This window comes from Dermacentor andersoni, chromosome 11, assembly GCF_023375885.2.
Source record: "Dermacentor andersoni chromosome 11, qqDerAnde1_hic_scaffold, whole genome shotgun sequence".
NCBI lineage: Eukaryota > Metazoa > Arthropoda > Arachnida > Ixodida > Ixodidae > Dermacentor > Dermacentor andersoni.
Window position 1 is genome coordinate 102,654,792 of NC_092824.1, and position 65,445 is coordinate 102,720,236.

Here is a 65,445-nt window from a genome sequence, read left to right on the forward strand (position 1 = left end):
AAAAACTTCTTGATGTCACTGTTACGAACATCTGTAGAGACACTGTTTCAAAACAGCCAAGCGAGAACGATGCCACAGAGGAACAAAAGAACGAAACACTAGAACGGAAGACTATTTGGCACTTCTGTAGCGGCACGAGGAAACACCATAGAACAGAAGAATGCTAGGTGACGCTTCCCCACACTTTGTGCATAAAACGTCAGCAAAGGTGACACAGCACTATGCATAACCTTTCTTGGCGTTATAGGTGCGTACGACAACCTAAATAGCAAAATTTCATGGAGCATCCCTATCGTTCGATGCATTGGGAACACATCATAGAGTTAATAAAAAAAAGTCGGCAGAACCCATTTCAGGGTGACTGTCGGCGTTAATGCGTTTTGCGTTGAATCAGTATAGTAAAACAATATATTGTCACCGTCGAACCGAGGTATGTATGAGGTGTGCTGCAGCGGCATTCCTTTTTCACAATTCCCTAAGAACACTCAATGCCAGCTGACACTGGTATAGGTAGCCCATTTGACCATGGGCTACCTATACGCAGTGACCCAGGTAGGTAGAGAGGAGGTTGCGCGCGCACACACCCACGCACACACACACACACCGTTGCTTTGGCAGCCCACGGTAAAACCATAAATGAGGCATTGCAGGGTGTTACGTTTGGCGTATTCGCCTAACCGCGGAGGCCTGGATCATTATGGCCCCGACACCAAACGTTGAACCGAATGAACGCAGACATTGAATTGGTAACAGGTTCGGTATTTCTACAAGAGGGCGCGTCTCACAGAGAAGGCACGATGGTAAGCTTCGGCGAGGGAACGAGATGGCGGAGGGTTTCCCAGAAATTCAGGGAAAGACGCGAGGACCTGGAGTGGCTTTACCCTCCGATGAGCTTGGGCCCTTGACCTCTTCCCGGTCGTCAGTGAAACACTGGGTCTGGTATGCCGGCTCCCCTCTTTCAAGGCTCAGCTTGAGGGCTGCGCGTGGTCTTTATGTCAGCTATTATCTTCCTCGGAGGTGGTGCGCTGGGCCGGTACGAACCACCAGACTGGTTGACTGGGACATCACCCGTTTCCCTAGTGAGTAATCTATGGAAGACGGAAGGGCTTTAAAAGACATCCTCAGTGTATGGCGTCTTTGTTCTCTCCCAGAACGATGTAATCTGCTCTGACATGCAGCTGCGTCCATTATCTTATGCCATTTACTGTAAATAAGTGTTCCTGCGGGGTGGTGGTCCGTCTACCAATTTCAGATCAACCAGCTTCCAGGTACCCGATCTTACCATAGGCGAAGAAGGCATTTTTTCCGCCCTTCTACACCTGAATACAAAGAAATCATCTGGACCAGATGATATTCCGAACACGTTTCTTTCCAGATACGCGGAATGGTGTTCAAAATTCCTCTTTATTATATTCCGTACTAGTCTACGAGAGGGTGACGTTCCCAGGGATTGGAAGCTGGCTAAGGTTATTCCTGTGCACAAATCTGGTACCAAACTCCATGTCGCTAATTACAGGCCAATTAGCTTGTTGTGCACCGCAGGTAAAGTGATGGAACACTTTGTTTTCAAACACATCGCCTCATTCTTGGAAGACAATAATTTTTTTTCTGAAGCTCAACATGGATTTCGTCGCGGGTTATCTACTGTGACACAGCTAATTCACACTACCAATGATTTCTATAAAGCCCTTGACAAAGCAGGACAAATAGATGCCATTTTTCTGGACTTTGAAAAAGCCTTCGACCGCGTACTGCATAGTAAACTTCTGCTAAAACTTAGACACATCTTACAGAATCAACAAATTTTACAGTGGCTTGATTCATACCTATCTCACCGGCAACAGTACGTCCAGATATCCAGTTCAAGCTCACCCATCGCTCCAGTATTTTCAGGAGTGCCACAGGGCTCAGTCCTTGGGCCGCTTCTTTTTCTTATATATTTAAATGACCTAAAACTTGACTCTCCTGTGCGGGCCCGTTTTTTCGCAGATGACTGCGTAATTTATCACACAATTCTCACTGAAGGTGACCAGCTCGTTCTAAATAACTACTTGTGTGCTGTTAGTAATTGGTGCCAAAACTGGTCGATGACATTAAATGTCACGAAATGCAAACAAATGACCTTAACCCGAAAAAAAGATCCACTGAAGTATTCGTACAAAATTAATAGCGCTCCTCTAGAACCAGTAGAACAATTTAAGTATCTTGGCGTAACGATCAGCTCTAACCTCAGTTGGAGCCCCCACATTAAAAACATGGTTTCAGTAGCATCCAAAAGACTATGGCTAATAAGACACCGGTTAAAACATGCAACCACTAAAACGAAACTTGTAGCTTATACTTCGCTCGTGCGTCCCCTACTGGAATATGCTGACGTGATCTGGGATCCGCACACTAAAACAAATGTAAAAAGTATCGAGGGGGTTCAGAGAAAGGCACTGCGATTTATACACCACGCCTACGGAAGACAGGTATCGATATCTGACCTTCTTAGCCGCTCCGGTCTTCCTACCTTGGAATCTCGTCGAAAAATGCACCGTCTGAAGATGCTATTTGCAATAATTAATAATCATACCAAATTAGACTTCCACACTTACATGCAGTACAACAGAACCCGACAGACTCGACACAAACACGACAAAACAATTATAATGCCTCAGTGCAGAACCAACACATACAAGCTGTCGTTCTTTCCAAGAACGATAGCAGACTGGAACAAGTTGCCCTACGATGTGGCCACCTTATCATCACCCGATGCATTTTTTTCAGCAGTCAGTTCTAGCCAATAACCTTTGTGAGCTCGGTTTTTTTTTTTTTTTTTTTTTTTTTTTTTTTTTGAATGTAACGCGTTTGCATCTTGTTTTGTTTGCTTTGCTTCGCAGTAATCTTCTGTGTGCCTATGTGGTTCTCTGTCTTAACTGTTACTGTTGTTTTCTTGATGGACCGTTAATATGAAAAGCGTCATGTACCCACTCCTGCCATGGCTACCAAAAGGCGGCCGGCAGTATTGAATAAATAAATAAAAATAAATAAATAAGTTAGCCCTATATACTGCCTCTCCTATGTCTCCTCGCCGTCATGCTCGGACGATGGTGTGGGTCCGCTTAGCCTCCGGGTAACGCCCTAGTAGTGCACCCAGATACTCTTTTCAAGACGCACCGGTGGCGTGGGCTATAAAGCGACCCTTAGTTTGACGCCAGATTCCAAGACCACGTCTCCCAAATCCAACAAGGGTGGCGTGGTTAAGCTTCTTATTAAGTCAGAGTAGCGCAGAGCAAAATTAGATTTGAAAAATGACTCAGGAACGTGCACCAAAATAAATGGATGGCTAAAATGCACAAGTATCTGTACCTGAATGACATGGACACAGAATCACAGAAGCGATCAAGAAAGTTAGCACCCAAGTACAGCGTAAATAAAAGCGTAAACAGACAAGCAGGAGTTATCAAAATGCGACAGAAACAAGAAAGCAGTGAATTCGATGGAAAGTGTGGAAATAAAGGAGGTCATGGAGATGTATAAGAATGGGAAGAAAGAAATTAGAAGGGATAATCTGTACGGTAATACAAAGGGCAGGAAATTGCTATCTGAAGATCGAGGTGGTTGCATAAGGACAAAAACATACCGGAGCAAATATTCGCAACAAGATGGAGCATGTTTCTGGAAAATCTGGAGACCACTCACCGTACTCTAACTGAATGCGAAGAGATTCACCCAGTGAGAGCCGTAGGCAACGTACACCTTGCAGAAGCGCTTGGACCTAAAGGGGACGGAAGCATCGACTGGTCAGCAGTCGAGATAAGCAAAAGGCGTTTAGAGTATCTGTGGGAAATAAGCAGGGAAGACATTGATATGACCGGATTCCTTGCAGGCATAGGTAGCGGTACAATGTACATGAGACGTTTTGAGGAAGCGAAGAAAGATTAAGGAGACGTGTACAAAAATTCTAGAATGAAAAACATGTGCAGCATGACCGACCGACCGACCGACCGAGTGATGAGTGAGTGAGTGAAATAACTTTGTTAGGTCCAGAGAAGACTCAGGGGAGACCCCGCGCCACCCAGCTAGTCCCACGTAGGGGCCGCCAAGCCGAGCTTGACGGCCCGATCACGGGCGCTCTGGAGGTCAGGGTTTGGTCGTTGAGTTCGGGGCTGCCCAAGAGCGCAGCCCACCTATCCTCGTGAAGGAGGAGCCGATCGCTTCACACTCTCAAAACGCACAATCCGATGTCGCCCTTAGTCCACAGACAGGACAGTCCGTACTGGGATATCTTTCAGGGTACATTGCATGAAGAACCGCAAGGTTAGGATACGCACGGGTTCGTAAGAGTCAAAGGGTCAACGCCCGCGCCCTGCATAAGGCGGGGTGCGGGAGGGGCAATACCCTTCTTGGCATAGTGTGTGGTAACCCCACTGAACGTGAGCAAGGGTGCGCCGTGGGGCAGGGGGACTGCGTAGGCGGATAGCCCTCAATCGAGCCCAAGTGAGCGAAAAACCAAGTTAAAGAATACGGAGGGATACTTTTGGCGCTTTGGAGAATGCGGAGGGCCTGAGGGGAGAGGGGCCCGGTTTCTGTGACCTTAATGGCTGCCTTGGAATCACTATATATTGCCTCTCTGCGACCATCGAGCACAGCCAGCGTGATTGCATCATGTTCGGCTACCACGGGCCTCGAAGTGCGTATCGTAGCGCAGCAAGTGAACCTGGAATCGGAGTCAACGATGGAGACGGTGAATGTCTCTTGTTGGATATATGCCGCGGCATCCACGAAGCTTGCTTCAATGTGGTTGTTGCGGACATGCTCGAGCAGAGCTGTACTCCTCGCCCGACGTCTGCCGACGTTATTTGCGGGGTGCATATTGCGGGGAATGGGCGCGATGTGCAGTCACTGGGAATCCGCATGGCATCTGGGCGCTGGTCGACAGGGTTGACGCACATCTCGTCGAGTATCTTGCGGCCCGCCTGGTTGCTGGATAGCCTGAGCAGCTGTGAGCACTCTGGTGCCTCAAAATATTTCTTCGAGCGTGTTGTGGACTCCGAGCTCGAGGAGGTTTCCAGTGTGGGGGCTTACAGGTAAGCCAAAGGCAAGCTTAAAGGCCTTTCTGATGAGGTAATTGAGCTTGTTCCTCTCTGCAACATGCCAATTATTCATGGTCGCCGAGAATGAAAGGTGGCAGAGAACAAAAGCATGTATAATGCGGATGTGATTGTCTCCCTTGATTTCCCGGTGTCTGTTGGCGATCCTCCGAATGAGGCCGAGAGCACTCTCCCTCTTGGCGGTGATCTTTGAGTGCAGTTCCAATGGCACCGTTAGGGTCGATATACATCCCCAATATTCGGAGCGAGTCCACTCTGGGTACTGGGGACCCGTCACCAGTGAAAAGCCGTATTTCGCTTTCGGACGCCGGTTTCCAATCACGATGGCCGCCGCCTCTGTGTCTTTTTTTGTAGAGAAGTAGGTCAGATTTGGGTGGAGAACATCTGAGCCCAGTCGGGTGGAGCAAGCGCTCCATCGCATCGTTGGCGCTCTGCATGGCGGTAACTGGGCCGTCGCTGCCGCCGACGCACCAGATGGTGATGTCATCTGCATGGATGGTATGGTTGATTCCTTGAATCTTCGCGAGTTGCTTGGAAAGCCCGATCATTGCGATGTTGAATAATTTTGGCGAGATGACTGAACCCTGAGGCATGCCGCGTGTAGCGAGGGCGATCTCTTGCAAGAGTTATCCTTCGACCTTGAGCTTGGAAGTTCTCTGGCTAAGGAAGGACCGGACCAAGTCGCAGGCCCTCTTCTTGAGCCCGAGTCCGGCAATAGACTGGAGAAAAAATTCGTGTGACATAACTGCGAGTCGGCCTAGTTGGAACAGATTCATCTTAAAACTTTTTGTGCACAAACAAACAGGGACGAAGAATAGGGGCAACACAAGGACAAGCGCTCGTCCTTGTGTTGCCCCTATTCGTGTGAGATATTGTCGAAGGCCTTCTGCAGGTCTAATCCAAGGATGGCTCTGGTATCTCCCGTGCTCCGGTCGATCATATGATTCTTTGTCAGCTTCATGGCGTCCTGCGTCGAGAGGCCGACTCTGAAACCAATCATACTGTGGGTGTACATGTAATTGACCTTGATTTTCACCTTGAGCCAGTTGGGCAGGGCATGCTCTGCTACCTTACAGACACAGAACGTCAGGGAATTGAGTATTAGATTGTCGATTCCAGGTGCTTCACCGGGTTTGGGTATGAGTACCGTGCAGGCCTTCTTCCATGGTGTGGGGACCTGTTCACTGCGCCAGACTTCCTTATTTATTTCAGTGAGGAAGTCGATCAACTCATCATCGAGATTCCTGAGAATCCCGTTGGTGACGCCATCCGGGCCAGGGGCAGATTTGACGTTGAGGGAGAAGAGGACATCTCGGATCTCGGCCACGGTAATGTCCTAGTAAATGCTTCAGTCATCGTACATTGTACCTGTCCAAAAATTTCGATATGTTGTTTACTTGGCAATAATTAGGTTTCATGGCAATTAACCAGAATTCACATATCGCAGAAACGCTGTAACGAAACGTTTTAATTCACTATTCTGGTGAGGTTTCTTTTTTTTTTTTTGCAGTTTGGATGAACAATTTCTCTTATTTTTCAACTGCGCAAGCCTTTCCCACGGCGCAGCATGTCGGAAAAGGCAAGGAAGTGTTGATATTTTCAGCAGCACAAATCTTGCGCGCGTATCCTGGGCATCTATCAGATATACAGGGAAAAAAAGAAAGAAAGAACAAGAATGTCGCGTCAGTACAATTTCAATAAAAATGATATGATGCTATCTTAATTACAGCGTCGCACCCCTACAAACCAGGAAACATTGTTTTCCTCGTAGCTTTCCGCTAATCATTAGAGCCACAGAACAGAATTTCGGCACTTTCATTCTGATCGTATCGACTATGAGTTTCCACACAATTAGTACACGTAGGGTTATTGCATCGACATATGCGAAATTGCTGTCACAAAAACTACAATTTTAGTGAGAGATCTACAGCACCACTGCGACCGACAATTACACAAAACAATGAATATCTTGAGTAGCGGAACAACACCTGCAAATGGTGTAAAGCGTAACCGAGCTTATTTCCCCAAACATAGATCAGCTAACCTAACTGCAGCAAGACATACTTGAGAGCACTATTAATGTTGTTACAAATACTTCAGAAGTATTTCGGATATCTGAAAGTGGCCGTGCATTGCAGATGTTATCGCCGTTTGTACAGGAATGTTGACTATAGTCAATTAGCATCAAAAGAAATCATTTTATCTCATTGCCGCTTTCATGTCCTATTGAGACTGTTGAAAATGACGAAGCTTTAACATTTCGTGTTCCGTATGGATTATATTGAACTTTACGGTGCCAAACATTTTATTAAGAATTTGTTGTAACACATTGGGCATAGTTTTTATCACAGTATTAGGAATAAGGACAGGTTACGTACGTGATTGTTGCGAGTGCTCCATTCCTGCAAGAGTACCGCACGCATGGTTTTGTCGAGTTGTATTCTTCGTTGTTCAGCATTAACATCCGTTCAGGCGTAAGACACGAGACTGCGCATTGTACGTTTTGTTATATTCGATGGTTTCCTTGAACTCCTACAGATACACGTAGAAAACTACTTCTAGCATAAGATAATCGAAATAACAGGAAGTTCTACATAATCACCCGAAATCCGTGTCCTTTATAGAAATGAAGAACATGGAAACTGTACAACTAAACAAAATATTCTTTCACATCAACTTGGTTTAAAAACGCGCAGCATCCGAAAAGTTCGTAAAAGACGTTACTGTACCAATTTTAACACTTCTAATCAGAGCACAAATATACCAGGTTGCTTCTACTTTATATTAAACTAACGTGATATTCTTGATCGGGAAGGACATTCGGACGTTTCTGCACGGCAACGACTGGTCGCTTTATGCTTTATTAGGCAGCATGCGGTTAAGGGTTGTTTTCGAGAGGAGGGTAGAGATTTGTTTCTTCGCGATAAACAAACTTGATCACAAGATATAACGTGTGTACAGTATATGGCCGTTCTAAGAACCATTACTTGGGATGAATTAGTCAGACAAAGAAGAACCGATCATTGTTTACGATGAAAATTGTATTGGAAGTACGTACCGTGTTTCATAAGAATTCATTTCATTCTGGAGTTTTCCGTGCCAAAACCCCGATTTGATTATGAGGCATGCCATAGTGGGGGGGGGGGGGGGGTTCTGGATAAATTTTTGCCGCCAGGGGATCTTTATTATCATCATCAGAAACTGCTGATACGACAAGGTTCAGTGATTGCCAGGTTGTGATTTTACGTTCTCTAATAGATGTCATGCCTCGTGTGCTCGCGCACACCAAAATTTCGCCTGTGCAAAGCATGCTACAGGGGTTCGGCACTGAGTACAGTGCCTGCAACTCTTGGGTGAAGTTATGGCTCACGAGAAGCCGGCATTTCGTGCGGTGGTTACAGACCCCGCCTTTGTTTAAAGTAAACTCGAAATGGCTCAAGTCGCACATGTCCCACTTTAGACAGTTTCTACCCGTGAATCAGTTGCCCACTATTGTCACTTTTGCGCGACCGACGTGTCAGCAACCGTCAGTATGTCCGTGTAATGCCCTTTACACATGGAGAATGCAGCAAGATAAGTATTTTCACATGGCGGGACTTCACGTATCTTCACCATCCAGTGCCACCTGATCATGAAAACCAGTACGCTTGTCTGTCAGTGAAGGACAGCAAACTCACGTTCACAAAAATGGGAGCCTACATACCACCCGTAGGTCGACTGGACTGCGTGTGTTTACACCGAATAAAAGCAGTGGCTCCACGGCCTTGGGTGATGGCTGGTGAGTTGAATGCTCGTCACTACCTCTAGGGACGGCCCTATGATCAACCCGAGGTGCTGAAGGTTGTTGTGCTTGTCCTTCGAACAAGAACTTTGTTAAATAAGGGAAACAGCACCTTTTCGTGTGGAAAAGTGCACAGTAGCTGCTTGGAACTGACGTTTGTTGCGCGCTCGTCTACCAAAATTGTCCGAAGGTTTTGGCACGTTGGAATGCGAGGACCTCCCCACTTATCTGAGGCCTGAGGGCTGATAGACTCTAAGTTATCTAGTGTCAGCAAAAGTAGAAACTGACGGATGCTCAAATCAATTACGGATGCCAGCAGCAGCAAAGAATTAACAGGACGCCACAAAAGGTGCCCTACAGGCCGGCACACATTCGCTTTTGAGAACCAATGCACGCGCAAACCAAGACATTAAATTAGAGAAGCTTGCTGCAATTCTATTTTAAAAGTTAGGCTTGTCTACTGCCGGTATGGCGGCGAAAGGTTTGAATTTATCCTATCTCCTCAAATTATGAACCATTTGAACCACTTGGCAATTTCTACTCTAATCCAAAATTTTTATATGGCCTGGTGACGGGAACATTAAAATCGCCAAGGTAATGCTGCGATCACATTTATACCGGTGCGTTATACGAATATGACGGGGCGGACATCGTGTTCTAAACTATGGCGATGGTAATTAAAAAGTGACAAAAGTTCGAGAATAAGCTTCTCAGACAATTATATTGTAGTGCGGGTTGCCGTGGGATAAGTAAGCCAGGACACTACTAATCTCACGTGTATTTAGCAGTAATTTAATGCTAGCGCACACTGCCAAACAGATGCACTACCATTGTAGTATTGAATTCTGGGGTCTTGCGTGTCAAAACCACGATTTTATTAAGAGGCACGCCGTAGTGCGGGACTCCAGATTAACTTTGACCGCCAGGGGTTGTTTTACGTGCCCCCAATGGACGGGACACGGCATTTTCTTCTTGCATTTCACCCCCATCGAAACGGGGCCGCGGCAACCGGGATTCTATCCAGCGACCTCGTGCCTAGCTGCGCAGTATTATAGCCGCTAAGCCACTGCGGCAAGTACATGCATCCTTCTTGCAAGCGGGACAACACTAATTGTGCAATCGTTGGTTCCAAAATACAATGTTAAGTACATGCGTGTTTTAAGCATGCGTACACTCTAAAAACAGTTGCGCCCTTTTGTATATTTGCCACACAACGATAATCGTCATCTGTCTTGTCCGCATTTCCTTTCTTTAACGCGGCGAGCCCGGTACTTTCCAGTAACGAACGGCATGCGCGTTATCAGCGTGACATAGCATTCCCGACAGGAAAGTAACGAGCGTAGCGTTTTCAAAAAAGGAAATGCGGGCAAGACAAATGGCGATTATTGTTGTGTGGCAAATATACACTCCAAAGGGTGTAAACTTTTATTAGAGTGTATACATCGAGCTTATAGGTAAACTCTAATACCACAAGTCACGTAGTGTAAAAAGAGCGTCATAATGTTTAGCTCTGCAAAACAGACAACAATATGACATCGTCGTTAAGATTTGGTTCCGTTAAAACGATTACTCACACGTATCTGGGTAACATTTTGTTATACAGCAGTGCGGGAAGGGGCTGTCGAGTACGACACTGGAATAACAGCCGTATGGAACCTTGCCACACCTAAAAGATGCCACAATATTTTCCACCATTCATTCATGTGCTCGGCCAAGTTAGCCAAGTTATTGGCACAACTGTATAACTCTTTCCATAGGTGCTCTGTCCGAAAATGTCTCTAAATATTTTGGTTGCAATTCCCTGCGTCGTTGGGCTAGTTTACTCCATTAACTCAAGGTGATCTTGTCTCCAACAGAGAAGTGAAAGTTAATAAACCAGACACTTAGAGGACAACTCGGTTGCTTCCTCAGAAGATAATGAATCATTCTCATCTAGCCTTTACGTGGCTTTGAACCAGGCCAGTCTGACAACTGCTCCACGTTCGTCTACTACGAAAATTGTTGGGCACTGATTTTAAAAAATTTTATCGGATATGTCAGAACCTTTACATCATTCGTTAATTGATGAAGCGGATATAAGTATTATGTGTACGCTAAATGAACAAAATTAAGCAGGTTCTTAAGGTAAATAAACACTGAAAACTGTAACTTTGTTAGAAACCTACAGTTGTTTATACCAGCATTCGAGCACACTTTGCGTGAATGGATATCAAGCACATTAAATAATCAGACACGATCATATGTGCAACTGCCGAAGCAAAGAAGTTTCCTAGCGACCTCAGGATGTCCAATCATGAAATCCGCGAGCACTGCTCTTGAGAGGCTCATGAATCCATCCACGTACAACCACAGTGCTGCTTTTAGGCACTTTCTTCCCGCCGGACGGATAAGCGGTTTTTACTTCTGGGGCTCCTACCGCCTCCCTCCCCCCCCCCCACCCCCCACGTGACGTCAGCCCTGCTGTCATGCTGGCAACCACATTTCCTTGTACACTTTCAGTGTACACGTGCACAGGCTGCTCAAAATCAACTCTGCAAAGTGCGACGCGACTGGGTCAAAAATTTCTCGCTCAAAAGCTTTAGAATGAGGGTGTGATGGCGGTTGGTTTCTTACATGAAGCAGCGGCAGCAGATGCTTGGCTGGTGGTATAGAACACCACTTGTGCAAATGCATGTGAAAGGCAGACACGCATTTATGTAAATACCGCTGGACCGATTTTAAATCAATTCGTCGCATTTGAGAGGAACTTAAGCTCTAGTGACTGTAGGAAGCAGAATTTTAACTTAGGCCCTCGAATTTTTACAATTACCAAAAAATTAGTGAGTTCGAAAAGAAGAATAGAAGCAGCAATTTCCCAAATCCGTAACTCTGCATCAAAAAGGTATATCGCAGTCTTGCTAACTGCATCTGTTAGAGAATTTAAAGTGTCACACCTGATACGCTTGTTCACAACTTAATTGGAGTTCTTAAAATATTTGCGGTGGTTTTGCAAAAGACGTATCCATAAATTAGCAATATATTTCACGAGACTGTATACTATGTGAACGCTGTCCGCTTTATATGCATTTTTAGGTTCAGTTTATAAGATTTCATATCATATTTTATAAGTTTATATCATTCATTCATTATCAGTTTATAAGTTATATCATAAGTTTATATGATTTAACGTTGTTCAGTCAGATTTTTAACATTTTTTCTTTAGTGCAATAAACCCCATCAAATTAGCTGCACTGGTTATTGAGAAAACGATTTCTGCTTTCCCGTGTATTCGGATATGAGCTCCCGAACTAAAGCTTCCTCCTAAATCAGCTATACGAAAACATCTTAGGCTTCTTAGGTAGCTGTCCCTTGCTTAGGAAGGCACAGTAGTCCTGTGGAAAGCATGCTGCCTTGCAATCATTGACGACCATCATTTGGCAATACATATGAGATTGCATAGGCCACAAAGGCTTACGAGACCTAATAAAATAGAAAGAAGACCTCCGCGTTAGCCAAAACAAGTTCACGAGGACGCCTGCAGCTCAAAAAAGAAGAAAGAATCCTAATATTGGAATATGATTACTTTCCCCTGGTTTCCGCTCTTTATCGACGTTCCTTTTTTATTGTTTATTTATTCACAACACCTCTAACGACCGCCGAAGCGGAATTTCATGAAAGGGTGGGAGGAGGAAAGGAGGCGGTGCTGAATTAGGGGAGCTTATCAGCATACAAGGATTGCCAAATGAAACCAATGAAACCGATCAACAAATTGCAAAACCTCGATATCAGATGTAATCAAAGTCCACCAATAATAGGCATGTATGTAATACACTAAGCATGCATACGTACACAAGAAAAGAAAAAACAATAAACATAACATAAACGCGTTCTTCCTCGTAATTTAGGCCATAGGTTTGAACGGAACATTGAAACAAGTGACACATACAGTGAGAAAGATCTCAGCAATCGTTGAAAAGATTATTGCTTTAAAATGCAAGATGGTTGAACTATAACGTGCAAAAGCATGCAAACTCTTGAAAGCGCGGGTAATAACCACAATTCTTTAATAGTTCGCATGTTTTTAGAAAATCCCGTCACAAATTTCTACATACCCAGCCACCACAACAATCTTGCTTTCAGGATAACATGACCATCTTTGACATTGTCCTGGTATACTAACCCTTCCAGAAAATGTGTTGTTCAAGAGGATGCATTCCCCTACAAGAGAATATTGTAAAGCGTTTAGTTGAAAACATCTCACCGATGTAACACCTTTATCACTTTTTTTCTGCACTTCGTGTCTGTATTACTGAATGACGTACTAAGTTAGAAACCACTATCGTTAGCTAGTTGCCATCCGATCGTTTCATGGTGCGAAGTGTACATACACGGAAAACTATTGAAAAAAAATTAAGAGGAAAATTGAAAGCATGCCCCGCTTCAACCAACCAACTCATAATTTTGAGAGTCCTTGCCGGTTCTGTTATGAGTAAATCAGAAAGAAAAAGGATTAAATTTCTGGAATAAGACTTCCGCTATAACTAACCTAAATATTTATCCCTAGTGAGACCACTGGGAATTTCTTAAAATAAGCATTTGCTGCATTATCTGCTTTTGTTGGTGGTGGCGTTTGATAAATTATAGGAAAGTGCGCCCCCGAAAGAGAGAAAAGAACCAGGAGGAAGAAAAATAAACGTTTATTGTACAACCAGCACTTATGATGGCCGGGCCTAAGCCTCCCACCAAGGGACGTCGAGGGCTTGACCTCGCCGCCGCCTCGCGGGTGTGCTGGGTCGCCCCGGTTTGGTCGTCGAGGGCGGAGCTCCGCAGAGCCTCATGCAACCTCGACGAGAGAGTCGTGGTGTTAGTTTGTGTGTACTGTGCTGGGCACTCCCACAGCATATGCGGAAGCGTAGCCGGGTGAATGCCACAGCACCGGCAGTTGAGGTTAGTGTAGACGTCTGGGAATATAGGGTGGAGGCGGGCGGGTGAAGGGTACGTGTTTTTTTCTAGCAGACGCAGGGTGGTAACCTGCGCCCGGCTGAACTTGGGGTGAGGCGGGGGGAAGGTTCGGCGAAACAGAAGTGGAAGAAATAATGAGCTTGAACTTGGCGCCGTACTCACGTATGTATGTATACCGGTGTTTTCGACAAACGCTTGTGGTAATATTTAAATATAGCGTTTATGAAATGTAATAAAATGGTTCCATTGGTGACCTGATGTCAGCGGTGACGACCATGGCGTAAAACAGTTGATTCGTGGGAATTAGTGGCGAATTACACAAAAATTAATTTATCTTCTAAACTTTTATTCCGAGCAGGAATGTGCACCTTTGGGTCCGAAAAAGCCGATTGCCCGCGCAACTGTTAGCCGAGAGATTACAGCTTAAAGACCGTGCGAACCCGAAATTGCGCTTGATGATTTGATGAGCTTCATGATTTCTTAATACCTAACATGTACATCGTGCTCTTCTCGAGTAAGCTATATTGTATCAAATCCGTATTTTTTGTAAAAACACAACATTACTTTAGACAATATGCCTTAATCACTGTGTAGTATGCCTTCATTCATAATCAAACTATTGCATTTTTTCTTTGGAACTTGCATGCCCGTCTTAGTCTGCTCCAGTAAATTCAATATTGCGCTTTCTTTCTCATAATGTGAACCAGTCCTAGGGAAGGTAACATGAGAATAAGGTGATTACACCACGGCACTCAACTAATAAATGAAGCTTTGCTCTGATACGCGTCTGAATAAATATTCACAGCAGTATTACAACAAGGCAAAGTCCTTACTGCTGTATGGCAGACCCATTCTTGCTGTTTTCACCAAATCAAAAGTTTGACCACAAGTTCGACATGTGTTCCTCCATCGTCTAGCTACAATTAGAGGTAGCCTACACGCCTCATTTATCGTGTTGCATCAAAAACGAAATGCTACCAGATTGTTAATTTTGTTATAGCCATGACTCCTTTGTGGATCCCATTATCATGTAATGTCCTCAACGTGACCGACAAGCGGGTTCGTCTGCGGCATCCTGTGAACATCCATGACGGATGCCCTCTCACAGTGAGCACATGTTTGGACAGTGGACATTGTGTCTTGATGAGCAATGGCGTGCAATGATTGCCATTCGTTTTTTTTTTCTACACACTAATCTTATGGACTGCCTACAAGTGGCATTACGTGTTTCGTTTTCTCTTCGTCATTATGTTTGGCGGCAAAAACAAGAAAGCAAAATGAATGCTTTCTCATCGCGTCACTGGTTCGGCTCAGTAGTGGAGCCAAGACATCTTTCTTACTTCGACTACAGGTAAGAATATTGTGCGAACGCACACTAAAAGCACACCAGCGTTACTAGAGTTCAGTGCACATTACTGTTCAGAGTTGAACGGACAGTAAACCTCAAGCTAACGTTACCTAACATTTCACTGCGAACACTCGGTACCATCTCGTACGATACCGAGGTGCGACGCCTCTAACACCACTGGCGACTCTCCTCGTCACACCAGCGCTCTGATATGCCTGGTAGCTGGCAGGGTGCTGTTCCTCCTGACCAACAAGAACGGACTTACGTACTGCGCCGCGCCAACATGAAGATATAGGCCTTCTATGATATAGGCCTTATATAAGCCTTATATGAAGATAGGTCCTCGTATCGAAACATTGGCCAGCCTTTCTTGGGCACATTATTCCAGTTTATAACTCTAACCTAACATACGCAAACATGGTAGACAGCCACAACTGGAACATTATTTTTCAATACAGATGTACTTGGCAAACAAATTACAGTCAGATGCATAACTTAATAACTACAACTCCAAGTATGTGACATTAGGTCACCGGCAAAACGCGGAACACTGTCGCTAAAAGTCGCCAGACGGACGGGTTGGCTTCATAATGTGATAGTGTCTTTAGGATCAATGAAAAGTACACGCCGATGAATACCTGGGACACAGACAACAATAGCGGGTTACATGGCAACTTCCTCACATAGACTCACATCCTAGTTTGTTTCTCTCTAACTCGCCTCCCGACGTTCCCTCTCTCTTACGTTCGCCCTCACAGACTTCCCGAGGTCAATCCTCGACTCATCCTCACCTGATTCCACGAGGTTAAGGGCTAATACGAACTAGCATGCTCTCGTTGGGGTATGCCCTCATGAGTGTGCCCTAACAATCACCATCCATAGCATGACGCCAGCCGGTGCTCAAGTCGACCACATTTTTACGTAGATACAGCGATGGCCAAGACAAGATCGAGCCATTCTGACTCACTGATCATCGTCTTCGGAGCCGTGGTCACAACCGTCACTACCATTAGCGAAGGGGCTCGGGCGATACCAATGAGAAATATCTTTGTCAAAGAAAAGGCTTTGCGAATGGGAATCCTGTCTTATCAAGCAGCATGTACTCACCCTTGGAAGTTAGGTCGCAGTGATAAGAAGTAAATTCGACGTTATTGAAGATCAGCATCGCTTCAGTGAGTGAAACGCACAAAAGATAAATTACGAGTGCTCCATTGGCCAGCATGGTAAAATGCAGTATAACGTCCGGCAATGGTGATCTGAAAAAAGAATGATGGTAATAATCTAAAAGTTTGGGCTCAATAAACTAATTTCGGCGGGGACCTAATAGGAGCTATGTTACAAGTTTTAAGTGAACCATTCAGTGACAACGCAGCATTTTCGCATGTCGAGTAGCAACGTGTTCTCGGAATAAGCGTTAATATTTTTTAATTATTCACGCGAATGTTTGAAAGCTCCGATAAGCTTTTTAGAAGAGAAATTAAGACGCCTAATTGATTAATAACACACGCTAACTAACTCTTAAATCATTTCCGGCACATATTTCAATATCCGAACTGCATCTAGGGAGTATGCAAGTTATATCGACGTGAAATGAATTTCGAGGGCTACGCCAGTTTCGATATCTTAATTTTCAAACTGTCCAACGAAGTGCATTGCAGTTCCAGTTACTTTTGTGCTTCGATGACTTTTCCGATGGTTTCTTTTTCTTCTTTTTTCGAGTAAGTAGAACAACAGTGCATTTTACCGCAAATTTGACAGCGAGTATCTCAAAACCAGCGCCATCCTCAGAATTCGCTCTAAGGCGATATGACCTGCGTATTCACCAGCTACAATTCATAGATGAAAATATGTGCCATAAATTAGTTAATTAGAAAGTTAATTAGCGTATTATGTTACGTATTCAATTAAGCATTTTGACTTCTCCTAGAAGTAATTGCCGCCTCACCGAGTAATTTAGATCAAGGGTTAGAATCGTACCATCTGCAAACCGTAAATTTTGAAAATTGGCTGCAGAAAAAAAACCGCTCATATGTTTTGACATGTTGTTCCTGTGCTTGCGCAACGGAAGTGTTGTTGACTGCTACAATACAAAAGCGGCGATGGGAAGAGGCCTCGACTGCAGGAGCTACGATGTCTGTCCAATCTTACGTCGTTCCTGACGCCATCACCGCAAATTGCTTAAAAAGACCCGCCGTACGTGTTGGCTTAGCGGCTACGGTGTTTGTTGCGAAGCACGAGGTCGCGGGAACGAATCGCGGCTGCGGTGGCCTCATTTCGATGGTGGCAAAAATGAAAAAACGCCCTAGTGCCATGCATTCGCTGCACATTAAAGTTCCCCAGGTAGTCAAATCAATTCGAAGCCTCCCCCCCACCACGGCGTGTCTCATAATCAGATCATGGGTGTAGCACGTAAAACCCCAGAATTTCATTGTTATAGTTACCTGAAAAGAAAAAAAAAACGCGGCATGCTACAATATCATGTACTGATGTAACAATCCCGCGCAATCATCTAGCACTGCCGAAGCGGCCTCGCTAGCACTGGGGTACTCGGTCACACTACCTCGTCAGCTTGTCGCAGCCAGCCCTGCCGGTCATCTCATCCTCAGCTAACGAAACGCAACTGCTGTGGCCTTCACGGTTTGAGGCGAGTGGCGCGCAATTCGTGAAGGCGCTGTGGCTCAGGAGTGGGAAAAAAAAACAGACAGCCATGCGTGAGCTGTAAGCATACCATGTAGCTGCATTTACCTGCTACAACTGATGGGAAATACGAAAGAACGGCCGGCACGGCCTGGCAGCAGAACCTCCGTGGTCGACAACTTCTGTAGGCGCGTCATCCGCTCGCGCCCTCACGTGTAGCCTTCACGTATAGCCTTCACGATGATGGCGGAAACCCACTGTGTGACCATGGTTGCCTACATTACCATGCACGGAGCAGTGTGCAGACGGCACGGCCACTTACAATTAGGCTCCAGTTCAGCTAACATTTGCATACGTTGGAAGGAATGGCGGACTGATGGAAAAGATATCGCCAATCTTACACATGAGACCATTGCAACGAATAAACATGATTGAATCAATTGGGATACCGATAGAAGTGTTTAATGTACGTTGCGTGATAACTACGCGTACGCTCGCACAATAGTTGCGAAAAGTCTTATACACGTGCTCTACTCATGCGAGAGTGGTACTAGCTGCTCCGGATTTTACGCTGGCAAGTCGTAAATCCTTCGATAAGCCATTTCGTCCAATCTAGCAAATTACTGCTTAGAATAAGAGCTAAGCTTACGTTATTAGTTGGCTATATGCCACTGAAAGCAACGTTTTTTTCGCATCAATAACTTAATGCGTTCCTGGAATCTCTGTAATCATGCGCGCATTAAAACATTGTCAAGCCGCCGTAGCCCTGCTTCTTTGAAACCAGAACAAAGCTGACTAACCCTAACAATCATAACATAAGTTACCTAGCTGCAACAAATTATGGTGAGTGCATAACACTAAATATCTTCTGGTGATGTACCTCCAAACGAGTTTCCTTCCTTTCCATCGTAGAGTTAATGCACGAGACCCCATACTATATCATTATTAGAGAGACAGAAAGATATGCAAGTAAATAAGATGCAGTGAAATTAACCAGAGGATATTAAATTATAAATAATTAATAACAAATTTTGATTATCACGCAGACACTGTCGTAACAAAGTGGATATTCGTACTAAACGTGTAATACTAGTGCATCACTCACTTGTATTGTGCTGAAAAGCGGATAGGTTCATTGCAACACAGCTAGTAGCTTCTCTTCTTTTTTTCTTTTTTTTTCTTTCTTTTCGGTGCATCATTGTCGTTTTCAGTACTTGGAACACTCGTTTCCTAGTCATGTACGAACAATCATTTTATTATGCAAATATAAATTGCTGATTGATTCATGTTCACGTGTATTTCCCAAGTATTTCCTTTAGAAGCATTTTATTGCGATATCGATTAGATGGTCACACCGACCGAAATTTCCCTGTTGGCGTTACTGTGAGGTTCCGAATATATTTGGGTATATGTACCCTATATGCCATGCCATGCACAATGCCACTCTTTATTTGCGGGTTATATTGCTACACTATTCTACCTATAAAGTTGCTAACAGAAGCTACTACGTTCTTGCCTAATATGTACCTCAGAATTTTAATATAGCAGCTCACAAGCAATTGTCATCAAACATAACACTCACAACACGCTCCTTTTCACCGAAGTAGTCTCAGTGTATTGAATAACCTTCAGAACAATATCAGTGCTCGAACCTGAAGGTGATGTAGATTTAGTGGCACGGCTCTTAACGGGCAGCGTAGTGGCAACTGTGTGATCTCACTGCAGGCCTTACACGGAGGTTTAAAGGTTTTAGGAGTGCCAGAATTTTTTTTCTTTTTTTTTTTTGCGCACCCGTCTACACGGGACACCCTTCGGGAGGTCTAAGCGCAATGCTGAACCTTGCTGCCGCAGTCAGTGCCTCGTTTTTCGGGCTAAACTTCCGCCCGAGTTGATGGCTGACCCAAAAATTTGACGCAGTTTTTTCTGGAAGAGAAAGCCTCTGTATATTAAAATTATCCGCAGTCACACTATTCTTGTATCCGTAACCTACTCTGACAATCGTTGAAGCTTCATTTACTGTAAGTGTAGCCACCCGTACAAACTAACAGCAGTTCTTTTGGATGCACGCTTTCCAGCGCCCGTACACAATTTTGCCAACTATCTGTTTCTTGGTTCCCCGAATTTAAGCGCCAGCTTTTTTCTTTTCCTCTCTCATGCCAGAGTTCACCGTTACGGTCAGTTTTGCCATGCGGAATCTGCCGCGTGATTTCTTGGTTCCTCGAATTCAGCGGAGTTGTTTCTCTTATTGAAACGTATATGCCAGCCTTTCTTGATCCGCGCTCACTGGTTTGCCAACCCTCGTGCTTTTCAGTAGTTACAAAAATGCACCTATTCCTTCCGGTTGGTTTTCCGAGGGGAAAAAAAACAAGCAGTGCGTCAGAACAATTTTTTAAAAGAACAAAATAAAGCATCAGAACAAAAGAAAACAAAAGTTTCCGTAATCAAGCGTTTCTCTGCCTTACCGATACCGTTATTTTTGTAGCAGGTCTGGCCAGTAACGAGATTTGAACACTTTCGCCACGCGCCTTCTTGCCAGTGTCTCTGCCAAATCCTGTACAGGTGAACAGCGAGACAGCGACGATGCCTCAAGGAATCCAGTCGAAAACGCTTGCTCCCTATACAAGATTGTCCTGCTTGTCCGAGATGTTCTGCTTGTGCGAAAGTATTTTAGCTCCACCGTTTCTTGGAGTTGTTTCTGCAGTACAATAGCAAAGTAAAGTGTGCTATCAAAATGAATAATGCGATGATGCTTTGCAACCGCATGATTTTCAAACGGAAGTTTCATTTCAGTTGCAGGTAAAAAGCAAGCGAGAAAAGAGGCTAAGATCCACGAAGAGGACATAAATATGCTGCGTGAACCTCAAAATTTATATATAGAAGCGCAGCACAATAAGTCGAACAATATGCTTTCAAAGAAATCACACACCAGCAGATTTCAGCATGTGCCTATATCGTAGCACTTTGCTTCTGCGGCGGAATTTTTTTTGTTTGAAATGCGTATCTTATAAATGTTTCTCGAGAGTCCAAGAAATGTAACTCGCTTCGTGCCGACAACGCAGTGGAAACATTCTATACAATGAACAATAAACTAAGGAAGCACTTTTTTTTTTTTTTTTTTGAATATGGCATACCTAATCACGGAATAGGACCTTCTAGCATCAAGGTTAAAAAACACTGGAGCTTAAACTATAAAAGGGGAAAACTGCGCTGATATTTTGGCGCGGAGAAAAGACGTTATAGATATACAACGGGCTGGACACAGGCATGCAAGATGAATCCTCGGCGCCGAGGATGACGAGGCCGCCTTTGACGAAGATAGGTCCTCCTATCGAAACGTTGGCCAGCCTTTCTGAGGCACTTTATTTCTGTTTACAAACTTTATACAACTAAATGGTAGGATAATTCTCAAGATTTGCACTGCTGCGAAAATCGGTCTGCATGCTCAACAGACTTCATGCAAATTGACCATCTAGAACAGAGGAAAGCGTGGTTCGAACTTCCAACTTCGTGTTTCTAGGTTTTCTGTCTTGGGCTGCTCTCGCTGCTTCTGCAGCCAAAAATCTCAGCCAAGAATCTCAGCCAAGAATCTCAGCCAAGAATCTCAGACAAGCATCTCAGACAAGCATCTCAGACAAGCATCTCAGACAAGCATCTCAGCCAAAAATCTCAGCCAAAAATCTCAGCCAAAAATCTGAGCCAAAAATCTCAGCCAAGAATCTCAGCCAAAAATTTCAGCCAAAAATTTCAGCCAAAAATCTTAGCCAATAATCTCAGCCATAAATCTCAGCCATAAATCTCAGCCATAAATCTCAGCCATAAATCTCAGCCATAAATCTCAGCCATAAATCTCAGCCATAAATCTCAGCCAAATTTTGTATGCATGTGGACAAGGATGTTTAAAATGCGTATGTTCAGATCTTACTGTAAATATCAGAAATTTTAGTTATCCGCTTTTCTTAGAAAAGCACTCATTGATGTTCTCAATGCTAATAACCAGCCGGAAATATTTTTATAATAAAACAGAAATGAAATTATTTTTAACTTATTTGCAATGACTGATCCACAAGCAGCAATATATGCCTTTTTATAATTCTGCTATGCCTAATGTGAAGCCGTAACCTTGCACAAGAGACCATATTTGTCACAATTTGAGGGGTGACAAAGAAATATCAGATTACTGAAAAACCAATAAAATATTTTCAAATCGAAGATTCCGTTCTATATTCTGCATCTGCAGGTTTATTATTGACAAAAGTAGGCATCTGAGGCACATCCCCCCCGTAACATGTATTCTGTATTGTAATAGAAGCTACACAGCAAGGCCATTGATCTAATTATTTCTACTACGTTCATGCCAATAAAGCTATCTCGATATTGAAAGCCAAGTTACGCGCGGTGTGTCTACCGGATACGTTTTCACAGGAGCGGGACATTTCGAACACATCATGCCGTAGCCATTACTGCTGCTTATAGTTTCATACCATATCTTAGGTGACACGCACTTTCTCTGTCATCTTTGCTTGTCTGAAAACGTCAAGGCTAGTTAGAATAAAGTGAAAAATCTCTACTGAAGTATTCTTGCCCGAAAACATTTCTTCACGGCTATCAGCACTTAACTACTACGCTACAAAAATACCTGTCAGAAGTGTGCAAACACGGTTTTCTTATATGCAATGCATTGCAAGGGTTTGTTATTTCTCGACAAATATGGCCATTGCGCAATTAGCAACGTCATGTCGCAGATCCAATGTAGCGCAGAAACAAATTCGATCGTGAGCGCGAAGAAAATGTTTCGTGCCTAAAGACTAGAGGCTACACGTGCGTTTTTTTCTTCGAACAAAAACATGTGTGATTGTTACAATTGAACACCTGCGCGCAGGTCTGTGGGAAAACAGACTTAACACGTAACCTATTGGTGTCATTGTTATTAGTATCTGGAACTTCGATGATGCAATGTTATGAAGCGTGCAAAAAAAATTCTACTACTGCATTTTCTTGTTTTACTTAATTCAGCTACTTTTCTTTTATGTAATTTTGCAGTTTAGAATAGCATCTGCCATAGACGTGTTTTTCCTTAACAACAATCGGTAAGGGCCCTTCAACCAATTTGTTGGATCTTAAAAAGTGTGCACTTTGTAATTGTATGCCTTACTTATGTTAAATAAACATTGCAATAAACTTCGTTATCTGCAGTTATCGGGAAGCGTACGCTGCTGTGCCTGGACCGGCGTGGGCAGTTTCATCAGTATCGTAATCCTTGATGGCTGTTTGCTCGTGCTCCGCGATGTGTCGCCCGTGAGTGAAAACAGTGAATTGGATGGAAAGAATGGAAATAAAGGAGATCATAGTGATGTACAAGAATTGGAAGAAAGAAATTAGAGGGGGAAATCTGTACGGTAACACAAAGGGCAGTACCTTGCTATCTCAAGCTCGAGATGGTTGCCTAAGGACAAAAACGTACCGGTGCAAATATTCACCACAAGATGGGGCATGTGTCTGCAAAATTCGCAGACCGCTGCCCACATTCTGACTGAATGCGAAGAGATTCACCCAGCGAGAGCCGTAGGTAACGTACACCTTGCAGAAGCACTTGGACTTAAAGGGGATGGAAGCATCAACCTGTCAGCAGTTGAGATAAGCAAAAGGTGTTTAGAGTATCAGTGGGAAAAAAACAGGGAAGACATTGAGACGACCGGATTCGTTGCAGGCATAGGTAGTGGTACAACGTACATAAAAAAGTTTTGAGGAAGCGAAGAAAGATTAAGGAGACGTGTACAAAAATGCTAGAACGAAAGGTATGTGTAGCATACCTGATTCATTCAAGCAGGCTAGGTGATTATTTGTTACGGCCCCGTTTCAAAGGGGCTCACAAAATAAATCACCATCGAAGTGCGAAAAAGGAGCCCCGCTACAGAGCACGCCTCATGCATAACTCGTTTTAATGGCAGCAGTAAGTTGTGTCGCTATATTGATTCAATGCTAAAACACATTACCGACGGCAGCCAACGTCAGATGGGTACTGTTGATTTTTTTTCTTCTTGGGGCACTATTGCTTCACGTAGCCTCAACGCAACATCGGCTGGAGACCCGTGGCTTTTCGTATACGCTGTAAATGTGGACTAAAACCTATAGCGATGCTATTCATGCAATGTAATGTAAATGCTTGAGTCATTGTACATTATACGTACTTTCGAAAAATATTGTTATTTTTATTTGGCAATAATTATGTTTCGTAGCAATTAAAAAGTATAAAAATAATGAATAAATGGTGTAGCAAAACGTTTTAATTCGCTATTCTGGGGAGGTTTTTTTGGCAATTTGGATGAACAAATTGACTCTTCTGATTTTTCAACGTGGGCAAACCTTTCCCACGCCACAGCATGCCGGAAAAGGCAAGTAAGGGTTGATGTTCGAAGCAGAACAACTCGTATCCCCGTATCCTAGGCATCTATCAGATATGCAGGGAAAGAAAGAAAGGACAAGAATGGCGCGTCAGTAAAACTTCAATAAAAACGGTACGATGTTATCTTATCTTTAGCGTCGCACCCCTACAGGCCACAAAACATCGTTTCCCTCGTAACTTTCCGCTAATCATTAAAGCCACAACGTGCACACAACAGAATTTCAGCACTTTCATTCTGATCGTTTGGACTATGAGTTGGTTCACAATTAGCACACGTAGGGTGCTAATTAGCACACGTAGGGTGCATTGACACATGTGAAATTGCGGTCACAAAAACTACAATTTTAGTGAAAGATTTACTGCACCACACCGACCGACAATAACACAACACAATGAATATATTGAGCAGCGGAACAACACGTGCAAATGGCGTAAGGCGTAACCGAGCTTATTTCCGCAAACATAAATCAGCTAACCTAACTGCAGCAAGACAGACTTGAGAGCAGTAATAATGTTGTTACAAATATTTCGCAAGTATTTAGGACATCTGAAAGTAACCATGGATTGCGGATGTGATTGCAGTTTGTACAGGAATGTTGACAACAGTCAATTAGTCGATAGTCACAATAGTTACGCATTAGTGACAATAGTCAACACTTCGTGTTCCGAATGAATTATTTCGAACTTTACGGTGCCAAACATTTTATTAAGAATTTCTTGTAACACACTAGGCATTTTTTTAATTAGAGTATTAGGAATAAGGGCAAGTTACGTACGTAATTGTTACGAGAGCTCCTTTCTGGCAAGAGTACCGCACGCATGGGTTTGTCGAGTTGTATTCTTGATTGTTCAACAATAACTTGTTCTCAGGCGTGAGACACGTAACTGCGTAGTGTACATTTTGTTATATTCGATGTTTTCCTTGAACTCCTACAGCATGGTGCATCATATATGATACACATAGAAAGAATACCTGTAGCATAATATAATCACAATAGCATAAAATCCTACATATTCACCCGGAATCCGTGTCCTTTATAGAAATCAAAAACATGGAGACTGTATCACTAAAGAAAATATTCTTTCATGTGCAACTTGGTTTAAAAACGCGCAGCATGCGAGAAATTCGTAAATGAGGTTACTCTACAAATTTATACACCTCAAATCAACGCACAAAAATACCAGGTTGTTGTTTACTGTATCTTAAGCTAATGTGATATTATTGTTCGAGAAAGAAATTCGGGCGTTTCTGCGCGGCAGCAATTAGTTTCTTTTTCGTATATTACGCAGCATGCGATTAAGGGTCGTTTTCTAGAGGAGCGCAGATATTTGTCGAAAAACAAACCTTATTAAAAGATATACGTTCGTACGGTATATGGCCGCTCTTAGAACCATTATTTGTGATGAATTAGCCCGATAAAGAAGAAGCGATCATTGTTTACGATGAAAGCAGTATTGGACGTACCGTGTTTCATAAGCATTCATTTCATTCTGGGGTTTTCGATGCGGAAACCCCGATTTGATTATGGGGCACGTCATAGTGGGGAGCTCTGGATTAATCTTGACCGCCAGGGGATCGTTCACATGCCCCCAATGCGCGGGTCACGGTAATTTTGGCATTCTGCCCTCGTTTTTAGCAGCGCAACACCATAGCCGCTAAGCTACTAGGCCGGGTCCATGTTTCATAAGCAAATAACTTCTAACAAACAACTCCGTTGCAGAAAAAGTATGTTTTCTGCGGGATTCCATGCAAGACATCCTATTTCTGTGTTTTCGTGACTTCCTCCACAATATTTCCACTTTCGGATGCCTTTTCTCGACGCTGGCTGCTTGTTAACCCTACCCTTGTGAACATCTGGGATAGAAATGTGGCGTCTAATTTTTTTTCCCCACAGCGTGCGCTTCTTCAGCAGGGGTGGCACCATTTTTGAAAACTTTCATCTACTATTTCCTTGTTTCATGTACAAGGCTCACCTTCACGACTTTCTCAAGCGAGAGGCCTTCCAGCTCCAAAATGTCCACATGAGCTCGATCGCCCTGTGTTCCACAGACGAAGTGATCACGGATCATATTTTCCCTTTCGGACCCAAAGTACAGTCGCTGTGCTTAAACTTCAGAACAGTTAGACAAGTGTCAAAGCTTTCGTCTGGACGTTGTATTCGGGCGAGGAAAAACATATCGGGAGTAAACATTGTTATGCCTTGGTGAGAAGTGCGCGTGAGACATCTCTATCACGCGGTTAAAATTGAATTCCTTGCGCGGCTGCGTTGTCGTCGAGCCTCCGAAACTTAAGGTGTCGTAAACGTCACGTAAACTTGGTCCTGCGATCGTCAGAACAAGAGCAACTTGCCTTTCTAATGATGCGCCAACGACATCCGTCGCTTTCATGAAGAGCGCGAAGGCTTGTTTAAACCTGCGCCATTGTTGCTCGGTGTTGCTGTTGGCTTCGAACTTTCTTTGGCTGTGGCAATCAGTCTACGCAGCGTCTTCGTTCACCGGTCGTGTGAACTGGTTGAGTCTCATTTCTCACACTATGTTTCTTGAGTGCTCGCACTGGAAGACACCGAGTTAATGAAGGACGTTCAAGGACTGAGTGAGATACATAATGAGAAGCATCTTGCTTCGTGGTTGCAACTATATTTTGGGCGCTAACGAGAGCGCGGAAACACGCTCGGAGAAAAAGCATTGGGCCGCGGTATGGTGGCGCCTTCTGCTTGTGGATCACGTAACAGCTGCCATTCTTCGGTATCTCTACCGAAGGGCTTAACGGAAACCCGCAGCTGCCGATATTGACAGTGGTTGTGGCATCAACGCTGAATTCCATCAGAATGGGTACTGTGAGAACCGGGACAATGGTAAGATTCACCCGTGGCGAAGAGTTTCCTTCGCTTCCGAGTGCGCAACCTGTTTTTGTGCACCACGATCCTTGAAGCCATCCTCACTGTCATAATCAGAAACTGCTGATGCGGCAAGGTTCCGTGATTGCCAGGTTGTGATTTTGCGTTCTCTAATAGATGTCATAAGCCTGGTGTGCTTTCGCCCACCAAATATAGCCTGTGCAAAGCTTGCTACATGGGCTGGACACTGAGTCCAGTGCATGCAACTCTTGGGTGAAGTCATGGTTCACGAGAAGCCGGCGTTTCGTGCGGTGGTCATAGACCACGTCTTTGTTTAAATGGAACTCCAAATGGCTCAAGTCGCACGTGTCCTACTTTCGACAGTTTCTATCCGCGAATCACTTCCCCACTGTTGTCACTTCTGCGCGCCCGACGTGTCATAATCCGTCAGTATGTCCGGGTAATGTCCTTTACATATGGAGAATGCAGCAAGATAGTTGTTTTCATATGGCGGGACTTCACGTATCTTCACCAACCAATGCCACCTGATCATGAAAACCAGTACGCTTGTCTGTCAGCGAAGGAGAGTAAGCTCACGTTCACAAAATTGGGAGCCTACATACCACCCGTAGGTCGACTGGACTGCGTGTGCTTACAGCGAGTAAAAGCAGTGACGCCACGGCCTTGGGTGATGGCTGGTGAGTTTAATGCTCGTCACTACCTCAAGGGACGGCCCCAAGATCAACTCGAGGTGCTGAAGATTGTTGGGCTCGTCCTTCGAACAAGAGCTTTGTTAAACAATGCAAGCGCCGCCTTTTCCTGTGGAAGAGCGCACAGTGGCTGCCTGGACCTCACATTTGTTGCACGCTCGTCTACCGGAATTGTCCGGAGGTTTGGGGACATTGAAATGCGAGGACCTCGCCACTTATCTAAGGACTGAGAGCTGATAGACTCCAGGTTATCTTGTGTCAACAAATGTAGAAACTGGCGAACGCTTAAATCAATTGTGGATGACAGCAGCAGCAAAGAATTATCCTCTAGCTTTCAGGACACCACCAAAGGTGCCCTACAGACCGCCGCACACTCGCTTTTGAGAACCACAGCACGCACAACCCATGACATTAAATTAGAGAAGCTTGCTGCAATTCTATGTTAAAAGTTAGGCTCGTCATCCACCAGTATGGCGGCGATACATTTGAATTTATCCTATCTCCTCAAATTATAAACCATATTGAAAATTGTTGCAGTAGAATGCTCTTTAGATGGCACTTGGCAACTTCTACTCTAAACCAAAATTTCTTATATGGCCTGGTGACGGGTACATTAAAATCGCCAAGATTCATGGTGCGATTACATTAATACCGGTGCGTTATACGAATATATCGGGACGGACGTCGCGTTCTAAACTATAGTGATGGTAATTAAGAAACTGACAAAAGTTCGAGGATAAGCTTCTCAGACATTTATATGTAAGCCAGGACACCAGTGATCTCGTGTGCATTTAGCAGTAATTTAATGCTAGTGCACATTGACAAATAGATGCATTACCATTCCAGTAATGAGTTTCCCAAATGCATCCTTCCTCGGATTGAATTGAATTCTGGGGTCTTGCGAGTCAAAACCACAATTTTATTATGAGGCACGCTGTAGGGCGAGACTCCGGATTAACTTTGACTATTAGGGGTTCTTTTACGTGCCCCCAATGGACGGGACACAGCGTTTTTCTTCCTTCTTTTTTTTTTTTGGCATTTCACCCACATCGAAACGCGTCCGCCGGGCTTCGAGCCAGCGACCTCGTGCTTAGCTGCGCAGTACCATAGCCGCTAAGCCACAGTGGCGAATAAATGCGTCCTTTTTGCAAGCGGGACAAAACTAACTGAGCAAGCGCTGGTTCGAAAATACAATCTTAAGTACATGCGTGTTTTAAAGGGCCCCTCACCAGATCTCGCCATGTTGAGCTGAAGAGCGCAGACCATGCATTGCACGATAACAATCGTGCCTGCAAAGTGGTACATCGCTACGCGCCGCGGAAAAGTCTGAGATTCCACACCGAACGCCGTTTTTCCTTCTCCTCGCGGCCGCCGCGCTCCAAGCCGGATGGTGACGTAGTCGTGCCCCTGCGTCTACGTAGTTGTGTCCGCAGTGTGACGTCGCTCGTGATGAATCGTGACTTCGCGACTTATTCAAGGCACCATCTGTTATCTGTGCGATCTGCTGCTTGAATTGACGAATTGAAGTTTAGAGAAATAATAAAACATACAAACGGAACACCCGCCATGGTTGCTCAGTGGCTATGGTGTTGGGCTGCTGATCACGAGGTTGCGGGATCGAATTCCGGCCACGGCGGCCGCATTCTGATGCGGGCGAAAAGCGAACACACCCGTGTGCTTAGATTTAGGTACACGTTATAGAACCCCAGGTGGTCGAAATTTCCGGAGTCCTCCACTACGGCGTGCCTCATAATCAGAAAGTGGTTTTGGCACATAAAACCCCATAATTAACAAATGCAAACGGAATGGCTGCGTGTTTTTTTCTTGTTTTTTTTTTTTTTTCGTTTTACTTCGCACTGAAGCAAGAGAGACGTGCTTCCGCTTCGTCTGCGTGTTCCCACGGTCGTGCGGTCACGTGCGCAGGTACCGAAACTATGCCATTTTCTACCGTGTTCCAGCGCGTGATCATGCTCTGCGGTCCGCTTGTTCTGCCTCAGTATTCGCGTAGCACTGAATTATACCGCTAGTCATGTGTCCTTGTGCACAGGGCGCAAAATTGTGCGCTGCGCGAACGAGACAACAGCTCGCCCGCGAGACCGTGGGCGGAAGTGCGATGCACCAAAAACAGGGAGGAGCAAAAAAAATGAAGGTGGGGCCCCTGACGTATCCGTCACGCGATCCTCGAAGTCCGGTATGGGAGAACACAGGGAAGGAATGATGGTTTCGCGGCACTGAAATATTTCTATCTTGGCTGTTAATGAGCCGATTTGAAAAAAGTTTCGGCAGAACGTTCCCTAGAGGACACGTAACAACTTCCGGTGTATAACCAAAATTTGCTAAGGGGCCTGGTGAGGGGCCCTTTAAGCATGCATATACATCGTGCTCATAGGTAAACTCTAATACCACAAGTCACGTACTATGAAAAGAGCGTCAGAATGTTCAGCTCCGCAGAACATATAACAATATGACATCGTAGTTGAGATTTGGTTCCATTAAAACGATGACTTACACATATACGGGTCACAGTAGGTGCTACAGCACTTCGGGAGTGGGAGGTCGGGTCCGCCAAGGGAATAACAGCCGTATGGAAGCTTGCCACACCTAAAACATGCCACAATATTTTCCACCATTCATTCATGTGCGCGGCAAAGTTATCCGAGATATTGGCACAGCTGTATAACTCTCTCCGTAGGTACTGTGTCCGAAAATATCTCTGTACAATGTAACTAAGTATTTTGGATAGAATTTCCTGTCTCGTTAGGCTAATTTAATCCATTAACTCAAGGTGATCTCGTCCGCAACAAAGCAGAGGAATTTAATAAACCAGACGCTTAGAGGGCAACTAGGTCACTTCCTCAGAAGATAAAGAATAATTCTCATATACCCCTTACGTGGTTTTGAACCAGGGCAGTCTAACAACTGCTCCACGTTCGTCTACTACGAAAATTGTTCGGCACTGATTAAAAAAATTGAACCGGATATGTCAGAACCTTTACATTATTCGTTAATTGATGAAGTCGATTTTAGTATTTATGTGTATGCTAAATGAACAAAATATGGCAGGATCTTAATGTGAATAAGCACTGAAAACCTACAGTTGTTTATACCAGCATCCGAGCAGTGCTCAGATGCTGATATAAACAACTGTAAGTGTACTATGCACACTGTGTACTGTGTAACTGTGTACAATTTGTGCGAATGGCTATCAAGCACATTAAATAATCAGACACGAGCATATGTGCAACTGTCGAGGTAAAGAAGTTTCATAGCGACCTCAGGCTGTCCCATCAGAAAATCCGCGAGCACTGCTCTCGAAAGACTCACGAATCCATGCACGTAATCCGCTCTGCCGCTTTTGGGCACTTTTTTCCCACCGGACGGAAAAGGGGTCTTAACCTTCTGCGGCTCCTACCCCCCCCCTCCCTCCCGCCCACGTGACGTCAGACCTGCTGTCATGGTGGCTCCTTGTGGTTTTCGGGCGATCAACTAGCCGAGAATGACAGCGGAGTGAGATGGCTACATTTTCAGTGTACACGTGCACAGGCTGCTCAAGATCAACGGTGCCCAGTGCGACGTGATTGCGTCGAAAATTTCTCGCTCGAAAGCTTTGGAATGTGGGTGTGACGGCGGGAGGTTTCTTGCATGAACCAGCAGTAGCAGGTGCTTGGCCGGCCGTATAGAACGCCACTTGTCCAAATAAATTTGAAACGCAGACACGCTTTTATGGAAATACCGCTGCACTGAATTTAAAGCAATTCGTTGCATTTGAGAGGAAGTTCTAGTGACTGTAGAAAGCAAAATTTTCATTCAGGCCCTCGAATACTTACAATCACGAATAATCAGTAAGTTCAAAAAAATATAGAAGCACGAATTTCGCAAATCTGTGACTCTGCATCAAAAAGATATATCGCAGTTTGGTTAACTGCATCTGTTAGAGCATTTAAAGTGTTATACTTGATGCGCTTGTTCGCTGCTCAACTGGAGTTTTTCAAATGTTTGCGATGGTTGTGCAAAAGACCTAGCCATAAATTAGCAATATATTTCACGAGACTCTATACTATATGAACTTTGTCTTCTTTATATGCATTGTTAAGTTCAGTTTATAATGTTCTGATATCGTTTTACGTTGTTCAGTTAGAGTTTTAACATTCTTCTTTTAAGTGCAGTATAAACTCCATCAAATTAGGTGGAATAGTCATTGAGCAAAACGATTTCTGCTTTCCCGTGGATTCGAATATGAGCTCCCGAGCTAAAGCTTCCTCCTAAATATTCGCTTCGAGAATCAGCTATGCGAAAACAACTTAGCCTCCTTAGGCAGCTGTCCTTTGCTTTGGAAGGCGCAGTAGTCCCGTGGAAAGCATGCGGCCTTACAACCATCGACGACCAAAGTTTGGCGATACATATGAGATTGCATAGGCCACAAAGGCTTACGATACTTAAGAGAATGGAAAGCAGACCTCTGCGTTAGCCACAAGAGCTTGACGAGGGTGCCTACGGCTCCGAAAAAAATCCTGATATTGGAATATGATTACTTTCCCCTGGTTGTCGCTCTTTATCCATGTTTTTTTTATTATTTATTTATTTCACAACACCTCTAGCGACCGTCGAAGCGGAATTTCCTGAAAGGGTGGGAGGGAGAAAGGAGGTCCATGGTGCTGAATTAAGGGAGCTTATCGGCATACAAGGATTACCAAATGAAACCAAGTCCACCATGCAACGGATCGACAAATGAAAGTAACTTCTAAAACATACAAATGTACCAAACTGTAACGCAATATAAACGAACCAGTTACAAAATCGATTACAAAAATTGCAACACCTCGATATCAGAGGTAATCAAAGTCCATCAATAATAGACATGTATTTAATGCACAAAACACGCATACGTACACACAAAAAGAAAAAAAACAAAGAAAAATAGCATAAACGCGTTCTTCCTCGTAATTTAGGATCATATGTCTGAACGGAACATTCAAACAAGTGATACATAGAGTGAGAAAGATCTTAACAATTGTTGAAAAGGTTACTGCTTTGAAAGGCGAGATGGTTGTACTATACCGTGCAAACGCACGCAAATTCTTGAAAGCGCGGGTAATAAGCACAACTGCACAACAGTTCGCCTGTTATTAGAAAATCCCGTCACGAATTTCTACATACCTAACTACCACCACAGTACGGCTCTCAGGATAACAAGACCACATTTCACATTTTCCTGGTGTATGAATCCTTCCAGTAAATGTCTTGTTGAAAAGGAAGCATTCTCCTGCAAGAGAATATTGTAAAGCTTTTAGTTGAAAACATCTCACCGATGTAACACTTTTATCACTTTTTTCCTACACTTCGTGTCTTTGTTACTGAAGAACGTACTATGTTAGAAACCACTATCGTTAGCTAGTTGCCATCCGATCGTTTCATGGTGCGAAGTGTACATACATGGAAAACTATTGAACAAAACTTAAGGGGGAAATTGAAAGCACGCCTCGCCTCAACCAACCAACCCATAGTTTTAAGAGTCCTTGCCGGTTCTGTTATGAGTAAATCAGAAAGAAAAAGGATTAAATTTCTGGAATAAGACTTCCGCTATAACTAACCTAAATATTTATTTATCCCTAATGAGACCACAGGGAATTTCTTAATGTAAGCATTTGCTACGTTATCTGCTTTTGATGGTGGTGGTGTTTGATAAATTATAGGAACGTACGCCCCCGAAAGAGAAAGAAAAGAAACAGAAGTGGAAGAAATATAGAGCTTGAACTTCGCGCCGTACTCTCGTATGTGTGTATACCGATGTTTTCGAAACAGACGTTTGGTAATATTTAAGTATAGCGTTTATGAAATATAACAAAATAGTTTCATTGGTGACATGACGTCAGTGGTGAAGACCGTGGTGTGAAACAGCTGATTCGTGGGAATTAGTAACGAATTACCAAAAATTAATTTACCTTCTAAACTTTTTGTGCCAGCAGGAGTGTGGACCTCTGGGTCCAAAAAAATTCGACTACCCGCGCAACTGTTGCCCGACAGATTGTAGCTTAAAGACTGTGCGAACCCGAAATTGCGCTTGATGATTTGATGAGCTTGAGGATTTCTTAAAACCTAACTTGCACATCATGCTCTTGTCGATTAAGCTATATTGTATCTATTCGATATTCTTAGCAAAAACACAACATTACTTTAGACAATATGCCTTAATCCCTGCGTAGTATACCTTCATTTATAACCAAACTATTGCATTTTTTTCTTTGGAACTTCCATACACGTCTTACCCTGCTCCAGCAAACTTTACCATTATGTGAACAAGTCCTAGGGAAGGGGACATGAGAATAAGGCGACCACACCACTGCACTCAACTAATAAATGAAGAAGTACAGATCTTATACCCGTCTGAATAAATATTGAAAGCAGTATTACAGCAAGGCCAAGTCCTCACTACTGTGAAGCAGACCAACTCTTGCTGTTTTCACCGAATCCAAAGTTTGACCACACGTTTGACGTGTTCCTCCATCGTCTAGCTACACTTAGAGGTAGCCTACACGCCTCATTTCTTGTATCGCATCAAAAGAGCCATGCTACCAGATTGTTAATTTTAATTTTGTTATAGCCAGGACACCTCTATGCAAAATACTATTCTAGTGTCCTCAATGTGATGAACATGCGGGTTCGTCTGCGGGATCCTTTGAACATCTATGGCGTCGTCGTCTCACAGTGAGCGCATGTCTAGACAGTGGTCACCATGTCTTGATGAGCAAGCGCATGCAGTGATTGCCATTCGCGATTTTTTTAGACACTAATATTATGGACTGCTTACAAGTGGTATTACATGTTTCGTTTTCTCTACGTCGTTATGTTTGGCTGCAAAAACAAGGAAGCAAAATGGGTGCTCTGTCAACGCGTCACTCGTTCGGCTCGGTGGTGGAGCCAAGATGTCGTTCTTACTTCCACTGGAAGCAAGAGGGCTGTGTGAACACACGCTATGAGCCCACCAGCGTTCCTGAAGTGCGGTGCACATCTACTGTTCCGAATTGAACGGACAGTACACGTCCAGGTAACGTTATCTAACATCTCACTGCTAACACTGGCAAACAGCGACAGTCTCCCTTTGGTCGCATCTCGTACGCCATCGCGGTGGAACGCCTCCAACACCACTGGCGACTTTCCCCATTACACCAGCGTTGTGAGATGCCTGGTAGCTGCAAGGGTGCTGTTCCTCCTGCCCAACAAGAGCGGCCTTACGTGCTGCGCCGTGCCAACATGACGCACCCGCGTATAACTGTAACACCGACCGAGGACTCCAAGCGCTTCGCTGAACCTTGCTATCACTTTTGTTATGCCGACTTTTCTTATGCAACTGGCCAATGTTTCTATCTTCGTCGAAGGCCTTATACGAAGATAGGTCCTCCTATCGAAACATTGGCCAGCCTTTCTTAGGCACCTTATCCCTGTTTATAACTGTAACCTAACTTAATCAATCATCGTAGATCGCCACAACTGGAACTTTATTTTTCAATACAGATGTATTTGGCAAATAAATGACAGTCAGACGCATAATTAGGTAACTACATTTACACGTATGGGTCATACGCTAACTGCACAACGCACAACACTGTCGCTAAAGGTCGCCAGAAACCCGCCGTGGTTGCTCAGTGGCTATGGTGTTAGGCTGCTGAGCACGAGGTCGCGGAATCGAATCCCGGCCGCGGCGGCCGCATTTCGATGGGGGCGAAATGCGAAAACACACGTGTACTTAGATTAAGTTGCGCGTTAAAGAACCCCAGGTGGTCAAAATTTCCGGAGTCCTCCACTACGGCGCGCCTCATAATCAGAAAGTGGTTTTGGCACGTGAAACTCCATAATTAAAAAAAAAGTCGCCAGAAGGGCGGGTTGTCTTCATAATGTGACGATGTCTTTATGATCAATGCAAAGCACACGCTGATGAATACCTGTTACACAGATAACAATAGCGGGTTACATGCCAACTTCCTCACATAGGTTCACATCCGAGTTTGTTTCTCTCGCACTCGCCTCCCGACGTTCCCTCTCTCTTACGTTCGCCCTCAAAGACTTTCCGAGGTCAATCCTCGACTCATCCTCACCTGATTCCGCGAGGTTGAGGGCTAATGCGACTTAGCACGCTCTCATTGGGGACCGCCCTCGTGAGTGTGCCCTAACAATCACCATCCATAGCATGACGCCAGCCAGTACTCAAGTCGATCATATCGTTACGCAGATACAGCGATGGCCAAGATGAGATCGAGCCATCCTGACTAACGGTTCATCGTCTTCGGAGCCGTGGTCACAACCGTCACTACTATTACCGAAGGTGCTCGGGCGATACCAATGAGAAATATCTTTGTCAAAAAAAAGGCTTTGCGAATTCGAATCCTGTCTTCTGAAGCAGCATGCACTCACCTCCGGAAGTTACGGTGCATTGAATTGGAATAAATTTGACGTTATTAAAGAACATCAGCGCTTCAGTGAGTGAAAGGCACAAAAGATAAATTACGAGTGCTCCATTGGCCAGCATGGTAAAAGGCCGTATAACGTCCGGCAATGGTGATCTGAAAAAAGAATGATAGTAATAATCTAACAGTTTGGGCTCATTAAACTAATTTCGGCGGGGAGCAGATAGGAGCTGTTTTACAAGTTTTAAGTGAACCATTCAGTGACAACGCAGCATTTTCTCATGTCGAGTAGCAAAGTGCTCTAGGAATAAGCTTTAATATTTTATAATTATTCACGCGGAAGTTTGGGAGCTCCGATAAGCCATATAGAAGCTAGGTATGCTATCCCTGATCTAAATTACTCGATGAGGCTGTCACTAACCTTACGAGAAATTAAAGCGCTTAATTAATTAATAACACGCTTATGCTAACTAACCTTTAAATTATTTCCGGCACATATTTTAATATTCGAATTGTATCTAATGAATATGCAAGTTATATCGAATTGAAACGAATTTCGAGGGCTACGCCAGTTTGGATATATTCATTTTCAAATTGTCCAACGAAGTGCATTGGCGTTTCAGTTACGTTAGTGCTTTAATGTTTTTTAGATGTTCTTTTTTCTTTTTTTTTAATTAAGTAGAACAACAGTGCATTTTTACTGCAAATTTGATAGCGCATATCTCGAAACCAGCGCCATCCTCAGAATTCGTTCTAAGGCGATATGACTTGTATATTCACCAGCTACAATTCGTTGATCGAAATATGTGCCAAAATATAGTTAATTAGAAAGTTAATAAGCGCAATATGTAACTTATTCAAATAAGCATTTTGTTTTCTCCTAGAAGTAATTGCTGCCTCACCGAGTGATTAAGGTGAAGGGTTAGAATCGTACCATCTGCAACCCGTAATTTTTGAAAATTTGGTGCAGAAAAAGAAACAGCTTGTGTATTTTGACATGTTGTTCCTGTGCTTGCGCAACAAAAGTGTTATTGAGTGCTACAATACAAATGTGGCGATGGGAAGAGGCCTCGATTGCAGGAGCTACGATGTCTGTCCAATCTTACGTCGTTCCTCACGCCATCACCGCGAATTACTTAAAAAGACCCGCCGTACCCGCCGACTTGCGGCCATGGTGTTTTCTGTCGAAGCACGAGGTCGCGCGATAAAATCTCCGCTACGACGGCCTCATTTCGACGGTGCCAAAATGCAAAAACGCCCTTGTGCCGTGCATTGACTGCATGTTAAAGTTCCCCAGGTTGTCAAAAGTTCCCCACTACGGGGTGTCTTATAATCAGATCGTGGTTGTAGCACGTAAAACCCCAGAATTTGATTGTTATAATTACCTGAAAAGAAAAAGAAACGCGGCATGCTACAATATCATGTACTGATGTAACAATCCACCGCAATCATGTAGCACTGCTGAAGTGGCCTCGCTAGGACTGGGGTACTCGGTCACACTACCGCGTCAGCTTGCCGCAGCCAGCCCTGCCGGTCATATCATCCTTAGCTAACGAAACGCGACTGCTGTGGCCTTCACGGTTTGAGGAGAGTGGAGCGCAATTCATGAAGGCGCTGCGGCTCAGGAGTGGGGAAAAAACGGACAGTTAGCCAAGCGTGAGCTTTACACACTCCATGTAGCTGCATTTACCTGCGACAACTGATGTGAAATACGAAAGAACGGTCCGCACGGCCTGGCAGCAGAGCCTCCGTGGTCGACAACTTCTGTAGGCGCGTCATCCGCTCGCGCCCTCATGTGTAGCCTTCAGTATGATGGCGGAAACCCAATGTGCGCCCAGGGTTGTCGGCATTAACCTAAAGGTCTGTACGGAGCAGTGTGCACATGGCACGGCCACTTAAAATTAGACTCCAGTTCAGCTAATATTTGCATACGTTGGAAGGAATGGCGAACTGATGGGAAAGATATGCCGAACCTTACATATGAGACCATCGCAATGAATAAAGAGGATTGAATAAATTGGGATAACGATAGAAGTTTTTAATGTACGTTGCCTGATAACTACGTGTACACTAACAGAAATTCTCCCACAATAGTTGCAAAAAGACGTATTGACGTGCTCTACTCATACTAGAGTAGTAGTAGCTGCTCCGGATTTTACACTGGCAAGTCGAAAATCCTTGGAGAAGCCAATCGTCTAGTCTAGTCTCTCTCTCTTTCGCTCCCCATTTCCCTCACCACGTGTAGGGTAGCAAACTGGACTCAGTCTGGTTAACCTCCCTGCCTTTCCTTCTTCCCTTCTTTCTCCCTCTCTCTCAATCGTCTAGTGTAGCAAATTACTGCTTAGAATAGGCGTTAAGCTTACGTAATAATTTGGTTATGCGCCACTCAAAGCACTGTTTTCGCGCATTTATTTATTTAATGCATTCCTGTAATCTCTGTAATCATGTGCGTAAAAAAGCATTGTAAAGCCGCCGTAGCACTACACCTTTGAAACCAGAACAAAGCTGACTAAACCTAACAGTCGTAGCATCAATTATCTGCTACGAATTATGGTGAGTACGTCACACTAAATATATTGTGGCGCTGTACGTCCTAACAATCTTCCTTCCTTTCCATCGTAGAGTTAATACACGAGAACTCACAATATATGATTATTAGGGACACAGAATGATATACAAGTAAAAAAGATGCGGTGAAATTATCCAGAGGATATTAAATTATACATCATAAATAACAAGTAATGATTCTTACGCAGACACTGTCGTAACAAAGTGTACATTCTTAATAAACGTGAAATACTAGTGCATCACACATTGTGCTGAAAAGCGGATAGGTTCATTGCAACACAGCAAGTAGCTTCTCTTATTATTTTTTTTCTTTGCCTTTCTTTTCGGTGCTTCATTGTCGTTTTCAGTACTTGGAACACTCGTTTCCTAGTCATGTACGAACAATCATTTTGTTATTGAAAAAGTAATGCTATTTGATTCATATTCACATGACTTTCCCGAGTATTTCCTTTACAAGTATTTTCTTGTGATATCAATTATATGGACATACCAACCGAAATTTTCCCGTTAGCTTAGGTTTGAGGTTCCGAATATATTTATGTATATGTACGCTATATGCCATGTCATGCACTATGCCACGCTGTATTTGCGGGTTATATTGCTACACTATTCTATCACTAAAGTTGCTAACAGAAGGTACTACGTTCTTCACTAATTTGTTCCGCAGAATTTGGTGGAAACAGCCACCTACAAACAATTGTCATGAAACATAACACACACAGCACTCCTTTTATCCGAAGCAGTCTCAGTGTATTGAATAACCTTCAGAATAATATCAATGCTGGAACCTGAAGGTAATGTAGTTTTACTGGCACCGCTCTTAACAGGCAGCGTAGTAGCACCTGTGTGATCTCACTGCAGGCCTTACACGACGTGTTAAACGTTTTATGGGAATTTTTTTGCGCACCCGTGTATATAGAACACCATCTGGGAAGTCTAAGCGCAATGCTAAACTTTGCTACCGCAGTTAGTGCTTCGCTCTTCGGGCGAAACTGCTGTCAAATTCATGGCCGACCCACAAATTTGGCGGAGTTACTTTTTCGGGAAAGAAAAGCCTCTGTATATTAAAATTATCCGCATTTAGCCTATTCTTGTATCCGTAACCTACTGTGACAATCTTTGAAGCTTCATTTACTGCAAGTATAGCCACCCGTACAAACTATAGCAGTAGTTCTTTTGGATCGTGGCTTTCCAGCTCGCGTACTCAGTTTTGCCAACTATCTTTTCTTTATTCCCTGCATTTTTTCTTGTCCTCTCTCCCTCCAGAGTGCACCGTTACGGTCAGTTTTGCCATGCGGAATCTTCCGCGTGATTTCTTCGCTCCTTGAATTCAGCGGAGTTGTTCCTCCTATTTAAATATGTATACCAGCCTTTCTTGGTATGCGCTCACTGGTTTGCCAACCCTCGCGCTTTTCAGTACCTAAAAAATGCCCCTATTCCTTCCGGTTGGTTGTCAGCGGGAAAACAACAAGCAGTGCGTCAGAACAAAAGTTCAAAAGAACAAAATAAAGCATCAGAACAAAAGAAAACAAAAGTTGCCGCAATTGAGCTTTTCTCTGCCTTACCGATACCGTTATTTTTGCAGCAGGTCTGGCCAGTAACGAGATTTCAACAGTTTCGCCGCACGCCTTCTTGCCAGTGTCTCTGCCAAGTCCTGTGCGAGTAAACAGCTAAGCAGCGAGGACGTCTCAAGGCGTCCAGTTGAAAAATCCTGCTCTCTATAACAGATTGTCGACAGCCGTTTTCTGAGATGTTCTGCTTGCGCGAAAGTATTTTAGTTTCGCAGTTTCTTGCAATTGTTTCGGAAGTGCAATAACAAAGGAAACTGTGCCATCAAAATGAATAATGTGATGATGCACTGCAAGCGCATGGTTTTAAAACTGAAGTTCCCCTTCAGTTGCAGGTAAAAAGCAAAGCGAGAAAAGAGGCTAAGATCCACGAAGAGGATTTATAAATGTGCTGCGTGAACCGCACAATGTAAATGTAGAAGCGCAGCACAATAAGTCGAACAATATGTTTTCAAAGAAATCTCACACCAGCAGATTTCAGCCTTTGTCTATATCGGAGCACCTTGCTTCCCCAACGAGATTTTTTTGTTTGAAATGCGTATGTTATAAACGTTTCTCGAAAGTCCAAGAAAGAGAGAAAAGTGGTTCTTGTGGGGAAGGAGGAAAGGCTCGCACTATCTTCTGCAACCCATGTGTGAGCACGGCTCAGCGCCAGCAGGGTGGGGGAGATGGGATGAAAAGAGAGAAAGGGTAGGAGTGAGACGGTAGAGGGTAGTCCAAGAAGTGTAACTCGCTTCGTACGGACGACGCAGTGAAAACATTCTATACAATAAACTAAGGAAGAATATTTTTTCGAATAAAGCATAATTAATCATGGAATAAGACCTTCTGGCATCAAGGTTAAAAAACACTGGAACTTAAACTAGAAAAGAGAAAAACCGCGTCGATATGAAGCTTTCGCTTCACAACGACATCTGCGCATCCTCAATGTGCATATCTCGCTAAACTAAGAAGCCTAACAGAGGCATAAATCAAATGCATTACCATCGATGGCGGAGCACTCCGACTGCACCAGGGGATGATCCACTCTGAGCAACCAGACAGACCAGAGAAAAACAAGAAGAATGTCTGGAACAGACAGCTGAAACTAAACTTCATAAATATATAATAAATAAATTTTCAGTTTAACGTGCAAAACCACTTTCTGATTGTGAGGCACGCCGTAGTGCAGGACTCCGGAAATTTCGACCACCTGAGGTTCTTTAACCTGCACCTAAATATAAGTACACGGGTGTTTTCGCATTTCGCCCCCTTCGAAATGCAGCCCCCGCGGCCGGGATTCGATCCCGCGACCTCGTACTCAGCAGCCCAACACCATAGCCACTCAGCAACCACGGCGGGTACTAAACTTCATCGTCACAGTGCAGAAAAAGAAACATTCCTCGAGGAAAAAAGCTCGCAAAGGTTATCAGATTACCACCTGCGTGGTAGGATAATTCTGAAAATTGGCACTACTGCAGAAATCGGTATGCATGCTCAACAGACTTCATGCAAATTCACCATCTAGAACAGAGAAAAGCGTGGTTCCAACCTCCAACTTCGTGTTTCTAGTTTTTCCGTCTTGGGCTGCTCTCGCTGCTTCTGCAGCAAGATCCTCATACTTAATATGAATTGTACCTAATGCTCTTTCGCCTGACATTGTTAATATTGAAAACAGTGATGCGTTTTATCGTGCTTTATGCATGTGATCACTTGTTTCTTCTTTTAAAATGTAATCATTCCTGCTGTAATGCCCGCAGGGGCGATGCAGGTATGTCATAAATAAATTAAGTAATCTCAGACAAATTTTGTATGCATGTGGAGAAGGACTTGTTAAATACGTGTGTTCTGGCCTTACAGTAATTATCAGAAATTGTAGTATCTACTTTATGCTTAGAATAGCACTCATTGATGTTCTCAATGTTAATAACAGACGGGATTAATTTTATAACAATCAAACTGAAGGAAATTATTTTTAGCTTAATTCTAATAAGTGGTACACAAGCAGCAATATATATATATACCTTTTTATAACTCCGCTATGCCGGGTGTGAAATCGAAACTTTGCACAAGAAACCATATTTGTGGAGTCAAAGAAATACCGGATTATTAAAAATGAAGAAAAATAAATATTTCTAAATAGAAGATTCCACTCTATATTCTGCATAAATATTGTTAAGAAAGGTTTATTATTGACGAAAGTAGATATCTGAGGCGCATGTCCTGTTAACGTGTATTCTGTATTGTAACAAACTAGACAGCAAGGTCATTGATCTAGTTATCTCTATTACGTTCATATCAATAAGACTGTCTCGATATTAAAAGGCAAGTCACGTGCAGTGTGTCTACCGGATACGTATCACGTAATACTCACATTATTATAATTATTAATTAGCATTACTACTATTCTATGTATTATTATACGGTGTCACGCACTTTCTCTGTAGTCCTTGCTTGCCTCAAAACGTCAAGGCTAGTTAGAATAGAGCGAAAAATATCTACTGAAGTATTTCTTCCCGAAAACATTTCTTCACAGCTTTAAGCACACAACTACTACGCCACGAAAATATTTGTCAGGAGTGTGCAAACGTGGTTTTCTTATATACAATGCAGTGCAACAGGTATTTCTTGTCAAATATTGTCATTTAACAATAGCAACATGCCATAGCACATCCAGTGGGCCGCAGAAACAAATTCGCTCGAGAGCACCAAGAAAATGTTTCGTGCCTAAAGACTATAGGCTAAAAATATGTTTTTTCTCTTCCAACCAAAATATGGGCGATTTTTACAATCGGACATCTGCGCGCAGATCCGTTGGCAAACAGACTTAACACGTGACCTATTTGTGTCGTTATTAGGACCTGTAGAAACACGCTTTCTAGGTAACAAAGTGAAGGAGAAAGATAAGAAAGGTGGACTCAGCTTAAGAGGAACAAACAGAATGAATCACATCGATGATACAAAGCTTCATGTAAAAAAAATTATCAACTACTGCATTTTCTTGTTTTACTTATTCCAGCTGTGTTTCCTTTATGTGATTTCGCAGTATAAAATAGGAGCTGCCACAGAAGTGTTTTTTCCATAATGACAATCGGTAAGAACCCTTTAAAGAATTTGTTGGGTCCTAAAAAATGTGCACTTTGTAATTGTATACCTACTTTATGTTGACTAAACTTTGCAATAAAGTTTCACACTTTAACACTGTCTCTCGAGGCACGAAGTAAATCCACGGAACAGAATAAAGGAAGATCAGGCTTAAGAATTGCACGAATCAAGATACACGGACATGAAGGACGGGATGAGTGCCAATCTCCAACTGACTTATTCGGGAAAGCTTACGCCAAAGTAAGCATCAGGCGACTGTGTATACAGACAGAATTCAACACAGACGGTCACCAAGAATGACGAATGTCATTTACATTGCCGCATCTAAAGACTGCTGCTCATTGCGAACTAGTGATAACGAAGGAACGTTAACTTACGGCGCGCATTTCTTGATGTGAAACTCGTTCGTCAATTCTCGGGCAACTTGGCCGCGGCCTTTGCCAAGCAATGTGGTGTCCACAAACCACGGAGCACATGAGCGTGAGCCACACATACACCGCTTCAACAGTGGAGGTTATAACGGCCTTGGTGTACTTTTTCTCGCACGGCCACTTCTTTTGATCAGAGCTACGAGCGCACAGCGTGACAACTTATGGCGTGCAGAGAATACCACAGGTACGTCGTACCTACTCGCCACTTCAAACTAAAGTAGCCTTGCACTACCTATGGCTTTTTTCTTGCGATTTCTTGATTCGGCTCTTGCACGTAATCCGTTCAGTTTCTTCAGCAATGTTTCAGAAACACTGGCGAGGACCGAGCAAAGCAACCCAGCCAATTCCAATCGCGAAACCAGCTGCGACCTAAAACTCTCTTCCACCGTTTGCTCACACGACTTGCGCAGCGCAGATTAGAGGGCACGAATACAACGTAATTCGTTTCAATACAGAATAAGCACAAAACAAGTATCCGAACCACATAATTGATGATAAGGCGCTCGTGATAATGCCAAGCACGCAGCGCACCGCGCATACGTTCCCGGCAAAGAGATTACTGTTGCGCAAACTGCCGCGGCGAGGGAAGCTTGCGACGTTAGTAGTGACGTCGCTAGCCTGTCGTACAGAAAAGAAACGGCCTGGCAACGCATAGTTGGACCTCTCGAGGAGCAGCGTGAATGCGAGGAGTGGCAAAGAGAAAAAGAACTAGCAATACGAGCAGTGGCGGCGTGCACTCTTCAACAAACGTACACCCTTTGGGGTGTGTATCTGCCACACAACGATAATCGTCATCTGCCTTGCTTGCGTTTCCTTTCTCGAACGCGACCCGCCGTGGTCGCTCAGTGGCTATGGTGTTGGGCTGCTGAACACGAGGTCGCGGCATCGAATCCCGGCCACGGCGCCCGCATTTCGATGGAGGCGAAATGCGAAAACACCCGTGTACTTAGATTTAGGTGCACGTTAAAGAACCCCAGGTGGTCAAAATTTCCGGAGTCCTCCACTACGCTCGCTACTTTCCTGTCAAGAAAGCTCTGTCGTGCTCATAACGCGCATGGCGTTCGTTACTTGGACGTACCGGGCTCGCAGCGCTAGACAAAGGAAATACGGACAAGACAGATGAAGATTATTGCTGTGTCGCAAGATACGACCCAAACGGTGTAATTTTGCTTAATAGCGTGTTGTCAAAATTACGTTACTACCATTACTCTAAAGGAATAAAGCATTGCATGCCCTCCTCACCAGTTGTAGCGGGGGTTATCAACAGCTTCGCTGGACATCCTTTCGCAGGGCCGGCATGGCGAGTCAACATTTTCATTTTTTAGTTAGATTAAGATGACTTAAATTGTGTGTCGTTTTTCTGCCACGACTTTCTGATGACGGCGGGGTCGCACAATGAGCCAAGCTGTCGCGTTAATAACGTGCACATATATGTGAACGCATGCTGCATCTGCAATCATATGGTGTTACATTCGGCTGCACGTTGTCTAATGATCTCTCTGTGCGATCGGATCCAGTCGGGAGCCGCTCGCGTCGTCCCTAACATCATGTCTCTTCTCTGAATCTCCTCTGTATCGTCGTGTCTGTCTGACCGCCCAACATTTCTCTGGCCTCCATACATCAAGTTGACAATTCCTCATCGTCGATAACAGCACCTTTCTTTCCATTGGCAGCTGTTGGTTGTGACTTTCTCCTTGCCTAGCCAGCGTACGGGCTTCCCCGGTTTTCCCGAATGACAACTGGTGCACGTGGTGACAACTGACCACGTGTTCAACAGGCCACGTGTATCCGACAGCTGACCACGTGGATCCAACGACTGTACGTCTACTTCTGCTGAGCCTAAAGCACGTTCCATATCGTTGAACGATATGATCAAACGCAAGCCAGATGTTGGCCACTATGATGCAGGCATCGCTTTTGACGACTTGGCTATCGAAAGTTCCGATAATTTATTTACAGTCACACCGCGTTGAGATATTTATGAAGTTTGACACGCCGCAGTAATAAATAAAAACACTGATTCTAACTCTCTTTTTTTAAATGGCTCTTCCAAGAAGCACTGATAGTAGCTGCGAAGTCAACATAAAAATTAGCTTTTCACTCTTGCTTCTTTTCATTATTACATCACCTACTTTATACGAGAAATCGCCGTAGGAATCGGAAGATATTCTTACACATTCTCCCGTCTAAAGATGCTTAACGTCACGTATCCCACTCGCTATAGAACCAACTACCCTTGGTGCGGTGGCATACCCAAAGTAATACATGTAACTTGGAGTGCACTAAGTGTCCTCATAGGCCAAATAGCAATAACACAATGGATCAGTGGGAGGCAGAGCTTGCCCTTTCCAACTTCGCAGGACAAAAGTCCTTAATTAGCCAGGTCAGGCAGTTGGCAGAGGTTCTGTGGTAATCTTGAAGCCTAGGACAGCTTAGTCATAAGAGAAATATGAAGGTAGCTTTTGTCCATCTTAGCATGTAGAGTCCACATTCGCAATGTGGCAAACGAAAGGTCATGCAAAGAAAATTAAAGCCTCTCTACACATCGTTTATGATGGTTCCATTCAGTACTGCACTTGTTCCCTTTTGAACAACAATAATTGTGCCTACCTTTCGTCCGCGGCGAAGTGCAAAACATGGTCTGGATGCTTCGACCCGTGTCTGCGCACCAGAGAGCCGCGCAGCACGTACCGTGCAGCTTTCCTGCACTGTCGGTCGCGTTTTCACACCTTGCTGATAAAATCCCAGGTGGGGCCGAAGGCAATAGGCACCCGGAAAACAACACTTCAGAAGACGGCACATAAGCACGTGATACACATTAAATAGTTAACATGGCGTACGTGCCTTTTGAAGGTGCCGAAACGTAGCAACCAGAAAGTAGAAATGCATAAAGAGGACTAAGCCAAATGGTGCAGATGCAGCGCGATGTTCCCGGCGTGCCGAGCAGCTGCCTGCGATACGTTATTCCGGCGACCGCAGAATGGCCGAAAATTTGCGCCCTCTGTAGTTCGGTACGTTGAACGTCGCCCGCAGCACCGCGACGTAGATCTGTTACCGCAGCGCATGCGCACAAGCGCGCGGTGACCAAGCGCTTTTGCGTCCGGCTGTAGCGCAAACGCAGCGCAATCTCGTCAGTGCACCCGAAGTGTAGACCTGCATGCGGCCAACGTGCGCCTAAAGAGCCGTCAGTAGAGAGTTTTAGTGTTGGGGACGCAAGGCGTTGGGGCCCCAAGCGCTTGGGTGCGTTTGCGTTTGCGTACGCGAGCAGAAACACGTTATAGGTTAGCGGCCCCAAACGCAAGCCGCAGTGAGGTCGCATGCGCTCGCAGCGCCATCAACGTCTGATGTTTGCTGCGTTATCATTTTTTAAAACATGAAATCAAGCATATGAAGTAAAGCACATAAAACTATTCTTATTAAAAGCAGTTAATAGAGAGGTTTACAGTGTCCGGTAATCTGGTAAACGCAGGCTGAGACATTGGGGCGGAGCCATGAACTAGAGCGGCCTGCATGGTGCTGCCACCTGGTGGCGCAAAGCTCAAACAGACAAAAACAGCTAATATTGCAGTAACCAAGTGAATTTTACTTTGCTGTGGGTATAAATTTTTGGCAGCAACACAATTATGCCAGTGCCGAAAATTTACACCAGCAGCGAAGTAGAATAGACTTGGTTACAGCAATATTAGCTGCTTTTGTCAATTTGAGCTTTGCGCCGCCAGATGGATGCACCATGCAGGACGCTCCCGTTTATGGCTCCGCCCCAACACCCCAACTGCGTTTATCCGAATACCAGACATGCTAAACCTCTCTAATACATATAAAAACGACGTCTGTCGACACTTGGCGAAAGATTCATTACATTATCTACCCGCTAGCTACTCGTAAGTTCTCCTACACCGCAAGAGTCACGTGGGTAACGTGACCACTTAGGGGCAGCGATGTTTTCGGCCGGCCAAACAACCCAAGGACGCAAGTAGACGTAGCGGTCTGCGCATGCGCAGTGCCGTCGCCCCTGGTTCTTGCGTACGCAAGCCGCTTGCGTCCCCTATACTAAAACTCCTGACGCTGGCTGCGCGGTAACGCTAGGCTTTGCGCCGTCGTAGCGTAAAACCTCGCCTCACATGACGCGCATCCGCATTACGCCGGACTATCTCCACGCTAAGGCCGACCGTGTTCTTGGTACTTGGCGAAGATCGCGGCCTTGGCACAGTGCCAGGAACACCGTCGGTCGCGCTCAGTGCCGCTTCTCGCGTATTCACGCGAATCATGGATTGTAAATGTGCACAACAGCGAGTTGCCAAACGGATATCCCGGAACGACTTCTTTCAATGCGCGTAGCTTTAACACAAACTTGGGCGCCCATACCGCGCTATGCTTCATCGTGGCCGCGTCTCTTATACCTTTACCCTTGACTTCAGATTTTTGCGTTTATTTTCTGTTTACCCATTGTTTTATACCCTTAGTGTAGCTGTTCCCTGTGTTGTGACCACCTTAACAGTGCCGTCACTAAGCGCTCACAAGCCAGATCTGTTTCAGTCGGCCGCGGTACCACGCATTGCGATGGTGGCGTAATGCAAGAACTCTCGTTTACCATGCATTGCTAGTGCAATAAAATGTGCCAGGTGATCAAAACAAATCAATAGCTTCCCACTTCGGCGTACTTCGTAATCTGCTATCTACCTCGTGATACTTCTATCCGCTTCGAATCCCAGCTCTTCTGGAAGAGGGACGCTACTTCCGGGTCTCAACACGAGAATAAATTGGCAGTCAATTATGATGTGTATAACCGTTTTCGGGTTTTTGCTGCAGCAGATACATCGCTTATTTCGTTACGAATGTTTCTTTCTGAACGTTTTTGCCCTCAGAGAGCCAACTCGAGGCTCAAATGGCAACGCACTATACTTTGGATTATCGCACATAATTTCACTCCTGATTCCTTTCTTGTCACTTTGTAAATCTCCATTGTAATTTTTTGCTTGCATCGTTTGCATTGAATTTACTGTCTCTGTTTCTCTCCTTTTCAATGTGATTACTCCTGCTTGTCTATTTACACATTCAATTACCCTTTCCCTGGTTGCCAACTTTCTTCCCTCCCCCTCTTTTCAGCACCCACGTTTTTTAGGTACCGGTATTTGTGCATATTAGCCCTCCGTTTCTTTTCATCCATGTTCCAGAGTCTTTCTTGAAAACTAATGTTTCTCTGTACTTCTATGACTTCTAATAAAAGCCCGAACCACGTCACCTTGCACAGCTTCATTTGTCTTTGTACCTTGACCCCCAACGCCAAACGGCCCACCAACCTGTGGTCAACTTCCCCGCACGATTGTCGTTCCCTGGCACCTCTGCCTCGCTGCTATACATTGCCGCACCCCTCTTAAGACTCTTCTCGGGAAAGCTGAACAATGCACCTACCGAAGGTGATACTGCATCGGGCCCCCCACCTGAAAATCCTCTTTTGATCTTGCCGACCTACCAGAACCTATTTGCCATAGAAGTGGATGGCCTACCCGTTACTGCCTTTATAGGCACCAGTGCATATATTTGTATCATAAGCTCTGACGTACGTGAACGGTTAAACAAATTGCTAACATCTCCCAAGTCCCGCGTTGTGCATGTCGCTGACGGTGGAACTACGGCCGTGCTCGATATGTGCACTGCACGTGGGATTGTTGCTGGCCCCCACACTTCCGTTTTGTTTCATGCTCTTCTCTACTGCCCTCATGGCATGATTCTTAGACTTGATTTCTTGTCTGACCACTCCGCTGTAAATGACTTCTCGGTCGCTGTCGTCTAACTTGACTTCCTCGCTTCACATGCGTTGCCGACACAGCCCATAGTCAGCTCTCTTGTGCCTAGTTTGTTCGTTTGCACCCCAAGCACTGACCTGTATTGCTGCTGCACCCTACCCTAGTGTACCGAAGGATGACCATGAGATTACTCTGCCTCCTAATGTCATTTTGTTGCACAACGTTTCCTTTGCCCACACCTTTGTTGCCACCAACGATATTTGTCAGCCTCTCTTGAACTTCGGACTGTGTCCTCAAGTGCTCCCCCAAGGCGTACCTACGGCCACTCGGTCACCATCAGATACGTGCCAGATTTCATCACTGTCGCCTGCTCCTCCTTCAGCAATTTTTTTCGCCGACGCGCCCACTCCCTCGTCGGTCCGGAACGATATCCAAAGATTATTGTCCCGGACCTTCTGCCCTAAGGATTGGACGACCTCCGTCATATGCTTTTCACATACTACAACATTTTCGACTTTGACTTCCGTCCGTTAGGTCAAACCTCTCTGAAGCTCATCGCCAGTATCTGTGCGATGCTTAACAAAATTCACCGGGGATCTTATTGCGTGTCACCATCCGAGCGCCAAGTTATTCAACAAGAGGTTGACAAGATGTTAACAAAAGGCATTATTGAGTCGTCCGCTAGTCCGTGGGCTTCCCCTGTTGTCATAGTGAAAAATGTGAACCATTGGCGATTTCGCGTATTTCATCGGCATCTCAGTAAGATCACCAAGAAACATGTCTATCTTCTTCCACGCATTGATGACGCTCTGGATTGCCTTCATGACACGACCTATTTTTCATCCATCTACCTGCGCTCTGGTTACTGGCAAGTGTGGGTTTATTGACCGGTTGTCTTCACATAAAAAGATCACGTTCTCGTGACGCCTGCGGCAGAGAGGATGTTCCGCATCCACCGCCAAGGTTTGTGAGTGGTGGCGCTGGCTAACACTCCCAGGGTTCTAGTAGGAAACATAAATACCCAGGAAAGTGGATGGGGAAACGGCGCCGCGGTAGCTCAATCGGTAGAGCACCACTCGCGAAATGCGAAGGTTGTGGGATCGTTCTCCACCTGCGGCAAGTTGTCTTTTTTTTCATCCACTTTCATTTCCATTAAGTTATCGTTTCCTTATTTCATTTATTAATCACAAGTAATTTTCTCTATGTTGTCCTTGGTGTCAGTGTTTCTTGGCTTCTTATGATATTTGTCCATTGGCGTCGAGAGCATGCGAACTCGCGTCATCAAAAAGGCGGATTAGCAAAACAAAGCGGCACGACGCGCGACACAAGGCAAAAGCATAAGGATCTCAACGAGCAACAAACGCCAATATATATCGCGATATTTGTGATGGTTTTCAGCAAGGTTACGAAAGATTATCATGCTAGTAATCACAAAAGCTCTGCACGGTGACAATTTAATTTATTCATATGCATACATTAGCAAACCATTCGGAATATAATGTGCACATCGCGTGATTATAAATTCGGTAAATGTTAAGCAACAGGCTTGAGATAAAGGGTGCTGACAGTCAATTTTCTTCCGAACAGCTCCTCGCATTTATCCGCCGGCGCAAGCAGTGGCACCACAACATCCAGGATAGGGTTGGCTGGGATCACCGAAAGAGCTCTGGCATCGTGAGTCACGCACAGCGAGGCACCTGAGAAGAATAGAAATCACTGTTTGAATACATCTGTTTCAGTGTTCTCACCCGCAGGGCGTGATACAGCTGCAGTGCTGTGCATACAGTTAAGTAAAATATATCTCACCGAAATTACTGCCTTTGCATAGTACACCTTGCATCCAATCCTCCGAGAAGGTTACGTTGCGCAAAATTAATTATTTCAGCGCCTCAATCCAACGCTATCGCTCATAAGAATCATGTTTTGTTTCGTTGGATGTCTCCGAGCATCAGCCCAGACGATACGAGGCCCTACTTCAAGCTAGTCCAAAGCTAGACAACTTGTGTTCCGGCTTCATCAAGGAGCAACACACGTTTAACGAAGCGGCTTCATTGATTGAATACGTATGTTACAGGGTGCACAAAACAACATAGTAAGAGCACTCTCTACAGGTTCCTTGACACAGCCGACCTCCCTCTTGCATCACGAGCATCAATGGCAGACTGCTTGAAGGCGAATCCTCCTGACGTTCCAGGCTAAATCACCTACATCGAGAAAATTCCCTGGGAAAGACCGAAGGGCATGCCTTTTGGAATGCGCGGAAAACAAAACAATCAGGACCCATTCCCCCTGTGAAGATGGTTTGACAGCGAAGCTGGGGGGGACCACCATCTACGTTATGGCGACGCGACAAACGTAAACTCTGGAAAACGTTCTTCATATTAATGTGATATACTGATTACTGTGATAAACACTGTAATATACTGTGTTATACAATGTGGTATACTGTGCTATACGGGGCTATGAGCCATTGCATTTTATGCTTGCTCCCGCGGGTATGAGTCATTGATGATCACAGTTTTCGACATCTTCTCTATGATGCATTATTTACTTGCTTAGGAGGGCACGAGCGATTGTGGATGATGATAGTTTGTGCTTGCACTTTTCTCTCCGTGGACACAATTGTGCCGCTTGGGGGCACCGGTAAACAACTTCGCTGTAAAAAAAAAACAATTATTCAAGTTTTTTTACAGCGAAGCTTTTTACCGCTGCCCCCAACGGCACGTGCTTTTTCTTTTTACAGAGAAGCTGTTTACTGCTGCCCCCCAAGGGCACGATCCTGTCCGCGGACCAAAAAGTGCAAGCAAAAACTATCATCATCAGAAATCGCTCATACCCCCCTAAGCAAGAAAATAATGCATCATAAAGAACAACATATGGAAAACTGGGATCCTCAGTGACTCGTACCGCGTAACCAAGCATAAGCTGCAATGGTTCATAGCCTCCCATAGCACAGTATGTCACAGTGTATATCACAGTATATCACAGTGTGTATCACAGTAATCAGTAAATCACAGTAATATGAAGAACATTTGCCAAATTTACGTTTGTCGCGTCGCCATAACGCAGATGGTGGTCTCCGCACAGCTTCGCTGTCAAGCCACCTTCACAGGGTGGAATGGCTCCTGATTGTTTTTTGTTTATTTTTACAGCGAGGCACAGCGTTAGATTGCACTATCTCCGGGACCGGTCCACTTTCCATAGCTCCTTCTTCATAGAGTTTCCGCTACGTAGAAACTGTGCGACGTTGTACCGACTTCATGATCGCCCAAGTTAATAATATTTTAGCATTTCTTCGCTGAAATACAAATGCCATCGCCGTCTTAACATGCACCACATGGCATAGCTTTAGTTACGTACGATTGTATGACACGTAGTTACTGATGATGTCCCAATCTGTATTTATCTCACTTAAGCTCGTCCACTACTCATGTAAAACCCAACAATAGTCATGTCATAGGCTCGTGTCGAATGGCCAGTGCTGAAATCATGCGTTTGGTGCCATACTATCTTCATCGACGCGGTCGTCGTCGGGCTGCTGTCAACATGCACGCACACGTAAGCTCGCAACCTACACACACACTCCTGAATTTAAACAAATATATTGGTTGACCTCTTAACAGTATTGCGGGATCCCAAGCAATGCTGGCTAACCAGACATCCGCAAAATGCTTCAAATAACATCGATTCCCACAGTCCTTGGGATCTGCTCAATTTTTATTACTTACGCCTCAGTGCTGCATTCACCGACGCATACTCATTCTTGGTGAGAATGACTGGCACCGCCAATTGCAATGTGTGTGGGGGCGAAAAAACTTCGAACACCTTCTCAGCTACTGCCCGCCCTTGGAAGAGGAAACCTGCTCCGTTGTGAACCACCCAGACGAAATACCTCTCTCATTGGACGAGATCCTGGGACCATGACCTCGCATGTCTCAGTTGCGCAAGACCACGAGTGCGCTGCTGCAGTTTCTAAAGCAACCACCATGAGCGATCATCTGTCGCCCAGTCATGAGAATTTCAATTACACCGGCATCTCTAGAGAGCATCAACAATATACTTTTGTTGCGATATCAATTATATGGACATCCCTAGCACATTTCTGCCATCGCCGTGGTGTCCCGTATACTGTTCAAGTGCGATAGCACCGTCACTGAGTGCCGTATGCTGTATGTGCGAGTGAAAGTGTGCGAAGGTGAGGGTGAGTCGATGATGGGGATTCAATATCGAGCACGCTGCGGACGCGTCGAGCGCAAGGCACCGGGAAGGATGGGGGAGGGGGGGGGGGGTTGCGGAGGGACGTTCTACTCTGCCGGCTACCGCGAGGCCGGGCCCTATCTTGAAAGCGATCTGCCATGAGGCCAGAGTGCACCGAGTGCTGATAGCTTCATGTGCGCTAGGTTCTCGCTGCTCAGTTCGCGTTGAAGAGAGAGGCAGCACGAAGGTCAATTCACTCGCTCCTTCTGCCGCGCTTTCTCACTCCAGTGTTTTGACAGCGAGTGCGTGCGTTCATCGAGCGAGTTGTGCTCATGTTTTCTCATGCGCGCGTGACAAAATGCTTGTTAACTTAGTTAGTAAGCGAATGTTTACAAGCTTATACGGCCGATAAAACTACTATCCTTGCTTCGTATAGCTGTATTAGTATTCGTATGCTTCATTTCCCTTACACGGATGAGCTCACAGCAAGGAGAAGTCCAACCCCGGCATATGAAATATCAGGCGTGTGCCCAGTATAAGGTTATCACAGCTGTACACCTTCGAGAAAAATTATGCACCACACACGCCGGAAGCTGAACTCATTTGTAGTTTTTGCTATCGACGTGGAATTAGTAATCTGGTGTCAGCGTCACTGCACGAACATTAGGCGCTTTCACAAATTAACTTAGTATGCACAGAACTGCAGGAGCTCTCCGCAAAACACGAATGTGTGTTGAGGTGTCGAACTAGTAACGGTTCTAGCAGTAAATTATTTCAGAAGAGTAGCAATCAATGATGTCTGCTCATTCCGCCCTATTATTTCTGCCAAACAGTTTATACGTTATATTCAGACGAAAAGAAAGGAAGAGAGGAAGACGGCTAATAAGTGCGCTAAGAAACCTGGAAAAGCACTGAATTAGCTAATGCTTCACAAGAGCCTGCAACAGCGCACTACAGCATAACTTTTATTTGCCTGTCTGTTTTCGTTCTTGTGCTATTTACACGCATATATAATTTGCTTTTCTTTTTTATTTTGTTCGTTAAGATGAACCATGTCTAGATAGTGCCACTCACTCTTTGGAGAACAAATTACATGTACCAGTAACATTCCACTTCGAACAATTTGTGTTCCACTTACTGTTCTGTTACGAGCTTCGTACCATTGCAAAAGTATCCAACGCATGGCTTCGTGCAACTCTTATTCTCTTGTTTCTGGAAACAGTCCGGTGGTACACAATCAGTTGTCGCACCTAAAGCTGAACAGAAAAATGACTTATTAATGTAGTAATGTTGCATATACCAGCACCCAGCCAGGGTTTTACAGCAGAGCTGTATCTGGCTAGGGATCCGTGCATTTTTGTTCTGCGTGAACAAAAACTATCATCATCAATGGCCCATAGCCCCTTCAGCATTCATGCTCTCGTAAGCAAGAAGAAAATGCAATAGCTCAGGCCCGTAAGGCAGAGGCTACAAGTACTCAGCAAAGCGAAACGAACAGTGCTTAAATTCTTTCTAATCGCGCATACAATATACAGAGCCGCATCTCGAAAAGTGTCATCATCAATGGCTCATACCCTCGTAAACAAGCAAAAAATACAATGAGTCATATCCCGTACGGTTCATGGCTACTCACTTTGCGTGAATTACTTGCAGTGATACTACCCCTGCCATCGTTGTCGGTAATTTCATTGAGGCTGTGTCGATACCCAAAAGGGAGCGGTTTACGTGTTCCATGTTGCAGCGGCGTACGTGCATTGATTTGACATCATCAAAGAATGTCATTGCAGTTGCGACTGAAATTATGGCCGCCGATCAAGACAATAAATGAGTGTACGTACCTTTCGTCCTGGTGACCACCGATCAAGACAATAAAGGAGTTCGTACCTTTCTTCAAAATTATGTGTCACCTCTGTGTCGTGTGCTAAAGAGCTTCGCTGGTGGTCAACCACCTTCACAGAGTGGAATGGCTCATGAACTTTTCTGCATGCTCGTTAACGCACAATTTGTTTTATGATACGGCTCAATACGAGGCATGAGATACAACTACGAACATTGCTATTGCTAACCTCCAGTTTGCGAAATACCTTATTTCTTCTACATAATGCCGCAGCTTCTTGAAACAATCAATTTGTTTGCCGAGAAAATTTTTATTCGCGACGTGAACATGCAATAAAATACTCCCGCTCCAGTGTTGTCTCTAGGCTGGAAACAGCAATCGATGTAAGCGGAGCTTACATCGATTCCCACAGTACGATGGATCCGCACATCTTTTTACACCCCCCTCCCCCGCCCCCCAGCCTTAAGACAGTGTTTTTCTATTGGTCACATGCTTCACAAGCTCCAAAAGTGATGCGTGCATTACTGCAGTTGTCGAAGTCGACAGACCTTACTAAACAGCTGTAGTTTCGATGTGAACCTCCAGACGAGGAGACACCTCTGGTGTTTTCCTTTATTTTTTTATTTTCATCCTTTAATTACCTTCCGCCTGTGTAGGGTAGCAAACCGGGCTTGCTTCTGGTCGACCTTCCTGCCTTTCCTTACATTCTCTCTCTCTCTCTTGACATCCGTTCTTTTATTGTAATAGAAGAAACTCGTCTGATGAACGTCAAGTCGTAATTTTTTTCCAATCTTTTAACTATAAGGGAAGTTATCCCACCGACACAAGGCTTTCTTTCTCTATTTTGTTCTCCGCTAGAGCACTGGACGCTGTAACACAGCGGAGAAGCCAAGAGGACAAAGCTCCAGCCAAAAGTTGAGTGTCGCGGCGGCGTAAGGCGTGGTCGCGGCACACCGTGGTGGTCGTGGTAGACTACGCTACGCATCACGCCGCTGCCATCTCTGAGGCCACGGGCAGTAGACGCAGCTACGCGCAGTGCAAAGGTGAAATAATTTTCCCGCCTTTTTGACATAACTTAAATACACATTTTTCATTTATTTACCTGAAAACGAGTAGTTACGTATTACTGAAAAGACTCTCTCGATCACGAAATCATCCAACAGCGCCGATGCGTCCAGCTGCTTTCGATGACGTTGCATGACGACATTGCGGAAGCGGGAGCAAGTGATTTTTCGCTGTGCTTGACAGGAAATTGTAAATTCCATGCTGCATGCAGTGTAATATAATGCCCACGTGTTCGCAGCAGTGTCAACGACAGACCAGCAACGCTTTCTTACTATCTCAAAAAATGTTTCAGGGCCCCTTTAATGTGCACCCGGCGTTCCACGTTCAAAATTTTAAAGTCGGGCAGTGAGTGCCAAATATGGCGCACAATTTTTGCGGAGCAATCAGTTATTTCTCGATGTAAACAAACATGCGTAGCGACGAATACACACTAAACAGAGGATATGAACATATGCACACTGTCACTGGCTGAAAAATACATTAACAGGTATTTTAATATAAGCACACATTTTTCAAAGGTTCCTATCTAAATGCTTAGTTCTTATTGTCAAAGGTTATGTCTGCAAAAGTGAAGAAACCCTGTGCAGCAGCTGTTAAATCTCGTTTTGGGGCCCAAGCATGATAAAAATTCTAGAACGTATGTCACAGCAGTGAGGCTTTTCGTCCGAAGGGTGAACTCCCAAAATATTCGAAAGGCCAACAGCGGAAGCAGCAATATTTGCGTTTGTGAATGGAAGAAATCCACACACATATGCCTCAATTAATTTTTGTTTCAAATAATTCAAATCTTGTCTTACCGATACTGTGAAGCACAAAGCCGAACGCCATTACAGCGGTAACAATAACCATGTGCATTGTGATATGCACCTTGTTGCGTTCTCGTACCTGGAATCGAAAGTGTTACACTAATGACTGAAAATCGCGTCCGAAGGTTAGTATTAACAAATCTGAATTTTATTGCCTTTCATGGAACTATGTTCAGAATTACGATGCAGGGACTCTCTGCCTGAGGAAGAAATTCCAGTAACCGCCAGCAGTATTGTCAGTGCGCGCTATCATGTTACCAATATGTCACAGAAGCAGGAGTAGCAGCATGTAATACGATTTAGTATTGCGCAGGCTTTTCTACCTCACTTTATGTTCTGAAGCCTGCCTCGTACAGTAAATACTATCATACTATGATGTATTCATTCAACCATAGTCAAAGCGACATTTCCCAAATAGGTCCAACACAACCGTACAATTTGATAACTAAGATTTTAGTAGTATTTGTCTACCGTTTCATTTTATTCTTACTGTTATTTTTACTTTTTGCTATCTACACTGATGTAGTCTGCCACCTCATTTAGAGAATGCGGTTGAGAAGGCTCTTCAAATTATGCTTCTTTTAATTCAAGGAATCGCAACTTCCTTCCAAAGACAAGACCTCATGGCTCATCATGGAGCTTGCGGGAAATTTTGGATGAGACAGACGTTCAAAAAAAGCAGCTTAGTTGGTCTATTTCCAAAGAGCACCTGTAGTTTCTCAAACAGGCAGAGGACCTCTGTGAAGTTCCAAATTTCTGAATGACAGCACCAGTTGCCGATCCCTTGTTTTTAACCACCAGAGTCGTTGGTGGCTGCTATCTTGTGCTCCCAAGACCAGACACCTGACGGCGTCGGTCGATTGGGGGGCAATACAATCACACGAATCTCAGGGGGTCAAAAATCTCAGGTGTTTCAAATTAGTCTAAAGACATTGTGCCCTCCCTCCTACAGACCCATACACACACCCACAAACAAGCACACTATGCGCGTGCCTCGGACGAAGTGTAAAATCTTTTTTGTTATTATTATTGTTGTTACTCTAGATCTCTTGCGCAGATCTTCCGATGTACTTATTCAGTTCATGCTTCGTTCGTGAATGGAGGGCTCCAAATTGTGTAGCTTCACTTTGCAGTGAAAAGCTTGAGCTCGTTCTTCTACAGCGAAGCTGTTAACCTCATGGTTTGTTGGCATTTTTTGTGTCGTCGTCCGTGGTTAAAATGTGGACCGATCACGGAGGTAGTGCAATACCGGGCCGACACGCGACGGAGGTGAAGCAGGCTTCAAGCACTCCGCGACTAGAAGCGAAAAGTGCATGCATTCTTTGAAATCGCGCATACAACATACAGAACAGCATTCGATTCAGTAAAAAGCATGCACAAAACAAGCATCCGAACCGCATAATTAATGGTAAGGCGCTGCTGATAACAAGCACGTGGCACTCCCTGCAGATATTTCGCGGTAGTGTAGTGTCGCAAGCAGCCGCGGCGACGGCAGCTTGCGACATGGGGAGTGACGTCACTAGCCTTTCGTATGTAAAAGAGCGAGCCTAGCAACAGATTTCATTGTTGTTGTAGCACCGCAATTGGTAGGAAACGCATAGTTAGGACTCCAGAGGAACAGCGTGAATATGAGCTGCGGAAATGGGAAAAGAAACGGCAATACGACCAGCGGCGTGCTTTCTAAATTACCATTACTTACATTACTATAATTACTCTAAATTACCCTTGCTACCATTACTCTAAAGCAATAACGCATTGCACATCCCCTTTAGCAGTTGTAGTGGTCGTTTTCCCCAGCTCTGCTGGACAGTCACATTCGCAAGGCCGGGATGCCGAGTCAACAAGTGTCTTCACTTATGGCGATGCGAGCCCCTGTAGCGACGGCTCTAGCATCCCCATAAGTGAAGGTAAATTCGCACTTTTTTCTTTTAAAATATCAGGCAATTAACTTAACTGTGGTGTTATACTAAATCACGTAGACTCCAAGATGCGATCTTTCAGCAAAATTTCAGCGTGAACAGTGCAGCGGTGAGTGCAAAACCTTCTCTTCTTTTTTTTTTTGAACAGGCGCAGCAAAATATGGAGGTCTCTGTATATAAGAAAAAATCAAGCACTAACACATCTAGGGAGTTTGAAACAATATCCGTGAGATAACGTGCTGCGAAACACGGGAAGGGAGGCCCCAAATCCACACACCCACAGCTTATGTCCACAAAAGGGGCACCGAGTTCTCTGTCGTTCACAACAACTGAGCACAATCGTGGACGCGCTTTGAAGACGTCTCATAAATCCGAATTTTGGCTTTTAGAGCGTTCGAACTCTGTTAAGTGATTCACAAGCTTGCAGTCACATGTGAAAGTTGTATTTTTCCGTCATCCAGTGCGACCTTTCGTGCCGAGACCTCTTCAGTGCCATAATTGACTCAAGATCGGGCATGTCAGCAGTATATGCAAAAATTACACCGTGTGCCCAATATGCTCTGAGCAGCACAGCGCTGATGCTTGCCATGCGCCTGACTTCAATTGTTCTGGTCCCCATGAAGCGCCGTCGAAAGACTGCACGAGGCACAAGACAAAGCTGAAAGTCCTCAAACAAATGGTGAGACAACTCAACGCAAAGAGAGGCCGTCACCAAAGTGCGACGGCGTCGTGGCCGCCACAGACGATCGTCGTCTACTAAATATACTGATACCGTCGTAAGAAAGACGCTGCTTCCTGCAGCTGGTGCTCCCAAGCCGGTCAACCGCAGTGAGAACACGGAGTCCGGTGATGCAGTGAATACGCCTATTGCAAACGCCTGGCCCGCTTTTCGGGCATGAAGTTCTCCAGGAGAACGAAGACCGATGGCGGACTACCGACGCACCAGTGACGGCACAGATCGCGCAAGGACAACACAAGCAAGTTATTGAAATAATCAAGTCTCTAATGAAAGTCATTCGCGCTTTGATAAATGACATGCAGACGCCATTTGCTCGGGGTGCATTGCTGGCATTGGACGGTCTGGATCCGGTCCTTGCCAGCATTGAATATCAAATACAATGGCTCTACCACCTCAGCCGTTCGTCAGACAAGTCAAGGAAGCATCCGTTATGCAATGGAATGCCCGTAAACTGAAATCCCGTATTGCTTATTTTCGCCGATACATTTTCGCCATTCGATTCCCCATTCCTGTTGTCTGTGAACCGCGCCTCCAGAAACTCGTCCGGCTCTCAGGCCATGAGCTTGTGGACGCGTTAGAAGCTGTAGGGATTGGTGCACACGTATTTAGCTAGATACGCAGCCATTTAAATTGCATATTTTTATTTTAACTGAAGATGGACCAACGCCATCTAGCTATACGACTCGACGTGTACCGCAAGGCGGAGTACTTAGCCCTACCCTACCTAACCTGGTGCTCGTTTGTGGAGCCGATTCATTTCCGCAAACCGTATAGCTCTCCATACATGCAGACAAAATTTGCATACGGGTGATGGGCAACAGGAGTGTCACGTGTTCAAATGCACGCATGACTTCAAAAGGCTTCAATGACTAGCTCTGTCAACATGTTTAAGAAGGCAATGCTTGGAGCTTTCACCTGAGAAGTGTGCACTCGTTCCTTTTACTCGCAAAGCGAATACCGCGTATGCATTACAGATTAATAGTCAAATATAGCTTACAGACGAACGCCCCGATTTTTTGGCGCCATCATTGAGAGAGACTTGTCTTGGAGCCCTCACGTCTCGAACTTGACAAATCGTTTGGCCGCCATTGTGGAGCTTCTCGCGTTTCTCGTCGAGAAGTCCTGGGGCGCTACAGCGCCATCAACGTTGCAATTATACAAAGCCCTATCTTTGAACTTTCTGCAGTTCAGCTTATCTGTACCAGGAAATATTTGCACTAAAAATATGCGCAGACTTCAGACTGTGCAAGCCTGAGAACTCGGAACTTGTCTTGGTCTCCTAAAAACTACGTCGTCGACTGTGACAGTGGTCATTGCCGGAGATTCTCCTATCACAGCCTACAATGGTATAAATGTCCTGAAAGCGCACATCAGAAACCTTACTCGGATTCCCTCAAAACAACTTGATCGCTTGCCATCAATGACGCCACATTCAACTTTTCCCAAAAGTATTGTAAGACATCATTCGTGCTTGCCAACAAGATTCTCACCTGCTACATGACTATCAGCCCCATTGTGGTGTCTGCAACGGCCGCAAGTACAGCTAACAATTCTGGGCATCAAAAAGAAAGCTGGAGCGCCTTTGGTAGTTTTTATGCAAAACTTTGGAATACGTTTACAACGTCCACAGATTCCACCAACATGTCTGCACAGATGGTTTGGTAAAACTTAGCAGTTCTGCTGCTTCAGCCAGCATTAAAAAATCTGCAGAAATCAAGCTATACTTCATGTGTTACCACCTCAACGCGTGTAATTTGCGGCACTCCGTGCTTCACTTGATTTCAATAATCAGGCACCACCGCAACAATGGACAGTTTTTAGTGATTCCGAGGTAGTCCTTCAGTGCATACAAAGCCCAATGCGACACGGCCGCAATGAACAACTGGCCTCAGAAATTCGACAGATATATATCATCGTTCCCATGGCAAGGGACACAACATATATCAGTGGCTTTCAGGATATTGCAAAATCAGCGGAAATGAACACGCCGCCGAAGTCGCCTGATCTGTGCATGAAAATGGTCAATGTTACTTGATTTTACTTTCGCAAACAGACGCTGCCGCTCGGCTGCGAATGATGTCCCGTGAGTGTACTTTGCCCCTGTGGGACTCGAACATTTTGACCGTGCGTCGTTTCCGTTCGTTTCCTCCAGACATACAGATCCATCTACCGCCTGGACTGCCACGACCTGAACAGGCCATGTTTTAGCGCTGTGGCTAGCCGTTGCATTTACCAACTCTTATGCTTTCCTTATTGGAATGACCAACAGCCCCACGTGCGGCGCATGCAGCTGTGAAGAGACGCTCGCACACATTATCTATGTCTGCCTGCGCTATAGCACCGAGAGACAGGTGATGTGCAGAGTGATGGACCAATTGGACAATCATCCACTATCAGAACTAAAATCTCTAGGTCAGTGCTCGCAAAAGCATCCGCGCAGAAGGCCTTATTCGCGTTGCTAAGATTCCTGCGGTCTACGGGCCTTCACGATAGACTTTAAGAACGCCGACCCCTACCGCGCCATAATGTACGAGCTTTGTTCGTGCTCGTCCCTCATACTCTCTCTCTCTCTCTCTTCTCCTTCCTCTCTTTTTCACTATTTATCTGCATACTCCTTCCCCCGTGCACTCTGGTTCACCTCCCCTGCCTTTCTGTACAAGCTTTTTTTCTCTCTAATCACGAAAAGTTTTAATATGCACAACATAATAAGAACAGGGCTATAAGTGCTGCAAGAATTTAGTATTGCCACTGTCTTTAAAACAAATCTCACCAGTAAGGCGACGCAGAGTGCTTGGGCGACTCCGTCGTAAGTCTAAGAACTAAATCGAAAGAGAGCGATGACTTTATTTATATATCGCGCTGAACAGCCTACACTTAATCCTAGAGTGTGAAGGGTCATTGTCAGAGAGACCCTCCTCTTGTGTAAAAGCTTCCGCATTGCTATTGTGCTGCATTCCGTGCTTTAGAGGCCAAAATTGAAACTGTTCTTCGGTATACTGTGGAAAAGATACATATTAAAGACCTAAAACGTCGGCACCGGCCTCTGTATTAGATTTTGCCAAGGCCACGGATCTGCAGCTCAAGCTCTTGCGGCAAGGGTTGCTATAACTGCGGTTCTAAGTTAATTTTTCTGGCTTTTTCTCCAAGTTCATTTTTGGGCACAAGTTCATTTTTGTAGGAAGGCTTACAATAATAATAATTACATTTTAATGTTTTCGGTCTCTTTCACGCTGCCGCTGACAATGCTGAGAAATATGTTCGCTGAACTTGTTCCTAAACTTTTATTTTTTTATGGCACGTTGGTTCAGTCAATGATAACATATATGTATGCCTGGTGAAAAACCGATGTACTTAGGGCACCACATTTCTCCGCACTGAATGAACGAAGCAATTGGCTAGGTTGAGTAAGCGCCAACAATCAGAAAACCTAATTGTCTTCCAATACCGACAACCAACCCTACTTTTTACCTAGTCGACGCAAACAAAAAACAACAGTCCTGCGCCACTTTGCAGACTCGTAGTCCATGTTCTAACAAAGCAGGTTCTGTCGTTTCTATGAGCAATTTTGATGCCCGTAGTTAAACAGCACATTTCAACACCAGTGAGTGCCAATACCACTGTCAAGAACCGATGCAGCTTGTGACGTTTACTCACTTGCCCGTTGCATCCTACTTTGACAATGGAATTTGCCGGATTTTATCTACTCGTGATTGTATTCGCTGGAACCTGACTTGCGAGTTCGCCTGTCACCCGGACTCTGCCGTCGTGAAATAACTTCAATGCGCTGCCTGTGGTTTGGAGTCGCTTTCAGCAACGCTTATTCATTTCTCATCAGAAAAGCCAACATAGGCGCATGCCACTCTTGATGATATATGGGGTCTTATGGCACAGGGGCCAGATATGGCCAAACAGCGCCTTACGCACAGTGATTGTTTTTCAATTAATCGTGTATAAAATGGAGAATTGTACTTTGAATGGCGGATCTACGTTGTATGGCTGTAAATAGGCCTAAAATCAGTCGCGTTAAATTGCGTCAAATATAAAAGTATCGAAACAATGACAATGACCAGAGATGTGAACACTATGACCATAAAAGTTTTGTTAGGCAGGGATGATGTAATAAAACGTGTAGGTGAACGTAGCACTACTGCCTCATCAGGGCCCTTGAATGCAAGGGTCTGGAGACACGTGCTGTACTAGGTGCCCCTAAAGCAGCAGCAGCCTCTGGTAAGAGGCCATACTACGTAACTTTTGGATTGATAATGTGCAGTGTAAGAGTGTCACCAAAAATTAAACAGATTTGGGATCGAATAATGGCTTTGTGCCAAGAAATTGTGTTGGATGTAGAGGAATATGTTGTCGCTCACCTAAAGGAAAGTGCTTTTTCCTCTCAATTTCTGTTTCCGGAAACTCCACAAGGACTTGGTTGACGCTCAGTCTTTCACCGCATCTGCTACATGCAGGAGCCTCATCACCAGTCAGCAAAAAGTTGTGTGTATCGTACGTGTGCCCTATTCTTAATCAGCAGAACAGGACATCGGTTTCTCGTGATTTTATTATTGATGGGTAAGTGCTTAACTGTGGCTTAATTAGATGAAGTTTAGTCGAGGTTTGGGCGTCCCGTAAGCAATGCCAATAGTCTCTTAATTTTTTTCCAAATGAAAGGTTTGAAATCTGTGGTGGGGAGAGCTATAATACAGTTGAAATCTTTTGGTGCTGTGGATGTGGTGATTTCATCAGCGAGCACAATACCATCGATGCCTCTGCGCCCGGGCACTCAGCATCTCATGACACGTTGATTACATGCGCATAAACAGGTCACAAGAGTGTACGAAGATAAATTAGCACAAGATTTTTCTGCTTTTGTTGCATTACCATAGCCTTGGCAACGCTTAGAGAGTACGTAAATAATACTGCCTTTTCCAGTTTTAATTCTTTGATGTTTTCGACAGCCGATAATAGCGCATAGGCTTCAGCCGTAAAGATACCAGTTTGCGTATGCAGAACGCCATATTCCGAAAAGAACGGACTAACTGCCCAATAAGAAACGCCGGATTGTGCCTTTGATGAATCTGCGTAGGACTACGGGCAGCAGTACTTCGACCGGAGTTAAAGAAAGTGCATTCGAATACGCATTTCAGGAGCACGCTTACTGACTTCAACAAACGACATGTCACATTCCACGAGCTGCCACTGCTACAGCGGTGACAGCTTCGCCGGAAGCATTAGATGGTGTTCTAGAAGTGGGACAGACATTTCTTCACTAAGATTCCTTATACGGAGCGAGAAGGGCTGCCTGACTGTGGGTCGATTATTAAAAAAGTATGGT

General features: G+C 44.6%; 2 long non-coding RNA genes across 5 annotated transcripts; both read right to left on the minus strand.

Annotated features, from left to right (window-relative positions):
• Positions 1-6,544: 6,544 nt before the first annotated feature.
• LOC140212800 (uncharacterized) lies at positions 6,545-20,436 on the minus strand. 2 transcript variants are annotated; one of them, XR_011890876.1, is made up of 6 exons: positions 20,266-20,436; positions 16,274-16,422; positions 12,969-13,074; positions 10,452-10,543; positions 7,475-7,583; positions 6,545-6,731 (listed from the first exon to the last, which is right to left on the minus strand). It is a non-coding gene; the product is annotated as an uncharacterized lncRNA (long non-coding RNA). The 2 variants fall into 2 exon arrangements; XR_011890877.1 differs by lacking the exon at positions 12,969-13,074 and having other exon boundaries at positions 20,266-20,435.
• A 3,633-nt stretch (positions 20,437-24,069) lies between these two features.
• LOC126539185 (uncharacterized) lies at positions 24,070-46,781 on the minus strand. Of its 3 annotated transcripts, none has more exons than XR_008614187.2 (6): positions 46,417-46,781; positions 36,163-36,311; positions 32,911-33,016; positions 30,263-30,354; positions 24,983-25,091; positions 24,070-24,251 (listed from the first exon to the last, which is right to left on the minus strand). It is a non-coding gene; the product is annotated as an uncharacterized lncRNA (long non-coding RNA). The 3 variants fall into 3 exon arrangements; XR_011890875.1 differs by lacking the exon at positions 46,417-46,781 and adding an exon at positions 40,295-40,456; XR_011890874.1 differs by lacking the exon at positions 46,417-46,781 and adding an exon at positions 40,289-40,455.
• Between the last annotated feature and the right edge of the window lie 18,664 nt (positions 46,782-65,445).